The sequence below is a fragment of the Triticum aestivum genome, chromosome 2D (assembly GCF_018294505.1).
Source record: "Triticum aestivum cultivar Chinese Spring chromosome 2D, IWGSC CS RefSeq v2.1, whole genome shotgun sequence".
NCBI lineage: Eukaryota > Viridiplantae > Streptophyta > Magnoliopsida > Poales > Poaceae > Triticum > Triticum aestivum.
In genome coordinates, this window is record NC_057799.1 from 582,547,255 (window position 1) to 582,619,343 (window position 72,089).

Genomic DNA, 72,089 nt, shown 5'->3' on the forward strand with positions numbered 1-72,089 from the left:
GTTGTCAGTCGGCGTCCACTGTGGTCTATCCAAGGCCCGACATACGGTAGACCAAATCTCCCTCGCGAAGACGCAACCCAAAAGGAGGTGGTCAATGGTCGCCTCACGCTGCGCGTAGAAGGGGCATGTGACGCCTGGATAATTAAGCTACAGTAAATCTCTGCTAATGATGCCACGTCACCTCTGTTACTGTTGCTAACCCTCGTGTTAGATCAAAATGTTTCAAAATCAAATTCTAATTTTTGACAAACAATAGAAGTTTCTCAAATATCAAAACAAAAATGTTCGGAAGGTGACATAATTAAGTTTACTAATTTAGGTACAACTTTTGTATTTTTCCAAAACTAAAATATTTAGGAAATGAGAGAAAACAGTACAGGAAATATAAATAAAAAGAAAAAAGCAAAATTGTAAACAAAAATAATAATTAAAAAGGCCCCCCTCCACTGGGCCAAATGGCCCAACTGGCCGAAGCCGGCCTAGTCCCCCTGGCCTATATGGCCCTCCCCACCACGAAACCCTAATCCACCCACTACCCCCACTCCCTTCCCAACTCTCCCACGTCGTTCTTCGCCCCGCGCCGCTCGCCCGACCCTGTCGCCCCGACGCCCATCGCCCTTCACCGACGCCGCCCCGTCCTCACCTCCTCCCCGACCAGTCACCCAGCGCTCGACGCCCTCCTACCCCGTCGCTGCTCGGTGTCGCCGCCCGGAACGACACCGCCGCGGCCTGCCTCGTCGACGGCCACCTCGCCGGACTGCCTCCTCGACGCATCGTCCCCGTCTACCTCCCCACGCCCCACTGCCCGAACCCCTACGAACCCCTGTGAGCTCCATCGTACGTCCCCCCTTCTCCTCTGATCCGCATCGTCGTCGCCCGCCTGTGCCTCGGCGCTACCGAGCCCGGACCTGCTCCGGCCGAACCCGCCACCCCCTTCCTCATCGCGCCTTCGGCGCCGTTGGTCCGCTGCCCGCTGCTGCGCCCACGCCCAGCGCTGCTGTTGGTCGCGCCCTACGCCTGCGTCACTCCGGCTGCCGCGCCCACCACCTAGCGCCTGCTCCCAGCCTGGCCGCGCCCCTACGCCTCAGGCACACGCATGCGCGCGCCCAAGGTCGCGTCTCGCTCGCGTGCGCCCGCCCGTCGCCTCACCGCTGTTGCGCGATGCTGCTCTGCTGCAAGGCCTGGCCACCGGCGCCCCGCCGTGCCCGGCCACCGGCCGCTGCTCCCGGCGGCTCCGGCGAGCCCCCCCTCCCCCCCCCCCCCGCGCACCACCTCCTCTAACCGGGACTCCAGCGCCCGCGCGCACCGCCCTCCCCGTCGCCGCTGCTGTGGCTGGCCGCTGCGCTCGACGGCGCCCCACGCCGCGCGGCCTCGCTCGCTGCCTCCACCTGCCGCCCGCTGGTGGCGCCCCGCCGCGCCCTGGTGGCGTCGCCCCGTTCCCCCGGTCGGGCTCGGCGCCGCACGGGTTGCGCCCGCAACCGCGCCCGGTGACGCCCCCCACCCGCACCCGGCGCCCGTTAAGGCCTTCGGCCTATGACATATGGGGTCGCCCCCTGAGAATGTTAGAAAAAAGGGATTAAAAATAAATAATAAAAAAATATTTATTAATTAATTAACTTAATAAATTGTGTTTAATTAACCTAATTAACTATTGTTAATTAATTAAACAGAAATTAGATTAGTTAAATCCTAATTAGAATAAACAGAGTATGACATGCGGGACCCACACGTCAGTTTGACCCAGTCAACGTTCTGTTGACTGCTGACGTCATGATGACGTCAGCATACACTATTCTGGATAATGTTAGAATTAAATAGATAAATAAATTCAGAAAATGATTAAAACTTTAGAAAAACATAGAAAATAAATCGTACCTCAGATGAAAATGTTTTCTACATGAAAGTTGCTCAGAACGACGAGACGAATCCGGATACGCAGCCCGTTTGTCCGCCACACATCCCTAGCATAGCGAACATGCAACTTTCCCCCTCCGGTTCATCTGACTGAAAACGCGAAACACCTGGGATACTTTCCCGAATGTTTTCCCCCTTCGCCGGTATCACCTCCTACTGCGTTTGGGCAACCCTAGCAGTGCTCGTTGTCATGTCATGCATCATCATGCATATGTTTGCATTATATTTATTGTTTCTTCCCCCTCTTCTCTCGCTAGACTCTGAGACCAACGCCGCTGCTACCCAGATCGACTACTGTGTTGACGACCCCTCCTTCTTGCCAGAGTAACTAGGCAAGCCCCCCCTTGATCACCAGATATCGCCTATTCCTTCTCTGTACTGCTTGCATTAGAGTAGTGTAGCATGTTACTGCTTTCGGTTAATCCTATTCTGCTGCATAGCCTGTCATTGTTGATACAGTTGTTACCCTTACCTGCAATCCTAAATGCTTAGTATAGGATGCTAGTATCCATCAGTGGTCCTACATTCTTGTCCGTCTGCCATGCTATACTATCGGGCCGTGATCACTCGGGAGGTGATCACGGGTATATACATATATACATACATACTATACAGGTGGTGACTAAAGTCGGGTCGGCTCATTGAGTACCCGCATGTGATTCCGATGTGGGGGCTGAAAGGACAGGTGGCTCCATCCAGGTAGTGGTGGGCCTGAGTTCCCGACGGCCCCCGATTGTTACTTTGTGGCGGAGCGACAGGGCAGGTTGAGACCACCTAGGAGAGAGGTGGGCCTGGCCCTGGTCGGCGTCCGCGGTTACTTCATAATAACATGCTTAGCGAGATCTTGGTATTTGATCTGAGTTGGGTCATTGACCTTATACGCACTAACCGCCACGTGGGACAAGATATGGGCAACCGGCGTCGTGGTATCAGCCGAAGCTCTTTTTGACGTCAGCGACTGAGCGGCGCGCGCCGCATTGGACCGTAAGCCCGCGCTTGTATTAAGGGGGCTAGGTCTGCTTCAGCCGCATATGCAACGTGCAGGTGTGCAATGGGCGATGGGCCCAGACCCCTGCGCGCACAGGATTTAGACCGGCGTGCTGACCTCTCTGTTGTGCCTAGGTAGGGCTGCGACGTGTTGATCTCCCAGGCCGGACATGACCCAGGAAAGTGTGCCTGGCCAGAGGGATCGAGCGTGTCGGGTAATGTGGTGCACCCCTGCAGGGAAGTTGATCTATTCGAATAGCCGTGTCCACGGTAACAGGCGACCCGGAGTTGTACCTTGACCGTATGCCAACTAGAACCGGATACTTAATAAAACACACCCTTCCAAGTGCCAGATATAACCCGGTGATCGCTCTCACACAGGGCGACGAGGGAGGATCGCCGGGTAGGATTATGCTATGCGATGATACTTGGTGAACTTACCATCTACTCTCTTCTACATGCTGCAAGATGGAGGCTGCCAGAAGCGTAGTCTTCGACAGGACTAGCTATCCCCCTCTTATTCTGGCATTCTGCAGTTCAGTCCACCGATATTGCCCCTTTACACAGATACCCATGCATATGTAGTGTAGATCCTTGCTTGCGAGTACTTTGGATGAGTACTCACGGTTGCTTTTCTCCCTCTTTCCCCCTTTCCTTTCTACCTGGTTGTCGCAACCAGATGCTGGAGCCCAGGAGCCAGACGCCACCGTCGACGACGACTCCTACTACACCGGAGGTGCCTACTACTACGTGCAGGCCGCTGACGACGACCAGTAGTAGTTTAGGAGGATCCCAGGCAGGAGGCATGCGCCTCTTTCGATCTGCATCCCAGTTTGTGCTAGCCTTCTTAAGGCAAACTTGTTTAACTTATGTCTGTACTCAGATATTGTTGCTTCCGCTGACTCGTCTATGATCGAGCACTTGTATTCGAGCCCTCCCCTGGCTTGTATTATGATGCTTGTATGACTTATTTTATTTTTAGAGTTGTGTTCTGATATCTTCCCGTGAGTCCCTGATCTTGATTGTGCACGTTTGCGTGTATGATTAGTGCACGATTGAATTGGGGGCATCACAAGTTGGTATCAGAGCCGACTGCCTGTAGGAATCCCCCTTCCAACTCCTTGGCCGAAGTCGAGTCTAGTAATTGCAAAAACTTTTACTAACATGGCTGTGTGGCTTACGGCCCACGTCGCCATTGGGTGGTATTAGGATCTTTTATTCCTCGCCTATACTCCATGACTCTGATCTCTCTTCTATTCGGGAAAAAATGAATTTTGCTAACTCTAACATTAGGATCTCGTGATCACTTCCATCCGGAGAGCCCCTTATTACAGATGATCGCCTGCTGTGCCAGAAGATTCCGAAGATACTCTCTGATGTTTTCCCGAGACCCTTGTGTCCTTCGCCGTTGCAATCCCTACCACCGTAAATCGTTATGGATAACTACCTGCAATCGTTGTTCATACCTCCATCCCCAATTGATCTTGTTATTACAAGATTCCCTGAAACATTCCAATATCCCGAGAATCCATTATGCATGCTGCCTTGCAACTCCATTTCCGCTTTAATACATCTATGGATAATTCCTCACACTCATCGAGGATTTGTTCATTCCTAGTTGATCATGTGGTCCACAAGATACTTTGAAATACTATCCGGTCTTCCGATAATCTATTGCCAACTATTGTTCTGCAAATACTTGTCTGCTTGCATTATGGCTACTTTCCATATGTCTAGCAATATTCACGAGCATCCTTTGTCACCGTCATTTCGAGTCTTCGATCCAATATGTTTGCGAATGCTCGCAATCATCAATCCAACCCAGAATTCATCCTTCCGGCTCAGACGTCATTTTAAACATGAGCTGGATCTCGACCAACCAAATTATCATCGATTGTATCCCTAAGCCTACTCAACTTATCCACCCTTAATCAGATCGTTTGCTTCTGATACCTTGAGTTGGAAATCATAATTCTTTTGCATTTGAGCTTTGAATTAGTCAGTTGTTTCTATAGTCTGATCTCCTTGCATTATTTCTTCCTCTGGTTGAGTACCGATGCTCACATCAGATCCCTTGAGGACCACCGGATCCTTTGTTGGATTTTATCCGATAGCGTCCTTCATATTCAACCACTTTGGAAGTTCTTTCTCCATTGGTAAATCCTATCCTCCGATTGACCAACCATGCTCTGCTTTCGAGCTTGTGTTATTTACTCCTGAAGTTTGTGGTATATGTTCTAAGATGCCCTCATGGGTTGAACCTATACCTTCCTTAATCTGTGTGAACCCGAAAGTTTTTACGGCTCATACACCTCTAGTAATTCACCAGGTAGGTTTTTATTTAGAGCAGTGAATGAATGGTCATGCATTGGAGAAGTGGGAGTCGACCTTGAACTTGTGTTCATGCCCATGGAAGCGATGTGGATCTTTTCATTAATGCTTCTCTTAAATTAATTATTCTCTTGGTATAAGTTCATCTTATATCTGGAATTTGGCCTTTTGCAATCATGGTTCCGACCATATTCTCCTTTAAAAACCATCTCTTGTGCAAGTTTAAGCACTTGTCTAACGCAGAGCAATACCCCAGTCCAACCTCTACTTTGACCTGTCGTCGAGTATTACTCCCTAGTATCTCGAGATTATCACGGAACTGCATAACGTCGTATGAGTTCTTCATCAAGTACTACATTCTCACTGATTCCAATTTTTCACGAGCTTTGAGTTATTAAACACTCAAAGACATCGATAACTAAATCGAGTCCGCACCGCGATTAAACAACTCTTGGTAACCTTGATTACTTACGAGTTTGAACTCGATCACGTCATTTCCAGACTGCTCGGCTATATCATAATTGTGCTAAATTTTAACTGTGCTACCCGGTCCTTCTTCACGGAGCACAATTTTTGATGACGAGCTGACCCTACGTTGATCTTACTCGTCATATCATTTCACCTTGAACAACAAGCTTCATTTCGAGTATGTGTCCTATCCTTGGTTCCAATAACCTTTCGCTTCATCATTTCTTTGACTTGATGTCATCGCCGATCGATTACACCTGCATGAAATCTCTCGACAATTGTGTCGTGATCATCATCAGCATTCTGAGATCTTCTAGGATATCAATTGAATTTATGATGAGAAATACCATCCTTGCCCTCGATAGATTCTATTATCATCGACCACTTTATTGCCTTCCCACCAACACAAACTTGTTCATGTTTGGTGTTATACCTTGAGTTCCTTGCTATCCAACAATTGTTCTTTTTTACCTTGGAACATTACCATCTCTTATGTCATCAAGGTTGTGAGAATTTCACCACCTCTTAAGAATTCGTGATACGGTGATACTTCTCACCATCACCATTCTTTATTGGTCTCAATGTTGATTCTAACTGGAATACTAACAAGTGAACGATGCTGCTTGGATTGTGTACTCCTAGCAACCCTATTGCTTTGAAGTTAATGGCCGACAGTTCATCCTCAGACTATTGGTTATTGAATCACCATTCTCACATTGATCATGCTACCTAAGCCCTTATTTCGGGTGCACTTTTCAACCAATGTTTAATTGTGTATGTTTTCCTCGAGCATACCTCATTATATCTGTTGATCTGACAAGTGTTACCTCCTTGTTCACATAATTATGGAAATCCATCTTTGGTTAATCTCGATGAATTGTCGCTGACTCCATCAACCACATCCTCATTTTCTCCTTGGTTAATGATGAACTTTTGTTTTGGAACTTGCTTCTATAGTTCATTTCCTGAAAATCTTATAATGTCGTCTCGTCAATTTGTGTTGCACCTTTCCTTCTCAGGCATCCCGAGTCTGAGGTATCCTGACACTAATCGGATCTGAACCTCGGTCAGATATGATGGTTGGAACATATTTCCAAGAGTTATAACATTGGTCTTAGTATAACCCGGTAAAGTGATGTCATGCCTAGCACACCTGGCCGTAGGACCTATTGTTATAGTTTCCTTTTTAGCAAGCTTAGCGATTCTTCCATGAGGAAATCATAAATCTTAATTTATAAGTTGTTCCTGATGGATCCTTCATGTATCCAAAGTCCGACCTTTTCTTAAAGACCATGTCAATGCTATCTCGAAGCATGTCTATGGTATACCAATTTTCAACAAGAACATTTGAAGCCCAATGCTAAATGTTTCCTACTCAAATATCCAAACACCGTTGTATGGGTAATGTCATGAAATTTCTCTCCCCTACCTAAAGAGTTTTCTACCTTGTTTCCTGTCATGGATATCATGCTCTACTTGTCCTTGGGAAGGATATACCCTTGAAAAATGTGTTTAAACACATTTTCCTTTCCATTGTTCTGTTTAATCTGATAATCATATTATCCTTTCCATTGGTTGGTTTAACGTTGCTTGTGATCTATATGATCTAAGCAGTAATATTCTCCTGCTTATGTAAACATCTCGGTGTATAATTCTGTCAGCAAGACCCTGTTACTATTGTTGATGACATTCCGGTAACCACCGATGGACGATAACTTTGCCTATTGGTTTGCCTCGTTCAACGAGCAGGAAAATGGTTCTCTTCGTCCCTCGCCCTTGGTACCGACGTTGTTGCCGACATAACTTACAGGCTATCCTCTGACATTTCTTGCTTACATGATCGTGCAAGACGTCACCGCCCTTCCTACTTTTAACCCACATGGTGGGCCCATAACCCACAGTTCCACAGGATCAAAACCTGACTCTCCTGTACACTCCCTGTTTCCAAAGTTATTCCTCGCGCGTGGCCTCATATGTAATTCACGGGCCACCTTCCTAGTGATCTATTCTGGTAACAGACGCAGTACTCAATCTCGTTGCTCTGGACCCCTTTCGCACGTTGCTTCAGACATAGAACGATTGCCTATCCGTTTGGAACTTCTCATTGTACCTTCTAAATTTGCTCTCGATATCTTCTTAAGTTTCAATTCGAGAGATACTTATGCTTCTTCCCATGAGTTAACCGTCCGATGCTAAATCTTGTTAGAACCCATCCTTATAGAGTTTTCCCCCTCTTATCCTTTCGTAAGTTCGGTGAAGATCCTGAAGGAGGGAAGACAATTTCATCATGATGCATTGATGCATAGGAATGAAGATATCAATGCTATGGATCGACCTCTTCGAGAAGAGCAACCTAGGCCGAGAAGACTCGTTAGAATTTCGTAACCAAATCCTTTCCCCATTAGTCCCCCTCTTAAATCTCGGGACGAGATTTCTTGTAGTAGAGGAGAATTGTGATGCCCGGATAATTAAGCTACAGTAAATCTCTGCTAATGATGCCATGTCACCTCTGTTACTGTTGCTAACCCTTGTGTTAGATCAAAATCTTTCAAAATAAAATTCTAATTTTTGACAAACAATAAAAGTTTTTTTCAAATATCAAAACAAAATGTTCGAAATGTAACATAATTAAGTTTACTAATTTAGGTACAACTTTTGTATTTTTCCAAAACTAAAATATTTAGGAAATGAGAGAAAACAGTACAGGAAATATAAATAAAAAGAAAAAGGCAAAACTGTAAACAAAAATAATAATTAAAAGCCCCCCTCTACTGGGCCAAATGGCCCAGCTGGCCGAAGCCGGCCTAGTCCCCCTGGCCTATATGGCCCTCCCCACCACGAAACCCTAATCCACCCACTACCCCCACTCCCTCCCCCACTCTCGCACGTCGCTCTTCCCCCCTTCCCGATCCAATCTGTATCGGGGGAATCGTGCTCGGCGCCCCGCGCCGCTCGCCCGACCCTGTCGCCCCGACGCCCGTCGCCCTTCACCGACACCGCCCCGTCTTCACCTCCTCCCCGACCAGTTGCCCAGCGCTCGGTGCCCTCCCACCCCATTTCTGCTCGGTGCCGCCGCCCGGAACGACACCGCCGCGGCCTGCCTCGTCGACAACCACCTCGCCGGACTGCCTCCTCGACGCCGTCGTCCCTGTCTACCTCCCCACGCCACGCTGCCCGAACCCCTGTGAGCTCCACCGTACGTCCCCTCCCTTCTCCTCTGATCTGCATCGTCGTCGCCCGCCTGTGCCTCGGCGCTACCAAGCCCGGACCTGCTCCGGCCGAACCCGCCACCCCCTTCCTCATCGCGCCTTCGGAGCCGCTAGTCCGCTGCCCGCTGCTGCGCCCGCGCCCAGCGCTGCTGTTGGTCGCGCCATCCGCCCGCGTTGCTCCGGCTGCCGCGCTCACCACCTAGCGCTCGCTCCCAGCCTGGCCGCGCCCCTGCGCCTCAGGCACACGCATGCGCGCGCCCGGGGCCGCGTCTCGCTCGAGTGCGCCCGCCCGTCGCCTCACCGCTGCTGCGCGCTGCTGCTCTGCTGCAAGCCTTGGCCCCCGGCGCCCCACCATGCTCGGCCACCCGCCAATGCTCCCGGCAGCTCCGGCGAGCCCCCCCCCCCCGCACGCACCACCGCCTCTGACCGGGACTCCAGCGCCCCCACGCACCGCCCTCCTCGTCGCCGCTGCTACGGCTGGCTGCCGCGCTCGAAGACTCCCCACGCCGCGCGGCCCCACTCGCTGCCTCCAACTGTCGCCCGCTGGTGGCGCCGCGCCGCGCCCCGGTGGCGTCGCCTCGTGCCCCCCGGTCGGGCTCGGCGCCGCACGGGTTGCGCCCGCAACCGCGCCCGGTGACGCCCCGCACCCGCACCCGGCGCCCGTTAAGGCCTTCGGCCTATGACATATGGGGCCGCTCCCTGAGAATATTAGAAAAATGAAGGATTAAAAAAATATTAATTAATTAATTAACTTAATTAATTGTGTTTAATTAACCTAATTAACTATTGTTAATTAATGAAAAGTAATTAGAGTAGTTAAATCCTAATTAGAATAAACAGAGTATGACATGCGGGACCCACATGTCAGTTTGACCCAGTCAACGTTCTATTGACTGCTGACGTCATGATGACGTCAGCATACACTATTCTAGATAATGTTAGAATTAAATAGATAAATAAATTCAGAAAGTGATTAAAAATTTAGAAAAACAGAGAAAATAAATCGTAGCTCAGATGAAAATGTTTTCTACATGAAAATTGCTCAGAACGACGAAGACGAATCCGGATACGCAGCCCGTTTGTCTGCCACACATCCCTAGCATAGCGAACACGCAACTTTCCCCCTCTGGTTCATCTAACCGAAAACGCGAAACACCTGGGATACTTTCCCGAATGTTTTCCCCCTTCGCCGGTATCACCTCCTACTGCGTTTGGGCACCCCTAGCAATGCCCGTTGTCATGTCATGCATCGTCATGCATATGTTTGCATTATATTTATTGTTTCTTCCCCCTCTTCTCTCGCTAGACTCCGAGACCGACGCCGCTGCTACCCAGATCGACTATTGTGTTGACGACCTCTCCTTCTTGCCAGAGCAACCAGGCAAGCCCCCCCCCTTGATCACCAGATATCGCCTATTCCTTCTCTCTACTGCTTGCATTAGAGTAGTGTAGCATGTTACTGCTTTGGGTTAATCCTATTCTGCTGCATAGCCTGTCATTGTTGCTATAGTTGTTACCCTTACATGCAATCATAAATGCTTAGTATAGGATGCTAGTATCCATCAGTGGCCCTACATTCTTGTCCGTCTGCCATGCTATACTATCGGGCCGTGATCACTCGAGAGGTGATCACGGGTATATACATATATACATACATACTATACAGGTGGTGACTAAAGTCGGGTCGGCTCGTTGAGTACCCGCATGTGATTCCGATGTGGGGGCTGAAAGGACAGGTGGCTCCATCCAGGTAGTGGTGGGCCTAAGTTCCCGACGACCCCCGACTGTTACTTTGTGGCGGAGCGACAGGGTAGGTTGAGACAAGCTAGGAGAGAGGTGGGCCTGGCCCTGGTCGGCGTCTGCGGTTACTTCATAATAACACGCTTAGCGAGATCTTGGTATTTGATCTGAGTTCGGTCGTTGACCTTATACGCACTAACCGCCACGTGGGACAAGATATGGGCAACCGGCGTCGTGGTATCAGCCGAAGCTCTTTTTGACGTCAGCAACTGAGAGGCGCGCGCCGCATTGGACCGTAAGCCCGCGCTTGTATTAAGGGGGCTAGTCTGCTTCCGGCCGCGTACGCAACGTGCAGGTGTGCAATGGGCGATGGGCCCAGACCCCTGCGCGCATAGGATTTAGACCGGCGTGCTGACCTCTCTGTTGAGCCTAGGTAGGGCTGCGACGTGTTGATCTCCCGAGGCCGGACATGACCCAGGAAAGTGTGCCCGGCCAGAGGGATCGAGCGTGTCGGGTAATGTGGTGCACCCCTGCAGGGAAGTTGACCTATTCGAATAGCCGTGTCCATGGTAACAGGCGACTCGGAGTTGTACCTTGACCTTATGACAACTAGAACCGGATACTTAATAAAACACACCCTTCCAAGTGCCAGATATAACCCAGTGATCGCTCTCACACAGGGCGATGACAGGAGGATCGCCGGGTAGGATTATGCTATGCGATGATACTTGGTGAACTTACCATCTACTCTCTTCTACATGCTGCAAGATGGAGGCTGCCGGAAGCGTAGTCTTCGACAGGACTAGCTATCCCCCTCTTATTCTGGCATTCTGCAGTTCAGTCCACCGACATTGCCCCTTTACACAGATACCCCTGCATATGTAGTGTAGATCCTTGCTTGCGAGTACTTTGGATGAGTACTCACGGTTGCTTTTCTCCCTCTTTTCCCCCATTCCATTCTACCTGGTTGTCGCAACCAGATGTTGGAGCCCAGGAGCCAGACGCCACCGTCGACGACGACTCCTACTACACCGGAGGTGCCTACTACTACGTGGAGGCTACTGACGACGACCAGTAGTAGTTTAGGAGGATCCCAGGCAGGAGGCATGCGCCTCTTTCGATCTGCATCCCAGTTTGTGCTAGCCTTCTTAAGGCAAACTTGTTTAACTTATGTCTGTACTCAGATATTGTTGCTTCCGCTGACTCGTCTATGATCGAGCACTTGTATTCAAGTCCTCGAGGCCCCTGACTTGTATTATGATGCTTGTATGACTTATTTTATTTTTAGAGTTGTGTTCTGATATCTTCCCGTGAGACCTGATCTTGATCGTGCACGTTTGCGTGTATGATTAGTGTACGATTGAATCGGGGGCGTCACAGGGCACGTGTCGTGATGATCCAATCCACGTCTAGCGAGTTTGTCAGAAGTCCAACATCTATTGTGCATCGCGAGCCACGCAAGGAACCTGCATTGGAGTGGGGCCTTGGATTTCCATGTAAATTCCGCTGTGGGCTCCGCCTCTCGTCCCATGAACTTCGCCCCTTAGGCTAATCTCGTAGAGTAGTCCCTGTTGGCCTCCCAGGCCCAAGTAATAGAGTTCGCCACATCCGGTACCAGGGCAGTTCGGGTCACCGTCCAAGGCCCACAGGGTCATGTACTCATTCAGCTACTGAATCGTGAGATCCGGGCCAACGTCCAAGGCCCAGTCCCCCGTCGATAACGCCTGGAAGACCATCCGCGATGCCCGCACACGCGGCGCAACTAGGGCGTAAACTGACGGGGCCACGTCCTGAATCCTATATCCATCGAGCCACCGGTCTTCCCAAAAGTTGATGAGCATGCCATTACCGAGGTTTGATCGCGTCGCAGCCCTAAAGAGCTGCCTGGGTTCCTTTGGGACCTCAATCTCGAATTCTGACTATTACCGGGAGTGGTTTGTACGCTGCAGCCATGGCCATCGGGCTTGTACCACGACTTTCAACTATTTGAGGTTGGGTAGACCCAGGCCGCCCGTCCACTTGGGTGCGCACACGGCCTTCACCAAGCCACTCTGCACTATCCACTGTTGGCTCTGTCACTCACGCACCACAGGAACCCTCTACAAACTTTCGTCATTGCCGTGATTACCTTCTGTGGGATGTCAAGTGCCACCATGGCGTGGATCGGGATGGCACAAAGTACCGATTTGATCAGGAGTAGGCGGCCACTCTTGGGCATGGAGGAGGCTCTCCATGTTGGCAATTTTCGCACGAGGCTATCTACAAGTCCCATGAGTTGAGCTGAGGTTTGTCATCGTATCGTAAGTGGAAGGCCAAGATATTTGCACGGGTAAGAGCCCGCCGGGCATCCCAGTATTGCCTCCACACGCCCCATCGCCTCCACATTGCAGCGGATTGGCATTGCCGCACTCTTGGATAAATTGTTGGCTCGAATGTAATAGGATCAGCAAGAACGAGAGGGGAGATTTGGCTCGCGAGCTCATGTACACCCGCCATGAACAGTACAATCAAATAAATGTTTCAGTGCGTGAGGTCAAATTTGAGGTTTGTGAAATAGTGTTTATTATGTATTGTTCAGACCATTTTTTTGCTGATAGTTACTCAGATGTTTAAATGAACTGTAGTTTTATATCGGACCTCACGCACGGAACATCTTTCACTTAAAAATAAATAGATTTTCTTGAATTTGTCTAGTACTCCCTCCGTCTGAAAAAAATTGTCCCTTAAATGGATATATTTAGCATCAACTTAGTGCTAATACATCCATTTAAGAAATAAGTTTGAGACAAACTTTTTCGGACGGAGGGAATATTTCTTTTAGTGTTCATAGAGTGCAGATGAGTACGGGCTCAGAAATAGATATCGACAGCAAGAACAAGATGGAATCAGGGAAGAAGAGCAGGGTTGAGGTACGAGAAGCTAGGGGGAGAGATCACAGAATTCCCACTCATTCGATCACTTAGCCCAATACATCTGCAATCCAGGCCCACTCCTAACTACTCACGCACACGTCAGCCAGTAGAAACTCTGGTTGCTAGCTCCTTTGCTTCATGCCCAACAGTGTCGGTGTTCTATTCTTCAGCTTCATCAGTTATGGTTAGAAGGGCAACACTGACCCGCCCGCATCCATCCGTGGACCGGGAGGGATCAGTCCACGGGAGCTGGCCATCAAAACCTATCCGCATACAATTCAAACCATATTGCAACTGGTCAGACGAACTATAATCAAACTAGATGAAATTCATTTAGCTATGTCATAATTTACGTAAACGGCTGATATTTCGAACGTTTTATTGAAAACTAAAAATAAAATCATACACTTTGTACCGGATGACCACCTCGTATACGTGGCCGTCCTGCCTGGCCACGCTGTTGTAGCCGTCCGTGCTATCATTATCGTCGTCATCCCTCCAGCGGTGGTAGGGCACCGCCCCGCCACGGTGCTGCTTGCCGCTCGCAACCTAGATATGGTACTGCCTCCGTCCTGGTTTATTGGTCCCCTTGTAATTTGTATCAAATTTTGACTATAAATTTAACTAATAAAATGTTAATGCATGTCACAAAAAATTATGTCGTCATCACTCTAGCGGTGGTAGGGCGCCGACCCGCCACGGTACCCTAACATAAACTATATAACACAAAAATTATACCGTTTGAAAATAGAACATCTCAAGTTTATATTGGTATATTTTTTGTAATATATGACTTGTATTAAGTTGGTCAAATTGACGACCTAGAGATACGCGCACGCCCTATAAACAGAGAGAGAGGGAGTACATAGTTTTCAATGGTATAATTTTTGGTGACATGCATTGACATTTTGCTGTTAAATCTATGGTCGAAATTTGACATTAAATACGAAGGGGACCAATAAACCAGGACGGAGGTAGTACCAGAGAAACCAGATTTTGTGAAGGGCATAGGAATCAGGAGGAATGCTTCACTCTATTAAAAAAATGTTTCTCCTTTAATAGCGATAAGGCTAAGCCTGGTCTGAAAGAAACCATGCATTTGTTGTAAAGTTTATTTTATGTTGCCCTTGCACTTGCACATATCCACATGTGGTTATCCTTTTTCATAAAGGAAAAATGGCACAATTGGGCTCTCTCTACTACTTTTTCTCTCTCCCCAAAGACAGTGTAACTTAGAAAAAACAAATAATCAAGATAATAACAGTAAAGAATTAGTGCCAATGGTTCAACTTATACTCTAGAATTTTCTATAAATATGTCTTCCTAATCATATATTAGAAACCACTATTGAGATATTTGTGTGATCGTACTCTTTAGATATCGGCACCATAAGATTTCTTGAACATCACAATATATGAACATAAACACACAAATGATAAAGTTATGCAATTGTAAAAAATAATCCAAAGAGTGTTATTGCTACAAAATGCGTCATAAAGTGAACACAACACAAATGTATTTGGCAACGATATATATTACAACTGTATAACAAATATTTAATATATTATATTACGTACTTGTTAAGACTATACCATGATCAAAATAAGTTATAGATAAGTATAAAAGTTTAATATAAATTACATTTATTCCAATTAAACTCGGCTACGCGTTTCACTTGGACAAACCCTGGTACTAAGACCACACGTAGGCATGCCATGAAAACTAACACGGAAGACATGAAGATACATATGTGCTTGGGGGGATCCTTCTTATCCCCCTCATCCTCCTTAGGGGTGTCTACCATGTAGATGTTGTAAGTGGAGGTTGTGGCCTAGCTGCCGGTGTGGGATAAGGCCATGGGTGAAGCCGTGCCGGATGCACCATTGACATCTTCATCCATGTCCGCCGCCTCGTCAGAGGCATAGTTAAGTACGTCGGTTAAATTTTCGACCGTAGCGACTAGGTGGGTGGTGGGAGGGACATTAATTTCCCTATCATCAACTTTACATCCGATTTGGTCATAGACCGAGGACGAAATCGCAAGATTTTGGATCCGACCTGGCATCTCGTTTAAACGTGAGAGTTCTGCCGGGTCCATTGCTTGTCCGTAGGCCGGGTTGACTTTAAGTATGTTCAATGGGTCGCTAGACTCAACCTCAGAGCCTTGACTGGCGGGGGCTGACTCCTGGCTTTCCGGCAATGGGGTCGGATCCGAGCTCGAAGCTGGTTCCGAGGTAAATCTTGAGATGACATCCAGCTCTGATAAGGTCATGGTCAGATCCCCAGTTATAGTTTGATCCGACAAGGGATCTGCCTCTGATTCTAAATCAGAGATTCATTCCAGGGTAGGGACCACGGTATCCGAAGAGTTCTCGAGCCGATCTGGCCTCCAGCCAGAGAGGGCAAGGTGACCGCGAGAGTCTGCGGTCTATTCCAGGCTTCCGAACGTGACAACCTGGTTCGGGGCGAAACTTTCGACATGGTCAAGGTGACCGGTCATGTTGGCGTGAAGCACGATGCCGCCGAATGCGAAAAGCTGGATGGGTACAAAGATGTCGCCATAGCCAATGCTACTGTTGATCTGAAGAGGGGTTGTCGATCCCTTTTGACCATACAACGGGACCTGTATGGGCCACCAATGTCGATACTAAAACCGGCAGATCTTCAGTACGGCAGGGGCGGAGCCAGGATTTAGACTTGAGGGGGCAAAGAAAATATCTACAGTATACTAGGTCTCGGTATAGATAGCATATTGATAGCTAAGCATATCAATATATATGTGCTTTGACAACAAAAATACATTTATTTTAACTTAATCTCTATGATACAATGTCTCGCCGAACAGGCAAGTTGATCATCTCATCCGAGTTGACCTTTTTAGGTATTTCTTTCCAACACGAACAATCATGTGATGCATTATTTGTTAGAAAATGCTATGATTGTTCTTTCTTTAGTGGTGTCATATGAACATAGACTATATGACACATACTTGGGGCCTAAGAGAAGGCATTGGAGAGTAATAAGTAGATGATGGGTCGCGAGATTGACAGAAGTTTAAACCCTAATTTGTGCGTTATTTCGTAAGGGCTGATTTGGATCCATATGTTTCATGCTATGATTAGGTTTATCTTAATTCTTTTTTCGTAGTTGTGAATGCTTGCGAGAGGAGATAATCATAAAAAAGTTGCTTGTTCAAGTTAGAATAGCATCCAAGCACCGGTCCACCCACATATCAAATTATCAAAGTAGCGAACGCGAATCAACTAAACATGATGAAAGTGACTAGATGAGAATTCCGTGTGTCCTCGAGAATGCTTTGCTTATTATAAGAGAACGTATGCTTGTCCTTTGCTATAAAAAGGATTGGGCCACCTTGTGGAGTGACTGGCGGCGTTGCGTCGGTTGTAGCGTGCCTGCTGCCTCGCCGTCCGCTCCTCCTCGGACACAACGGCCCTCGAGCCCGAGGGACGGCCGCCACCGCCGTGAGGTAGTGGAGGATGCGGCCTCACGCCTTGGTGATCGGGGGCGGCAGCTCGTCCTTGACGAACTGACACGCAAAACTACATTTTTTGCTTGTGATGTTAGCTAGATAATATTGAGCAAATTTGGTTTTTAATGGAAGTATGGAACACGTATTTGGCCCTGATTGAAATGTTGATTGATGCTAAGCACAGACATGCAATACCATGCTTTATAGAAGCACTCATTTCAGGACATTGAAGCTTATATGGTACCGCCCCATATTTGGGATGCTGGAAAACCTAAATGTTTGAGACCGGTTTGAGGCGTATATCTGGGTCAATTTTTCGTGACCGGTTAGTAACCGGACTGGCCGCACGGATGTTTGAGACCGGTTTGAGGCGCCGGGCCGTAGATACCCTTACACCCGCATATTAGCAACAAAAAGAGTCTCATGACCACGAGCTACTCCTTTGGAGTACACGACAGAGCAAGTGAGCAACCGCGCGCGTCTCCTTTTTCTCAACGCAAGAAAATGTGTGACCTTTTCTTGTGGCTGCATGGCTAAATTGAAGCTTGACAGCCTCCGTCCATGAACCAACGCCAACGGAACGGACTGAAAAAGCCCTAGTCTTGTGACGTGTTCTAGCTCCCGTTTTCTTTTCCGCTTCTCTTCAATTTCAAGCTTATCTTCCACAGAACACGTCCCAATGCATGGGAGGAAAGTGCGGAAAGGATGTGACCGGTCGCGTCATATGGATAGCAAAGCCAATCTCGTCGATCCCTGGCCTGGCCGGCCGCCAGGAGGAGTCCGTCGACGCGTGCTTGAAAGCTTTCCCTAACTGCAATGCAAGGCGACATCGATAGTTGACATGGGTTCCCTTGTTTCCCGGTCCAACTACCACTGCGTCCATGTCCCTTGTTTCTCGCTCTGTTCCAAAGTGGGCGGCGGAACGCGACGTCACTCGGGCGCGGCTTGCTTGCAGACAATGGAGACCAGACCACCGAATTCCGAATCTCCCACTCCTCATCTTCTCCGCTCGACCCCTATAAATTTCCTTCCCAAATCATCCCCGTTCTCTCCATGCCAATCTCACCGACACTCGCCTCGCACCGGTTCAGTGGCCGTGCGTCCCCTCTACCCGCCGGATCTAGCAGCCGGCCGGGTGGGGCATCCACGTCGTGCAGGAGATCCAGCTGCTCGCGCCCATCGCCACACCCCCTTTCCTGGTGAAAAAACGATTTGGGTCTTCTGCTCATGTTTTCTTGGTTACCGTAGGAAGTAATTTGAGTTTAAGACTGGAGTTACGGAAAGGTGTAGTAGCACCCGGGGCTCCCGGCACCCCCTTATCTGGCCGTCCAGTGCTGCTGAGATTCGTGTTGGGCCTGAATGGAACCAGACCATTTGCAGCTTTATCAGTCTACTTAATTCTTCTAAGAGATAGCACTAGGCACCTATTTCCACAGTGCTTCCCGATGCAGCCTCTGCTAGATGTACTAGAACAGCCGCACAGTTAACTACAGAATATACAATACCTTTTTCTCTCTCATAACTCTCTCCTCCACTCTCACGACCTCTCTCTCACACGTGAAAGAGACTCGAATCCTGGAAAAAGAAATTTGCATGCTCACACTGCCCCATTTGTTCTCTCTCCCAAGAAAACAATTATTTTATCTCTCTTTTCTCTCACACGGTCTCTCTCCTGATATTTCTTTCAGTCCCTTGAAAGCCCATCTCTCTCCTCCCCGACAGCCTATCTCATCTCAACCAACGAAAAGTGACAAGTGCATGTAGAATGCCTGTAGCCAACAGTTCTCTAGTTGGTAATGTTGTATTGTCAGTTTGTCACATCAGCCGGGTGCCGGGGCACCCGGGTACTAAAAATCCACTCTCCTGGAGTTAACAACAACTTTAGTTAAGAACAAGTGCGCCCATGTAATTTGCAGTAGGCTGCAGAGAGAGCGACATATACAGTTAGCTGTTTCAGATTTAAGCTACATATGAAGGTAGCATCTGTTCCGCAGTCCAATAATGTGATAGGATGGAGTTCTTGATCCAGCAAGCCCACACAAGAACAATATATTTCGGTTTCAGGCTTTCAGCATGAATACAGAGTACCAGAGTTTGTGTTTATATGGCTAATTGTGCGGCACATAGTAACACGGTCACTCGGTCAGGTTAATAGCGCCATAGCACATAGTAAGAGGGTCACTAGCTGTTACTAACATATGTATGTGTGCGTGTGTGCGTGTGATTGCCAACTGAACAAATACATCGAACATATGTGATCGCTTTGTGTTTGACTGCCATACTTACCTAGTGCCATTTTCTGCTGCTGCAAAGCTATCTTAACCAGTGAAGACTGCTGTCAACCATCACATCTCCAGTAGTACAAATGATGTTGGATAAGTCAAATGAGTGTTCTGCTTGAAAAAAAACAACAGTGTTCTGATGCTTTCGTTTGTTGTCTGAATGTATATAGGCCAATGCCGCACCTTCCAATTGTAATAAAGATTTTTAAATTGAGAAGAATCTTGCCATGTTTTTAAAATCTAGTCCAACTGACATCGAAAATACTCTGTTTCAGTATCCGTGCAAACCGAACAAGGCAGAGAGAGCAAGCGCCCGCACCAGACCGACGACATGTGGCGGGGGTCGCTGCTGCTGCTGCTGCTGCTGCTCGCAGCGGCCGCGGCCGCTGAACCGGCGTCCACGCTCATGGGCGCGTCGCATGAAGACAGGGGCCACGCGATGGTCCTGCCGGAGACAGGGCCCCCGGTGCAGCGGTGGGCAACGGGTGTTAGTTTTAATCCTTACTATTTATGCATCTGCATATGTATTTTGGCTTTGCACCTAGGTTAGATGGTGATTGAGTAGTTTGCCTTGTGGATGTACCCGAGTAGGAGTTCTGTTTCACCAGAGGTGCAAAGCGTGAGTGACATCAATCAGGAAGGTTGGCCTGTGTCTGTGTGGTACTTCCAAAGTTGTAAGCATATTTGTTTTAACAAGAGGAAAACGTCGTGTGTGCATGGCAAACACATGTGTCCCCCTGTTCTTGAGAGAGCTGTACACACGACAGACACCTTTTTTTTTCTCTGTTCTTTGAGAGAGTTGCGTAAAGTAGAGAGCTACCTGAGAGATTTGGCTTCAACATCTGGTACCAAAGCAAGGGATTGAAGAAGATGAGGCCACATAACGCCCATGTGATTGGAGCCATGGTGACCAGTGATTCAACAGTGATTTCGGTGGCCGCAACAACGACCACGATAGCAGCAACGCCAGGCAAACTCCCATCGCCGATGTTGACAAAGACGAACTACTCGGCATGGGCGATGAGGACCAAGTGCCTCCTACAAGTCAACGATGCATGGGTGTCGTTGACAATGGCAACTCATCCAAAGAGGTAACAATCATCTCCCAGTTGATTGACGACACGACGTTGTTGTGAGTTGCAGAGAAGGAAACCACATCTAGTAAGTGATTAGCGCTATACGAGGCGGTCAAGGGAGGCGACGAGGGTTCCTTTGCACGCCGCCGGTTCCCTCTCTCTCCGTCGGCCGCTCCGGCGGCGGGAGGGAGGGGGAACCTCGGGTCTGTTCGCTAGGTGGGTGTGTGGTAGGGTTAGGGTTGAGGGACACGCTGCCGAGGTCGTTGCGGTGGTGTCGCATCGGAATAACTTTCTCCGGGCTCCGTTCGCGGTCAGGCGAGGCTTTTGCCTTCGTCTAGGAGCCAGCGGGGTGGGGGATCCCCGGATCTCATCGAGGTCGCGGGCTATGGTGGCTGGAGGTCCATCGGCACTGGCCGTTTGGGTCCTCAGATGGGCGATGGATGCAGGGAGACGAAGACCCTTCTTCTTCCTTGCCGGTATGATTTGCTGCTGTTGTTTTTCTCCTTCCTCTGCGCTGATGCTGGTGGAAGATCCTGCTTTGTCCGGGCGGAAGACTCGAGTTCTCTTCCTTCCGGAAGGGACACTTTTCGCGGTACTCAAAGCCAAATATGGCGACGGCTGTTGCAAATGTGTTGGATTGATGTCCATGCCCTCTCAGCGTTGGTGTCAAGAAAGAAGGAAGCAGCGTGGCGGCAATTGTACCGTGGTCGAAGATGATGACCTGCTTGCGACTCGTTGCAGATCCTTCTGCTGCAGGGGTCTTCTCTCAAGCTTCAGGGATGATGACACAGGGCTCCGGAGATCTTCTTATGTTATGGTTGTCTTAGGGTACTCTAGGCGTTCATGGTCCTTTATGTTTGCATTTCAGTGTGCTTGTAAGGGTCAACTACTTTGTATTGATTCGTGATATGAATGGAAAATTCTCAAAAAAAAGTGATCAGCGCTATGCTCCAGCGTGTGGACACGGGGGAGCCATGTCGGACTTCAGTGAAGCGCCGCCACGTGCCGCGTGATGGGCACCCGAGGGAGCACATTTTTTTATATGTTGTGTGCGTTTTTTCCAGGTTTTTGAACTTTGCATTGTATTTCATAGGTTTTTTTGAAAAAAATATGGTTGTTTCTCTTTCGTGAAGCACACCATGTGAAAAAACACAATTGTGTTTGTGAAGCACAACTGTGCTTCTCGAAAAGTGAAGGTGGAGCACAGTTGTGGTTTTTCGTGAAGCACATCCATGCTTCCTGAAGAGTAAGAAAAGCATATTTGTGCTTCACACCGACGTACAATTGTGCTTCCATGTGAGCACAACTGTACTTCTGAGAAAGTGAAAGCGCACAAAATGTGCTTCCAATTTTTTTCGGTTTTCGCTATTTTGTTTTTTTCAGCTTTTGGTTTTATTTTTTATGTTGGTTTGTTTCTTTTCGATTTTTGATATTTTTGGTGTCCTATTTTTTTTGAGAAAAAAAAGTTCATCCAAAGAAAATAGGATGAGGTCTTGTTTTGAAGATCTCGACGTGTGAAAAGTAATGTTGTAATGCATTTCGTGATTAGTGTCGCACTTGTCACCACGAAAAAACGATGCGAGTAACCTTTGTAAATGATACCTAGTGATTTCAGGTAATTGGTCTGTCCTTTTTCATTCTTTAATGACCACAACCAATCAATTTAGTACCTCGTAAATTAAATTAGTTGAGATTGCCTGGAAAAAGTTTATTCATAGCACTGGTGCCTGAGAGTCGTAGTGTGTTGACATCAAATTTTGGCACGGTACAAAACATAATTAAGATGTCCCTAAATGAAAAGGTTTTCAACATAAGAAAGTTTCGCATCGCCGAGTGGAACAACTTTGATGTTTAGGTCATCACCATCCAACCTCATCTTAAGGGCCGAAGCGATGCTCGTAGTATCAAGGTTTTGTATTCCAAGTGCTGTTTGGCCCAATACGCCTCCAAAACTACCTCAGATGAAGGAGTGTTCTACATGAATTGTCTACGTCTCTCTGAGCTAATTGATTTTGATATATAAATATTCTCAATATAAGGTCATATGCAAAAGTTGAAGCCAATACACTGCGGACCGACCCTGGGTGAAAAAATGGCGTGAGATACCAGACACCTACCTAGGTGATGTCTGATGGGTTGCGCGACCTATTTGGCACTCAAGACGGCCATGAATCAAAAAGCTTCAACACAAAAAAGTTTCGTCTCGTCGAGCTGATTTTGATACATAAATCTTCTCGATCTGAGGTCGTATGCAACCCGGGGAGGCAAAACAAGATCAGACTGAGTTTTCAGTCGGGAAATCCGAGTGAAAAGATGGCGGACGATTGAATGGTTCTCCGCCGAGTGAAAAGTTTGTCATTCAAGTGAAAGGTTGCCGTCCAAATGAAGAAATCTAGTCGTGCAACCCGAGTGTAAGAACCTAATATCTGACTGGAGAAATTCAAATCCGAGTGTTATGGGCCAATCCGGCGGAAGTTGAAGATGGGCCCAAAAGGTTATCTAGATGGTCTCAAATGGAAAAGTGTTCAACATGGAAGTTGTGCGTATCATCGAAAAGGTCAATTTTGTTTTTGGAGTCATCATCATCTGAGATGGGATACAACCTACAAAGTCGCTATAAGACTCGGACAGTTCAGTCAGCTGCATGACCGAGTTCGACTAGATGACCTCGTAGATTATATAAGATGACCTTATTTGGAGAAGTGCTCAACATACCGATTGTTGGCCTCGTTGAGGCGCACAAAATTGATGGTTGGACTGTCTCAACCGAAGGAGAATTCTACGGCCCGCGCAAGATGGAAATCTGGGCCAGATTCGGACGAAATCCGAGTTGAGCTAGAACTAGGACTCTAGGTCGTGAATTGATGTAATTTTTCTTGTAAGAGGAGCCTAGATGAATCCTTTACTTGTACGGGAAGTCCAGCCATCTTTTATATATGTTGAGGGTGACGGCTGATTAAACAAGAACACAATCGAACAAATCAATCTACTATATTTTTTTCATTTACGTTTTATCTCTACCTCATTTTTCTCTCTCGTTCTTCGTTGTTCCTCAAGTTTGAGAGCTGTGAATCCTGAAGCTTTAGGGGCGAGCGAATCGACCTATGGTAGCTCATACACTAGTAGAAAAAGGGCCATTTGTCCCGGTTCATAAGGCCCATCTGTCCCGGTTGGGGAACCGGGACTAAAGGGTCGTTACTAATGCCTAGGCCTTTAGTCCCGGTTCTTATACTAACCGGGATAGATGGGCCTCCACGTGGCCGGTGCTGCGAGCCCAGGCAGGAGGCCCTTTAGTCCCGGTTGGTGGCACCAACCGGGACCAATAGGCATCCACGCGTCAGCTGTTCAGGGGCTAGGGTTTTTGTTTTTTTTCTGAAAGGGGGGTGGATTTGGGGGTTTTGTATGGTTAATTAAGGTGTTTCATATATTGTGTTAGGTAGCTAATTAATTAATAGAGAGAAGTGTCCTCTCTTATCTCCGTGCTTGGTCAACGCTACGTACTATACGTATAGAGAGACCCTCGACACGCTAGCTAGTAAGAAAATGAAGGAAACCATTAAGTACAGAAGTTCGTCATGCATACCGAGAGAAGTGATCGACCTCTCCTTCTCCGAGAGATTGGTCGAACAACAAGTTTTCGTATTATCTATCCGACGCTACTGGCTACATACATATACAATATGTAAGATCTCTTACAATCCCCTAGCATTTGAACTCAACTTCCACATGGTATTCTCCGGCTTTATTGATGACGTGGTCAAGAAAGAATCCCGCCAATTCCTCTTGAATTGCTTTCATGCGATCTTGTGGTAGGAGTTCATTCCGCATCTGCCACGTCTAATTTGAAGAAGGGGGTTAATACATATATATGAATGAAACTCAACAGAAATGATGGTGTAATAAAATGAAATTGTGAATATTATTGCTTACGCACTTCATATTGTCTTTTAGAGTAGCCCCGCTTATCTTTGCAAGTCGCGTTGTAGATGAACTCGCACACGTAGTATCCACAGTAATCATTCCCTTGTTCCTGCCACAAGCACTTTACGAGAAATAGAGGTCAATCAAACTGATAATGAAGCATTATAAATGGCATTGATGAAAGTAGCTAGAATCAACGGGAGATGCGCGCAACTAGCTAGCTAGTAGTACTTACTTTCGGGTATGTATATCGCAGCTCCTTCGGCAGTCCCGGAGCTTCTGCGGTGAACTGTTTTCCAAACCCTGCAAGACAAAGAAAATAATTATTACTTGAGATATCAGGAAATGAACAAAAAGTTGCCGATATGGTGCGATAATGATCGATTGAACTTACTTGTTGAGAATTTTAGTCATGTCCGCATAGGTCCCGGGATCTTTTCGTCTCGAGTCTAAGACGGTTACTAGTCCCCGCTCAAGCTTAATCTCCAGGAGAATATAGTGGAAGCTGCGCACGCATGCATAACTCATCAATTACATTACTATAACCTCGCTCGAGTAATAAGGGAAACCGAATATGCACACGACAGTAACACTCACTTGAAGTTGTAAGGAAAGAGTATTAAATCTTTGTTTTGATTTATTAGCAATGATTTGAGCAAGTTGGCCTCGGCATCTTTGGCGCTCTTTTTAACCTGAAATTCATCTATGAGATTTGTGTTAATGAACCCAATATCATACATTTCTGCTTTTCTGCACTCGACGATCTTCAATCTGCATAATATAGTGAGGATAATTATAAATACATGCAATGAAAGAGCTGAGCTATATATAGAGACTTAATGACAGAAGTAGTACTTACAGACAGTAGCAAGTGACCGTTAATTTATCGAGGGCCTTTTGATTGAAGAACTGGAAGAACTCCTCAAATGGAACATGCAACAGATCAATTCCAACGAGGTCGTGCTCCTCTTTAACTCTCAGATACAAAGTATTCGTCCCCCAGACTCTCTGCAGATTTTCATGTACCAATCATGGAATCTTCGCATCATCGTTGTTAGAGATTTTTCATCTTTGACGAGAGGCTTCCCGTACTCGTATCTGTGTTCGTCCACCTCCAAGAAATCATAATGTACATCGTCGGGCAGGTAATCTCCAAGATTGCTATAACCGGGCACCATCCCCGGAGCATTAGCAACGATGTCGCTAGACACATTGAGCGGGGGGCACAATTGGTTCGCTTGTTCGCCGAGCTGGGCAATTTTTTTCCCAGCTGCTCGTCGTTCTTTTAACCTTTGATCACTGAAAGTACTTCCCGACCGCTCCACTTCGAGATATGCCTTTTCAGTAACGCGCTCATAGTTGGTTTTCGGCGGAGACTTTGGTGGTTTCCTCAGGGCATCGATAGTGCGCTTTGCTTTCACCGGATCTACCTTCTCCTCCGGAGGTGGATGTCTCTCTGCTTTCGCCCCTTCAAAGAAGTCCTTCACTTCTTTTTGCACGATCTTCTTGTTTTCTTCCACGGTCATATCGTACGGTAACTTCTCTAGAGGCTTGAGAGGTGGACCGTATCTGTATTGCCTCCCGCCTCTGGCTGTACTGCTAGACGCCGGAGCAGACGGAGCGGCTGCGGCTGTCTTCTTTCGTGCTTGCTTACGAGGCGGAGGAGAAGGACTACGACGCGCCGGAGCAGCCGGGCGGCGGCGGGTCTCTTCCGCCCTTGCTGGCGAGGCGGAGAAGGAGGAGGCTGGTGGCTGCTCGGGCGCGCCGGCGCAGGCGGAGAAGGAGGCGGAGTGCCGCCACGCGCCGGAGAAGGAGGCTGAGTGCCCTGATCGTCACTCGCCGGAGGAGGAGCGGTGGAGGAGGCGGAGTGCCCTGACTCGCCGGAGGAGGAGGAGGAGGCGGAGGCGTCCAGTTCGGAAGGTTGATGAGCTCCTTCCGCCATAGGCATGGAGTCTTCAGACAAGAACCCAGCCGAGTCTCCCCGTCACCCGTAGGGTGGTCAAGCTGGAGGTCCTCAAATCCTTCTGTGATTTCATCCACCATCACCCTAGCATATCCTTCTGGAATCGGCCGGCAGTGAAAAGTTGCGCCAGGTTCAGGAGGTGCAACAGAGCCAACAGCCGCCTTGACTTTCAATTCCATCCACTGCGTCATAAGGTGGCAATGCTGAGACTCCGTGATAGCATCTACGGGGTAGCTAGCAGGAGCCGTGAAGACAGGCTCCTGAAGCAGCTCCGTGGAAGCCACGCTGCTTCTCCGCTGAGATGGCGGGGTAGCTTCGGGTGTAGCTTCGGCAGGTCGCGTGCTGCGAACTGCGTCTCGTTCCTCTAGCGCTTGTACCCTTGCGTGCAGCGCCTGTAGTTGGGTCAACTCCTTTTTCTTCTTCCTCTCCCGGCGTTTGTAACCGCCTGCGTCGGGAAATCCAGCCTTCCACGAAAGGGAGCCTGGCGTGCCTCGTGTCCGTCCGGGGTGCTCAGGATTCCCGAGGGCCTCTGTGAGCTCGTCGTTCTCTCTATCCGGAACGAAGGTCCCTTGCTGCGCTTTTTCGATATACTCCTGAAGCTTCTCGATGGGTGTGTTCAGCTGCTCATTGGTCCAAACGCACTTCCCTGTTACAGGGTCCAATTTTCCCCCAACCCCGAAGAACCAAGTCCTGCAACGGTCTGGCCAGCGTCGCGTCTCTGGTTCGATCCCTTTATCAATGAGGTCATTCTCAGCCTTGTCCCACAACGGCCGGGCTTTCAGGTAGCCACCTGACCCCGTGTGATGGTGATGCTTCTTCTTTGCAGCATTCTTCTTGTTTGTTGCTGACATCTTTGCTGCTCTCTCAGATTTCTTTTTGGTGACAATGCGGGCCACTGATCTTTGATCTTCTCAAATCGGCCGATGAATTCTGGAGTCTTGTCTTGGTCGACAAACGATGATTTCAGCTCATTCTTCCACCTCCTGAATAGCTCAACCATCTTCCTAAGAGCATAAGCCTTGATCATTGGCTTTTTAACTGGATTCTCCGGATCTTCCTCTGGCGGGAAGGTGAAATTTTCCTGCAACGCGGTCCAAAGATCAGCTTTCTGCCTATCGCTGACATAAGACACCTGAGAGTCTATGTCCTTAGGCTTCAACCATTGCTCGATGTTGATCGGGATCATGTCCCTAACTAGAACCCCGCACTGAGCATTAAATCTTTGCTTGGTCCGGAGGGGTTCAATCGGTTGGCCAGCGCGATCAATTTCGATGATCGTGTACCTTTCATCCGTGCGCAACTTTCTCTTCGGGCCTTGTCTCGTTACCGAAGTGTTGCTCGATCCGGAGGGCTAGAAAAGAAGAAAAAGAAGAGAGTTAATATGTGTACATACCAAAAACAATTAATGCATCAATTATCTATATAGTCAGCACATGCTTAATTAATTAATATATATACCTGGTCGGACTCCGTTCGGTCACCGGAGCCGTCATCATGGTGTCCTTCCCCCTCCATTCGGTCACCGGAGCCGTCATCACGGTGTCCTTCCCCCTCCATTCGGTCACCGGAGCCGTCATCACGGTGTCCTTCCTCCTCCATTGTTTGATCATCGTCGTAGCCTGCTTCTTCATCCTGTCTTTCCAGACCATCGGTGCATGTGTCGTTGAGAAACGACAAGACGGCATCACTTCCGTGTGCGATTATCTCCCCCAACACCGCTTCTTTTGCTTCGTCTCGGGGGTGCGGATCCATAGTTTCTGCAAATATTTACAACATGGCAATTATTATTCAAATATTTACAACACGGCAACGCTTCAAGGGTTTGGGGTGGCCTCAACAACGCTTCAAGGGGTTCGGGGTGGCCTCGACGACAACGCTCTTTTAACTTGGTAAATTTGGGTGGCCTCAAGAGAGTTTGTCGATCGGGTAGGGGCGCGGCGGGAGGGGGTAGGAGACCGACATCGTTTTTTTCTAGGGTTTGGGTGTCCTCGAGAGTTTTGGTCGAGCGAGAGGGCCCGGGGGGGGGGGTGCTCCCGTGGTATAAGTTATCACGGTCGAGAGGGGGTATATATATCGACCGCCCCTCATGTCGAAGTTATCCGGGAGGGGGTTATATCGACAACGACGACATACATACATGGGAAAATAATGTTATCGGGGAGGGGGTATATCGACCCCCCCTCGTGTTGAAGTTATCGGGAGGGGGTATATCGACAACGACATACCCGATAAAAAATAAGAAGACGAAGAAGAAATAAAAAAAGGAGAAGAAGAAAGGAATAGAGGAGAAGATCGAAGAAAAAAGAGAAGAAAAAAAAGAGGAGAAGAAGAAAAAATAGACTATTTTTTCTTCTTCTCCTCTTCTTTTTCTTCTTTTTTCCTCTTCTTATTTATTTCTCCTCTTCTTCTCCTTTCTTCCTCTTCTTATTTTCCCTTTTCCTCTCATTCTTCTTCTTCTTCTTCCTTTCCTAGATAGATATATAAAACTTTTCTAAAAATGTAACTTTTGCATATATAAAACTTTTTCTTCTTCTTCCTTCTTCCTAAATATATAAAACTTTTCTAAAAATGAAACTAACCTAAAATGTACTAAATCAGAGAACATATATAGATAAACTTTTCTAAAAATCTAACTTTTGCATATATGAACATATATACACAGAGAACATACATACATATATACATTTTTATAAAAATGCAAAAAACAAATCATCATATATATATGAACAAAAAATCTGAAAAAAACAGGACATATAATCATATATACACACATACATATAATCACACATATGCACATAATCTGAACAAAATATCATATATATGAAAAAAACAGAGAGGAAGGCCGGCGGCCGGACCGAACGTGGCGGCGGCGTGTGGTCGGGGCAGGCCGGGGGCGTGGGGCGGCGTCGGGGCAGGGGCTCGGGCCGGGGCGGCGCGTCGGGGCAGGGGCGCGCGGGCCGGGGCGGCGCGTCGGGGCAGGGGCGCGCGGGCCGGGGCGGCGCATCGGGGAAGGGACACGGGCCGTGGCGGCGCGTCCGTGCCGGGCAACGGCGCGGGGCGACGACGACGAGGAGTGGGGCGGCGACGAGGAGCGGGCGGCGGGGCGGCGACGGCGAGCACGGGCAGCCTGGCGGCGTCGGCGAGCACGGGCAGCAAGGGCGCGGGGCGACGACGGCGAGCACGGGCAGCCTGGCGGCGTCGATGAGTTCGGCGTCGTCTGGGGGCAAATGGTCGATGAAACTGAAAAATTTACAAGTCCTGCTTATATACGGAGAGCATTGGTACCGGTTCATGGCAGCAACCGGGACCAATGCCCCTCTTTAGTCCCGGTTGGTGCCACCAACCGAGACCAAAGGTCTCTTTTCAGTAGCCCAAAGGGCGGGAAGCGGCGGCCTTTGGTCCCGGTTGGTGGCACCAACCGGTACTAAAGGGGGGGGGGGGAATTGGTTCCGGTTGGTGGCACGAACCGGTACCAATGCCCACCTTTAGTCCCGGTTGGTGCCACCAACCGGGTCCAAAGGCCGCGCACAGCGGCGTGGTGGTGGGAGTTTAGTCCCACCTTGCTAGTTGAGAGGAGCGTGCAGTGGTTTATAAGCCCCACTGCCGCACCCCTCTCGAGCTCCTCTCTATTGCAGGCTTACGGGCCTAATTGTCACTGCTATGCCAGATGGGCCTACTGGGCCTTCTGCGGGCCTGAATCCTGGCCCATTGATGGGTTTCTAGTCGTATTCAGGCCGTGGTGGCCCAGTAGGTGGCAATTTTTTTATTTTTTCCCAGTTTTTTTGTTTTCTTTTTTGCTTTTTTGTTTTGTTTCTACTTACAACAAAATACTTATTTATTTTATTTTATTTTATTTTGTTTCTAATTACTTATTTATTTTATTTTATGATAATTCTTTTTGCTATTAAAGTTTCTAACAAAAAAAGTTCTTTATGAAAATTCTATTTGCTTTTAATGATTTTGAACAGAAAATACTTTGATAATTTTAGTTGCATGAATTTTATATAATTTTAGTAGAGGTTGCTTATAATGTTTTGAACAGAAAATACTTTGATAATTTTAGTTTCATAAATTTCATTTATGTTATTAAAGTTTATTTTATTTTATTTTATTTTGTTTCTACTTATATATTTTATTATAGTTTATATTATTTTGTTTCTAATTACTTATTTATTTTATTTTATGATAATTATTTTGCTATTAAAGTTTGTAACAAAAAAGTTGTTTATGATTTTCAACCCTTTCTGACTTCATTTGATATTTTTCGTGCATTTACTGATTTTTTTCAGCTATAAGACCCTGAAATTGAAAAGCACTACAAATGAACTCTGAAAAGGTTGAAAGTTGGCATGGTATCATCATTTCACCCACATAGCATGTGCAAGAAAGTAGAGAGGCTTACGGCAAAAACTGGATGCACTTCGTGTACAAAACGGACAATCTCTTTCGAAGTATCAGGGTTTCATACGGAAACTCGTCTGTTACAAAGGGATTTCATTTTTTTGAACTTATTTGAACTCCATAGTTTTTCTGTGTTCAAAATGCACCATTCAAAGCCACATCATCAATTTTCAACCCTTTCTGACTTCATTTGATATTTTTCGTGCATTTACTGATTTTTTTCAGCTATAAGACCCTGAAATTGAAAAGCACTACAAATGAACATGGATAGATAAGTGACCAAATTAATAGTAGTTCATCATCACATTAAAACCAAAGTACATACATAGTTCAAATTGAACAACATATAGCTCTCCAGAGCATCTAGTTAAACCATACATTGAAACTATGTAAACCCTTTCAATGCAACAACAAATGCGATCATAATCACAACTAAGGTAACAATTGATCCAACGGCATAATGATACCAAGCCTCGGTATGAATGGCATATTTTCTAATCTTTCTAATCTTCAACCGCATTGCATCCATCTTGATCTTGTGATCATCGACGACATCCGCAACATGCAACTCCAATATCATCTTCTCCTCCTCAATTTTTTTAATTTTTTCCTTCAAGTAATTGTTTTCTTCTTCAACTAAATTTAACCTCTCGACAATAGGGTCGGTTGGAATTTCAGGTTCAACCACCTCCTACATAAATAAAATCTATGTCACGTTGGTCGGCATAATTGTCATAAACAATAAATGAACCAAATAGTTATAAAAAGATAATATATACCACATCCGAATCATAGACAGGACGAGGGCCGACGGGGGCGGATACCAGAACCATCGCACTATATAATAACAAGGAATAATAAAAGTAAGAAAATTAGACAAGTATCTATCTGAAGTAAGAATTTTTTTTCTTTCAGAAAGAAGATAAGAACAAGAGGCTCACCACGGTGGTGTCGGCGACAAGATCGGCGCGGGCGATCGACGGCGGTGAAGACGGGGACGGGACGTGACGGACCGCTAAACCTAGAAAAATCTCGGGGAAAATGGAGCTCGGAGGTCGAGTTTCGAGAGAAGAAATATTAACTAGTGTGGCTCGGACATTTCATCGAACACCTCATGTGCATAGGAGGTGAGCTAGAGCACCCAAATGCCCTCCCCTCGCCGGTCAGCAAAAAACAGAGCAGTGTGGAGTGCTCTGCTCGCCGACGATGGGCTATATATATAGGCAACTCATTTGTCCCGGTTCGTGGCTGGAATCGGGACCAATGGTTGTGGGCCAAGAGCGAGACCCATTGGTCCCGGTTCGTGCCTAGAACCGGGACAAAAGGTTCCAGACGAATCGAGACCAAAGCCCACGAGGCCCCGGCCGGCCACCTGGGCTCACGAACCGGGACGAATGCACCCATTGGTCCCAGTTCATATAAGAACCGGGACTAATGGGCTGGCCAGGCCTGAACGAAAGCCCCTTTTTCTACTAGTGATAGCTGACGCACTCCCTGACGGGGTCCTTCCTGGGCAGCCCATAGCCGAATGTTCCATGTATCGCGTTGTCGGTCGGGTCTCCTTCAACGTGAGCTGTGGTGCATCATCCCAGCGTCGAGGGTACACGTGACGTGTTCGTGTGTCAATATAGTGGACAGTACTTGTCGTAGCGGCGAGGCGTCTAACTTAATTTTCTAGCAGAAATTAATGATTCAGTACAATAAACCTATTCATGAGTAATGGCATTGTCTGCAGCGTACTATCATATCATTGAGTTTTAGGTACCGCTAACATACGACCTTGTGTGCAACCGCGCTGAATTCCCTGGTGCAGCCGTGCATGCGTGCAGTGTGGTCGGAAGAATCGAGCCGATCAATGGAGTCGTTGGCCAACGCAGGAGCAGCATCCACCGAGCGCCTGCCACCGCACGTCGTGCTGCTCGCCAGCCCGGGAGCCGGCCACCTCATCCCGCTGGCGGAGCTGGCGCGGCGGCTCGTCGACCACCAGGGCTTCGCGGCCACGCTCGTCACCTTCACCGACCTGTCCTCCCCGGAGGCCCTCTCCGGCGTCCCCGCCTGCGTCGCCACAGCCGCGCTCCCGCCCGTCCCGCTCGACGACCTCCCCGCGGGCACTAGTATGAGTACCGTGCTTCTCGAGCTCATCCGTCGCTCCCTACCGAGCCTCCGCGCCCTCCTCCGCTCCGTCGGTGCGCCCCTCGCCGCGCTGGTGCCGGACTTCTTCTGCTCCGCGGCTCTGCCGCTCGCCGCCGAGCTCGGCGTCCCGGGCTACGTCTTCATGCCCAGCAACCTCACCGCCCTCGTCGTCATGCGCGCCGCGGTGGAGCTCCACGACGGCGTTCCACCCGGCGAGTACCGCGACCTCCCCGACCCTCTGGAGCTCCCCGGGGGCGTGTCCCTGTGCCACGCCGACCTGCCTCCCTCGTTCCAGAGCAGCGGCGAGCCGGTCTACGCGCACCTACTGGAGGAGGGCCGGCGCTACCGCCGCGCTGACGGCTTCCTGGTGAACACCTTCTACGAGGTGGAGCCCGCCACCGTGGAAGAGTTCAAGCTGGCGGCGAAGCGAGGCGCGTTCCCGCCCGTGTTCCCAGTTGGGCCGTTCGTCCGGCCGGGCACAAGCTCCGACGAAGCCGCCGGCGCGTCCGCGTGCCTAGACTGGCTCGATCTCCAGCCGACCGGATCCGTAGTGTACGTCTCCTTCGGGAGCGGCGGGTCGCTGACCGTGGAGCAGACGGCCGAGCTCGCCGCTGGGCTGGAAGCGAGCGGCCACCGGTTCCTCTGGGTCGTGAGGATGCCAAATCTGGACGGTGGCAACGACGGCCGTGACCGTGACGACGACAACCCAAACCCGTTGGCCTGGCTTCCGGATGGCTTCCTGGAGAGGACGGCGGACAAGGGGCTGGCCGTGGCGGCGTGGGCGCCTCAGGTGCGCGTACTGTCCCACCCGGCGACGGCGGTATTCGTGTCGCACTGCGGCTGGAACTCCACGCTGGAGAGCGTGTCGGCAGGCGTGCCGATGGTGGCGTGGCCGCTGTACGCGGAGCAGCGGATGAACGCCGTGGCCCTGGTAGGGAGCGTCGGGGTGGCGCTGCCGCTGCGTCCGCGGGAGGCCGACGGCGTGGTGGCGCGCGACGAGATCGCGGGCGCGGTGAAGGAGCTGATGGAGAGCGCGGAGAAGGGGCGCGCCGTACGGCGGCAGGCCGGGGACCTGCAGCAGGCGGCGGCGCGCGCGTGGTCGCCGGAAGGGTCGTCCCGCCGGGCGCTGGAGGAAGTCGCCGCCACGTGGAAGAAGGCGACGCTCGGCAAGGTGAAGTAACGGACGGACTCTGTACCGGCGGCAAAGCGGCGATGGCGTTGGCGTGTTGTGTACTGCTTCTGTACCGGCGGTGTATGTTTTTATTTTTCTTTTCTTTTCTGTGAACGCGTGTAGTACGTTTTAACGAGAAGACTCTTTCGCGACCGCGCGATCCACTTCGTGCCAGCTTGTCTGACCGACCGACGACACCGACCGGTAACGCGATCACCGTTCGTCCCTTGCACTGCAATGGGATCATGGAGGGACGCTACAGTTTAGGAGAGATTGAGTTTTTTTTAAGGGAAAGCCTCGAGTGATTTTATTGCGAAATTATCAGAGTTACATCCTTCAAGACATGTGGAAGAAGAAAATTAGGTGGTTCATTGTCCCACCAATACATCAACTGAATATCGTAAGCATGCCTAGCTAAATAGTGTGCTAAATTATTGGCTTCCCTCGAACAATGCTGAAAACGAATCGAAGATACACCATGTGAGAGAGATTGAGTTAATCTAAACAGGACTCCAATAACCCCTAACAACCTAACCGTTTCCGCCAGTAAGACTTTTTTTGACGCAACACTATTGTTAAAAAGCATCTTACATTATATTATAGGATGGAAGGAGTAGTATTTATTAATGGTCCTTTAAACTCAACTTGATTATGCTTGGATTTTTTAAGTTTCTTGTGGGCAATGCTTTTGTAAAGTTATCTGCAACTTGATTCTTTAAATGCCATGATTATGCTTGGTTGTTTACCATGTTGTTTGCTTCTTTCCGATGTTGCTTCTTCTTGATAGTTCCGGTTACGTTGCGATTGTGAGGATCCGTTCGACTACGTTGGTTCGTCTACTTCATGGATCCGTTCTTCTTCCTTGCGGGATCTCAGGCAAGATGATCATACCCTCGAAATCACTTCTATCTTTGCTTGCTAGTTGTTAGCTCTATTGCTATGCCGCGCTACCTACCACTTGCTATATCATGCCTCCCATATTGCCATGTCAATCCTCTAACCATCCTTTCCTAGCAAACCGTTGTTTGGCTAAGTTACCGTTTTTGCTCAGCCCTTCTTATAGCGTTGCTAGTTGCAGGTGAAGTGGAAGTTGGTTCCATGTTGGAACATGGATATTTTGGCATATCACAATATCTCTTATTTAATTAATGCATATATATACTTGGTAAAGGGTGGAAGGCTCGGCCTTATGCCTGGTGTTTTGTTCCACTCTTGCCGCCCTAATTTCCGTCATACCGGTGTTATGTTCCTTGATTTTTGCGTTCCTTACGCGGTTGAGGATTTATGGGACCCCCTTGATAGTTCGCTTTGAATAAAACTCCTCCAGCAAGGCCCAACCTTGGTTTTACATTTGCCTACCTAAGCCTTTCCCTTGGGTTTTCGCGAGCCCGAGGGTCATCTTATTTTACCCCCCCCCCCCCCCCCCGTCGGGCCAACGGTCGTCGTGAGTGTTGGTCCAACCTGTCAACCGCCGGTGGCCACCAGGGGCAACTCTGGGCTCGCCTACCGGAAGTTTGGACAATCCGGTGTGCCCTGAGAACGAGATATGTGCAGCTCCTATCGGGATTTGTCGGCACAGTCGGTCGGCTTTGCTGGTCTTGTTTTACCATTGTAAATGTCTTGTAACCGGGATTCCGAGACTGATTGGGTCTTCCCGGGAGAAGGAATATCCTTCATTGACCGTGAGAGCTTGTGATGGGCTAAGTTGGGACACCCCTGCAGGGTATAAACTTTCGAGAGCCGTGCCCGCGGTTATGTGGCAGATGTGAACTTGTTAATGTCCGGTTGTAGAGTACTTGACACTTAACTTATTTGAAATGCATCAACCGCGTGTGTAGCCGTGATGGTCTCTTCGGCGGAGTTCGGGAAGTGAACACGGTCTTGAGTTATGCTTGAACGGAAGTAGCTTCAGGATCACTTCTTGATCACTTCTAGCTTCTCGACCGTTGTGTTGCTTCTCTTCTCGCTCTTATTTGCGTATGTTAGCCACCATATTTGCTTAGTGCTTGCTGCAACTCCACCTCATTACCCCTTTCCTACCCATAAGCTATGTGGGAGCCAATATGAGCATCCAGGTTCCGCTATTGGTTATTGACCGGAGAAGTGTCTCGGTCATGTCTACGTAGTTCTCGAACCCGTAGGGTCCGCACGCTTAACGTTTCGATGACAGTTATATTATGAGTTTATATGTTTTGATGTACCGAAGGTTGTTCGGAGTCCCGGATGTGATCACGGACATGACGAGGAGTCTCGAAATGGTCGAGACATGAAGATTGATATATTGGAAGCCTATATTTGGATATCGGAAGTGTTCCGGGTGAAATCGGGATTTTACCGGAGTACCGGAGGGGTTATCGGAACCCCCCGGGGGTTAATGGGCCATAGTGGGCCTTAGTGGAGATGAGGAGAGGCGGCCAGGGCAAGGGCCGCGCGCCCCTCCCCCCTAGTCCGAATAGGACAAGGAGAGGGGGGCGCCCCCCCCCTTTCCTTCCTCTCCTCCACCTCTTTTCCCCTTCTCCTATTCCAACAAGGAAGGGAGGGAGTCCTACTCCTCCTGGCGCGTCTCCTCCCTGGCCGGCCACACCTCCCCCCTTGCTCCTTTATATACGGGGGCAGGGGGCACCCCAAGGATACAACAATTGATCATTTGATCTTTTAGCCGTGTGCGGTGCCCCCCTCCACCATAGTCCACCTCGGTAATACTGTAGCGGTGCTTAGGCAAAGCCATGCGTCCGTAGAACATCATCATCGTCACCACACCGTCGTGCTGACAAAACTCTCCCTCAACACTCGGCTGGATCGGAGTTCGAGGGACGTCATCGGGCTGAACGTGTGCTGAACTCGGAGGTGACGTGCGTTCGGTACTTGATCGGTCGGATCGTGAAGACGTACGACTACATCAACCGCCTTGTGCTAACGCTTCCGCTTTCGGTCTACGAGGGTACGTGGACAACACTCTCCCCTCTCGTTGATATGCATCTTGTGTGTGCGTAGGAATTTTTTTGAAATTACTACGTTCCCCAACAGTGATATCAGAGCCTGGTTGTATGCGTTGATGTTATATGCACGAGTAGAACACAAGTGAGTTGTGGGCGATATAAGTCATACTGCTTACCAGCATGTCATACTTTGGTTCGGCGGTATTGTTGGATGAAGCGGCCCGGACCGACATTACGTGTACGCTTACGCGAGACTGGTTCTACCGACGTGCTTTGCACACAGGTGGCTGGCGGGTGTCAGTTTCTCCAACTTTAGTTGAACCGAGTGTGGCTACGTCCGGTCCTTGCGAAGGTTAAAACAGCACTAACTTGACAAACTATCGTTGTGGTTTTGATGTGTAGGTAAGAACGGTTCTTGCTAAGCCCGTAGCAGCCACGTAAAATTTGCAACAACAAATTAGAGGACGTCTAACTTGTTTTTGCAGGGCATGTTATGATGTGATATGGTCAAGACATGATGCTAAATTTTATTGTATGAGATGATCATGTTTTGTAACCGAGTTATCGGCAACTGGCAGGAGCCATATGGTTGTCGCTTTATTGTATGCAATGCAATCGCCCTGTAATGCTGTACTTTATCACTAAGCGGTAGCGATAGTCGTAGAAGCATAAGATTGGCGAGACGACAACGATGCTACGATGAAGATCAAGGTGTCGTGCCGGTGACGATGGTGATCATGACGGTGCTTCGGAGATGGAGATCACAAGCACAAGATGATGATGGCCATATCATATCACTTATATTGATTGCATGTGATGTTTATCTTTTATGCATCTTATCTTGCTTTGATTGAAGGTAGCATTATAAGATGATCCCTCACTAAATTATCAAAGTATAAGTGTTCTCCCTGAGTATGCACCGTTGCGAAAGTTCTTCGTGCTGAGACACCACGTGATGATCGGGTGTGATAGGCTCTACGTTCAAATACAACGGGTGCAAAACAGTTGCACACGCGGAATACTCAGGTTAAACTTGACGAGCCTAGCATATAACAGATATGGCCTCGGAACACTGAGACCGAAAGGTCGAGCGTGAATCATATAGTAGATATGATCAACATAGTGATGTTCACCATTGAAACTACTCCATCTCGCGTGATGATCGGACATGGTTTAGTTGATATGGATCACGTGATCACTTAGAAGATTAAAGGGATGTCTATCTAAGTGGGAGTTCTTAAGTAATATGATTAATTGAACTTTAATTTATCATGAACTTAGTCCTGGTAGTATTAGCATATCTATGTTGTAGATCAATAGCTCGCATTGTTGCTTCCCTATGTTTTATATACGTTCCTAGAGAAAACTAAGTTGAAAGATGATAGTAGCAATGATGCGGACTGGGTCCGTGATCTGAGGTTTATCCTCATTGCTGCACAGAAGAATTATGTCCTTGATGCACCGCTAGGTGACAGACCTATTGCAGGAGCAGATGCAGGCGTTATGAACGTTTGGCTAGCTCAATATGATGACTACTTGATAGTTTAGTGCACCATGCTTAACGGCTTAGAATCGGGACTTCAAAGACGTTTTGAACGTCATGGACCATATGAGATGTTCCAGGAGTTGAAGTTAATATTTCAAGCAAATACCCGAGTTAAGAGATATGAAGTCTCCAACAGGTTCTACAGCTAAAAGATGGAGGAGAATAGCTCAAGCAGTGAGCATGTGCTCAGATTGTCCGGGTACTACAATCGCTTGAATAAAGTGGGAGTTAATCTTCCAGATAAGATAGTGATTGACAGAATTCTCTAGTCACCATCACCAAGTTAGTAGAACTTCATGATGAACTATAATATGCAAGGGATAACAGAAACAATTCCCAAGCTCTTCGTGATGCTGAAATCGACGAAGGTAGAAATCAAGAAAAACATCAAGCGTTGATGGTTGACGAGACCACTAGTTTCAAGAAAAGGGCAAAGGGAAAAATGGGAACTTTAAGAAGAACGACAAGCAAGTTGCTACTCAAGTGAAGAAGCCCAAGTCTGGTCCTAAGCCTGAGACTAAGTGCTTCTACTACAAAGGGACTGGTCACTGGAAGCGGAACTACCCCAAGTATTTGGTGGATAAGAAGGATGGCAAAGTGAACAAAGGTATATTGGATATACATGTTACTGATGTGTACTTTACTAGTGTTTATAGCAACCCCTCGGCATTTGATACTGGTTCAGTTGCTAAGAGTAGTAACTCGAAACGGGAGTTGCAAAATAAACAGAAACTAGTAAAAGGCGAGGTGACGATGTGTGTTGGAAGTAGTTCCAAGATTGATATGATCATCATCGCACACTCCCTATACTTTCAGGATTAGTGTTGAAACTTAATAAGGGTTATTTGGTGTTTGCGTTGAGCATGAATATGATTTGATCATGTTTATTGCAATACGGTTATTCATTTAAATTAGAGAATAATTGTTGTTCTGTTTACATGAATAAAACCTTCTATGGTCATACACCCAATAAAATGGTTTGTTGGATCTCGATCGTAGTGATACACATATTCATAATAATGAAGCCAAAAGATGCAAAGTTAATAATGATAGTGCAACTTATTTGTGGCACTGCCGTTTAGATCATATTGGTGTAAAGCGCATGAAGAAACTCCATGCTGATGGGATTTTGGAATCACTTGATGCTTGCGAACCATGCCTCTTGGGCAAGATGACTAAAACGCCGTTCTCCGGAACAATGGAGCAAGCAACAGATTTGTTGGAAATCATACATACTGATGTATGTGGTCCGATGAATATTAAGGCTTGCGGCGAGTATCGTTATTTTCTGACCTTCATAGATGATTTGAGCAGATATGGGTATATCTACTTGATGAAACATAAGTCTGAAACATTTGAAAAAGTTCAAAGAATTTCAGTGTGAAGTGGAAAATCATCGTAACAAGAAAAATAAAGTTTCCATGATCTGATCGCGAAGACGAATATTTGAGTTACGAGTTTGATCTTCAATTAAAACAATGTGGAATAGTTTCACAAACTCATGCCACCTGGAACACCACAGCGTAATGGTGTGTCCGAACATCGTAACCGTACTTTATTTGATATGGTGCGATCTATGATGTCTCTTACCGATTTAACACTACCATTTTGGGGTTATGCATTAGAGACAGTTGCATTCACGTTAAATTGGGCACCATCTAAATCCGTTGAGATGACACCGGATGAACTGTGGTTTAGCAAGAAACCAAGGTCGTCGTTTCTTAAAGTTTGGGGTTGTGATGCTTATATGAAAAAGTTTCATCCTGATAAGCTCAAACCCAAATCGAAGAATTGTGTCTTCATAGGATACCCAGAGGAGACTGTTGGGTACACCTTCTATCACAGATCCGAAGGCAAGACTTTTGTTGCTAAATTTGGATCCTTTTTAGAGAAGGAGTTTCTCTCGAAAGAAGTGAGTGGGAGGAAAGTAGAACTTGATGAGGTAACTGTACCTGCTCCCTTATTGGAAAGTAGTTCATCACAGAAATCTGTTCCTGTGACTACTACACCAATTAGTGAGGAAGCTAATGATGATGATCATGTAACTTTAGATCAAGTTACTACCGAACCTCGTAGGTAAACCAGAGTGAGATCCGCACCAGAGTGGTACGGTAATCCTGTTCTGGAGGTCATGTTTCTTGACCATGACGAACCTACGAACTATGAGGAAGCGATGATGAGCCCAGATTCCGCGAAATGGCTTGAGGCCATGAAATCTGAGATGAGATCCATGTATGAGAACAAAGTATGGACTTTGATTGACTTGCCCAATGATCGCCGAGCCATTGAGATTATATGGATCTTCAAGAAGAAGACGGACGCTGATAGTAGTGTTACTATCTACAAAGCTAGAATTGTCGCAAAAGGTTTTCGACAAGTTCAAGCTGTTGACTACGATGAAAGTTTCTCACTCGTATCTATGATTAAGTCTGTCCGAATCATGTTAGCAATTGCCGCATTTTATAAAATCTGGCAAATGGATAAACAAAACTGCATTCCTTAATGGATTTATTAAATAAGAGTTGTATATGATGCAACCAGAAGGTTTTGTCAATCCTAAAGGTGCTAACAAAATATGCAAGCTCCATCGATCCATCTATGGACTGGTGCAAGCATCTCGGAGTTGGAATATACACTTTGATGAGTTGATCAAAGCATATAATTTTATACAGACTTGTGATGAAGCCTGTATTTACAAGAAAGTGAGTGGGAGCACTACATCATTTCTGATAAGTATACGTGAATGACATATTGTTGATCGGAAATAATGTAGAATTATTCTGCAAAGCATAAAGGAGTGTTTGAAAGGAGTTTTTCAAAGAAAGACCTCGGTGCAGCTGCTTACATATTGAGCATCAAGATCTATAGAGATAGATCAAGACGCTTGATAAGTTTTTCAATGAGTACATACCTTGACAAGATTTTGAAGTAGTTGAAAATGGAACAGTCAAAGAAAGAGTTCTTGCCTGTGTTACAAGGTGTGAAATTGAGTAAGACTCAAAGCCCGACCACGGCAGAAGATAGAAAGAGAATGAAAGCCATTCCCTATGCCTTGGCCATAGATTCTATAAAGTATGCCATGTTGTGTACAAGATCTATTGTATACCTACACTGATTTTGGCAAGGGAGTACAATAGTGATCTAGAAGTAGATCACTGGACAACGCTCAAAATTATCCTTAGTGGAATAAGGATATGTTTCTCGATTATGGAGGTGACAAAAAAGGGTTCGTCATAAAGGGTTACGTCGATGCAAATTTTGACACTAATCCAGATGACTCTAAGTCTCAATCTGGATACATATTGAAAGTGGGAGCAATTAGCTAGAGTAGCTCCGTGCAGAGCATTGTAGACATAGAAATTTGCAAAATACTTACGGATCTGAATGTGACAGACCCGTTGACTAAAATTATCTCACAAGCAAAACATGAGCACACCTTAGTACTCTTTGGGTGTTAATCACATAGCGATGTGAACTAGATTATTGACTCTAGTAAACCCTTTAGGTGTTGGTCACATGACGATGTGAACTATGGGTGTTAATCACATGGTGATGTGAACTATTGATGTTAAATCACATGGCGATGTGATCTAGATTATTGACTCTAGTGCAAGTGAGAGACTGAAGGAAATATGCCCTAGAGGCAATAATAAAGTTATTATTTATTTCCTTATATCATGATAAATGTTTATTATTCATGCTAGAATTGTATTAACCGGAAACATAATACATGTGTCAATACATAGACAAACATAATGTCACTAGTATGCCTCTACTTGACTAGCTCGTTGATCAAAGATGGTTATGTTTCCTAGCCATAGACATGAGTTGTCATTTGATTAACGGGATCACATCATTAGAAGAATGATGTGATTGACTTGACCCATTCCGTTAGCTTAGCACACGATCGTTTAGTATGTTGCTATTGCTTTCTTCATGACTTATACATGTTTCTATGACTATGAGATTATGCAACTCCCGTTTACCGAAGGAACACTTTGTGTGCTACCAAACGTCACAACGTAACTGGGTGATTATAAAGGTGCTCTACAGGTGTCTCCGAAGGTACTTGTTGGGTTGGCGTATTTCGAGATTAGGATTTGTCACTCCGATTGTCGGAGAGGTATCTCTGGGCCCACTCGGTAATGCACATCACTTAAGCCTTGCAAGCATTGCAACTAATGAATTAGTTGTGGGATGATGTATTACGGAACGAGTAAAGAGACTTGCCGGTAACGAGATTGAACCAGGTATTGAGATACCGACGATCAAATCTCGGACAAATAACATACCGATGAAAAAGGGAACAACGTATGTTTTTATGCGGTCTGACCGATAAAGATCTTCGTAGAATATGTGGGAGCCAATATGAGCATCCAGGTTCCGCTATTGGTTATTGACCGAAGACGTGTCTCGGTCATGTCTACGTAGTTCTCGAACCCGTAGGGTCCACACGCTTAACGTTTCGATGACAGTTATATTATGAGTTTATATGTTTTGATGTACCGAAGGTTATTCGGAGTCCCGGATGTGATCACGGACATGACGAGGAGTCTCGAAATGGTCGAGACATGAAGATTGATATATTGGAAGCCTATATTTGGATATCGGAAGTGTTCCGGGTGAAATCGGGATTTTACCGGAGTACCGGAGGGGTTACCGGAACCCCCCCGGGGGTTAATGGGCCATAGTGGGCCTTAGTGGAGATGAGGAGAGGCGGCCAGGGCAAGGGCCGCGCGCCCCTCCCCCCTAGTCCGAATAGGACAAGGAGAGGGGGGCGGCGCCCCCCCCCCCTTTCCTTCCTCTCCTCCACCTCTTTCCCCTTCTCCTATTCCAACAAGGAAGGGAGGGAGTCCTACTCCCGGCTCCTCCTGGCGCGTCTCCTCACTGGCCGGCCGCACCTCCCCCTTGCTCCTTTATATACGGGGGCAGGGGGCACCCCAAGTATACAACAATTGATCATTTGATCTTTTAGCCGTGTGCGGTGCCCCCTCCACCATAGTCCACCTCGGTAATACTGCAGCGATGCTTAGGCGAAGCCCTGCATCGGTAGAACATCATCATCGTCACCACACCGTCGTGCTGACGAAACTCTCCCTCAACACTCGGCTGGATCGGAGTTCGAGGGACGTCATCGGGCTGAACGTGTGCTGAACTCGGAGGTGCCGTTCGGTACTTGATCGGTCGGATCGTGAAGACGTACGACTACATCAACCGCGTTGTGCTAACGCTTCCGCTTTCGGTCTACGAGGGTACGTGGACAACACTCTCCCCTCTCGTTGCTATGCATCACCATGATCTTGCGTGTGCGTAGGAATTTTTTTGAAATTACTACGTTCCCCAACAACTATCTATGGCAAAGGTATGCCTACGGCATAGTCGTCGGCATAGGCCCCTCTGCCACGTCATCGATCCGTATGCCATGCCACGTCATCGATCCGTGGGACTGCACCTCCGTGTGTGCACAGATATGCCGAGCCGTCGGCATACATTTATTTTACTTTATTTTGTTATTTTACTTTATTTTAGTTTTTGTTTTTGCATAAGATAATTATGCCTTATCTAAAAAAATACCCCGATGGTATATCGATTGCCCCCCGTTACGAACGTCGCTATCGTCGTGTCACGGAGGGGGGAAACGGTCGACACGGAGGGAATTCTGGTTGGTGGGGGGATTCGGGGTGTAGCTATGTCAACCTACGACGGCCACCCGGGCTACGCCGACGGATATGTTGCCGACGGCCCTATGCCAACGGGAGCTGTCGGCATAGGCCTGTCCCGACGGCCAGTCAGGGCTATGCCGACGGCCCTGGCCATCGGCATAGGGTGCGATTCCGGTAGTGGTAGGTGACAAAGCATGAAGGCAACATTGCAGATGATATGTTATCTCGAATCTCCTTGGTGGCTTTATCTCCTGACCAGTACTCATAGTTACACCAGGACTCTGGATTTAGATCCCTCCCCAACATTTGTTGTCAGCTGATGTAACTTCAATGGTAAATCGCGCCACTTGCAATATCAGATGAAAAAACTATTTTGGTGAAACATTCAATTTTCTTTACCAGATGAAAAATTTCAGTTGCTTTACCAGATGGAATTCTTCATTCGCCAAGTTTAGAAGTTTCTGGATATTACTTTAAAAATATGTTGGGGAGGGTAAATTTATATATGTTTGAAGATCAAATTCAATCACCTCTATGTCTATCTACTGAATTTTTCATGATGATTTGGTTGCTTTAAATTGGTAGAGCCATAATAGAGACATCATATGGGCATAGCCAATGTATTTTTTTCACCAAGAATGTTCAAGGCCAAGGAACTGTCGTTATATTGAGGGGTATATAAATGAGCAGAGGGCATATGCTAGTTGTGCTAAAGTTGATTACACATATACCCTCTGTATATCCGCATATCTATCATTAGCCACCATGTGCATTTGACAAAAAAAAAACTAAATCAGAAAAAAAATAACAAGATATAACCATAGATACACAATTACGAGACATGCCACTCAAGCATCATTAAACCACACAGCATCTACCAAAGCAATAGAGTAGGCCAATAAGGGTAGGGAAACACTACACACTTGATTCCCTCAATGGAAATTTATTTAAAATCTGAGACTCCAAGACTGTTATAACAAAATGGAGGAAGTAGTAGAGAATATTGAGAAATCAGCATCTGTAACTATTAATTGCACCATAGAAAAAGAGGTTGAGGCACCTACTTCAGATGTTCCTTTTGTCCTGGCAAAACTCACTTCCACAACAACATTTAAATGCCTCGACAGGGTGGTTGACATCATCAAAGTCAAGTCCATAGTCCTGTGGTCAATGTGTGCACAAAAGAAGATTATGCATTTTGACGTATAACTTAGAAGTAGGCAATAATCTAAGCAAGAAGATTTCACTAAACAAACAAGGAACGGTAGGTTGACACAACTACGGATGGATTTGCGGAGACACAGTTCAACATAAGGTCTAGAAGTCTAAAACATGAGATTGAACAGAATTCTGTCAGGATATTAGAAACAGTTTGGCCCATATCTTAGTCCTTAGATTCACTAGTGTACGACTGATGCGGCACAATGGAGCTTAAATTAATGTAAATTGGCTAACTGCATGAAGTATACCACCTACCCATATAAGTTCTTCAAATGGCTTTATTTGCCTTGTGGTGAAAAACGCCGGCTGAACAAAACAAAAGAATAAACAAACAATCTTCATATGTTTCAAACTTGATTAACATAAACGCCAGTAAATAGCTGGAGTTGCATACATACATGGTAGTAGTGGTGGTCGGGTGTCTCAATCTCAACAGGTATAACAATAAGATTGGCATCAGAACACCTGCACCATACCATGACGTACCAAGTCGAAAAATTCTCAAGAATAAAACATTCCAAGTCAATCAGTTAAAATTCAAATTATTGGTTCACCATACTATGGAAGCACCTTCTTTTTTTTTTGGTTTCTCTCTACCTCTGTGTTCAAATCTTGTGTTATGAAGTGCTATTAGATAGCTTCAAACTAGAGTAGCATCACTTGCACAATGCACATCGTAATCAAAGTATTCAGATAAGGAATAATACAAAGCATATTCACTACTAAATTACACACATGCACAAATAAAGATAGTGTTAACTTGTAAAAGTACATAGAACCAAGGTTGAACTTCCAGCTCAAATGTAGCCATTCATCAGTTACATTTTAGTCAAATTTGTTTGCGATTTTTATGACTCTTTTTTGTGACGGTGCTGTTGGTGGTGGTAGTCATAAAGGAAATTACTTACCTATGGTTTATGAACCTTGCCACGTTCCCATAAAAGGTGCCATCCAGACAGAGAGCATGGTCGTCCTCCAGAACATCTTCAGTGACCCAGTCAGCATCAAGCAACGTAGGGTAGGTATGCTTACCGTTCGACACCATTTGATTGTTTCGCTCATACAGCTCATTGTTCGTCAATATTTCACCAACATACTCACAAATAAATGCGCCCCAAGGAAGTTCCTCAGCAGCCCGCAGTCCCCATCCTTTTTCTCCAGGGGTTAAGAAAACCTGAAACGACACGCATTACAATGAATATAAGAAAACATGCATGATGTGCAGTTTGATGTGATGAGGACATGAGTATACACAGAATGCTCAACATTTCCACATTAATCTAAGGCAAAATTGGATCCTACATTCAGTCATCATTGCCGTATTAATTGAACTTGAAATAGAAAGAAACAGGTTCAACATTGCCACATTAATCAAAGGAAAGATAGAAGGATCTGTACAGCTTGCCTGGAAGGTGCTGACTAATCATGCATACTTTAAACCGCTTTAATTATATGCATTAGATCGCTATAATAAACAGAATTCTACTTTTTATGTATGGATATGGAGCTGCCAATTACCTATGGAATTCAGTTAGTTCAGTAATACTCCCTCCTTGCCAAATTATAAAGCATATAAGTTTGTCCTAAGTCAAACTTTGTAAACTTTGACCAACTGCATAGAAAAAATTATCAACCTCTACAATACAAAATCAATGCCATTAGATTCATCATGAAATATATTTTTATATGGTATACATTTTCTATTGTAGGTGCTCATATATTTTTTCTATAAACTTGGTCGAAATCTACAAAGTTTGACTTCACACAAAACTTATGTGCACTTTAATTTGGCAAGGAGGGAACATTTGCCAACTGACACTGATTAATAAAAGCTTTATCTTTGGTGCAAGAGGGCCATACCAAGAGCTTAAATGGGTACAAACGACTTACTTGTAGGTGCCGACTAATACCCCGCTGCACCACACGATTTCCACAATTTCTGGCGCATCCACATTTACTCCAGCATTCCTTGATAAATTTCCTTATAGGGTGCCCTTTACAAGGATTCACCTTGGCGTTTGGTGACTCAGAATTTACGATCTTCACTCGTTCCCTTGAACAAATTTTGCAGTAGAATTTTGGAAGCACGGAGAGACAAGAATTGAGAAATTCTTCCTTAAGCAGGCCATCTCTTGTATAAGCAAAGTCGCCTCCAGTTTCTGCTGCGCATGCACAAGGAATCGGTTCTGCTAGGCAATCTCCAAAGCAGTCTGAGCAGCAATTGTCATCTCCTATTCTAGCAAGGGAAAGACTGACATATGCATTCTGGAATGTGATATTGCGTGGTATATAGTGAAAGGGAGGAGGAAGAATCCCATTGCCACCTTCATTGATTATGGGAATTCTCACATGTTCTTCACCTTTTGTTATGTCATTGACATCATGAGCTGGTCCCTTGGGCTTGGCAATAACCAGCATATTACTGGAACTGCTCTGTTCTCCAGCAGTAGCACTAGAGGGGCAAATACCACCATGGATCATGCTATTATTAGGTGGCATACACGAGGAACCAGCTTGATTTGGCACTGAAGGCTTAGGTAAAAAGTCCATGGCAGGAACTATTTGTAGCATTCCACTTTCTCTTGGTTCACTATATGTATAGTCCAATTCAATGATAGACTTGTTGTGTGCGTCATTGTATGCTGGAGGATTTTGAAAGAAAAATACAGAAATTCTAAGTAGTTAGGAGTTATTAGAGATTAAGATCCTAGGTTAACAAGGCAACTGAAAACAATATTAACAGGGCAACCACAACAAGATGATGCAATCTTTTTCTCCCCCCAAAAGAAAGAAAGATGATGCAATCTTTGAAGGAAAAACCGGACACCTCAGGAGCAATTGCAGTAAACATATCGGTATCACTAAAGAGTTATTACATTGTTTTTATAAATTCGAAATTCACAACAGTACAGCTCCTGTGTCAGTATGCCAAAGGTAGGCTTATAGGCTTGCACACAAGCCAAAGGTAGTAGACAAATTGGTAAACAGTGCACACCAAGACCAGTGATGCATTGAGAAAATAGCACTGAAATTAACAAGAGTTTCTACAATTCAATGGTAGTCGTTTTAGTTTTTTTTTCTTAACACAACAGGATGTGTGTCATATTTGGATGTTAAGAGGTGCACCGAAATGGTGCAAGTAAAAACAGAGCCCAAAAACAAAGAACAGAGAACGGTAAAATAAGATGTTTATTATGAAACTAACCCTGCAAAAAGACAAAAAACAAAGAGCAAACTAAAAAGCAATAAAACCAAGGCAAGATCTAAGCTAAAAACGGCCAGGAGGCCTGGAGTGCACTGTCAAAGTGCCTCGGCTCCAGCAACTACCTGCCACAGCTCTGCTTCATCAAAGGTGGACTTGATCGACTCCTGGAACCTCAGAATCACAACATCAAACACAGGCATTGGGTAGCCACCAAATTTCCCACAACGTTATCAAGATGAGAGTGCGCCACTTTTAAGTCTGAGTTATAAATTTTATGACCGCTAATTTCTATCACACTACAAACTATATTATGAAATAAATTGATGGCGCATTTACTAATCTTTTTTAGGATGAAAAATTGGGAACCATGACCATTACTAATAGTGAAAGTTTTGCATTCCGCAAACAGCCTATATTTGGAAAGCATAAGAAGACTATCAAACTCAGGGCATCGAGATAACAATATTTATTTTGTATATGTATAACAGAAATGCAAATAAAATGTTTTTTTCTCAGCAAATAAATCAATACAAAGTGTGAGACATACTTGCTAAAACAGAAATTACCTCTCTGATGGCTGGAATCTTGAACTGGTGGGCACATAACTGCCAGCGGGGTCTCGAAAGTAGGAAGCTCTTGACCTTGGAGTGATAAAGCTGAACTATCTTCATCTGTCAATGTATCCTTGAGAACATTGATTTCCATGCCTGTTTCTTCAATCGGCAGTCGTGAAGAAGACAACTGCAATGTGTTCCCAGTGGCACAAACAGTTTGAGGGCCTGCTTCTTGCTGCAGTGGAGCTTCAGCCAACTCTCTCTTCTCATTGACACGCACCTTGGATGTAGGTTTTCGAGAATGATGTTTTATCTTTAGCTTCTTTTTACAGTGATCCGAATCAAGATTCTTCCTCTTGTTAGCTTGCCTTTGCTGTTCTTCCTGTACCAAAAGTGGCAGAGTAAGGAGTTATAAGAGAAATGTTGCCCCTCAATACATTATATTCTGGCTAAATGGTCAGAACAAAGTAGACTGTACTTTGCGATCTGGCTCGTCGAATATGGCATCGGTTAGAACCCGAAAGTCATCAGCTTCTATAAACTCCCAGTTGTGATCATACAACTCTAATAGATTCGTCAACACTGGTGAAACAGTTTCTCTCTGAATTCCAATAGCACCCAGATATGTGACAGCAGCATCAAATCTTTCCTTGCAAACCTTTGAAGATGCCATCCTGCATATAATGGAAGAAATCAATATAGCACATCGTACAGATAGTGGCACCTCCAAGAACCAACTGATAAAAAGCATAAATACACAGATAAAAAGTTAAGCTAGCAGCCTAGCACCACAAACACATTACGAAGACATGCCAGCAGATAACGATATTATTGATACATTATGGAAAGCTGTGTAACTGCTAAGTGAATGAAATTTTGGCTGCAAGGGCCAGCAACGAGATTAGTATATTGCTTCTCAGAGCAGGATACTTGTCTCTGAAAATGTTGAATGGAACCGCTCTTTTTTCCGTTTAGAATTGAAATTTTGTGATATGACAGATCTAGTATACCAACTGGAACTTCTCTGAAAATTTACAGGCCATCTGCACAGTTTCCTCAATGAGATGCAGCGCATCAAAAGCTGGGACTGCAACGAATATTTACTGACTTGTTAACACCCAATGCAGCATGCACGCAAATCCAGTTCATCGTTAGAGATCTAGTATACACCGAATGTGTGTACTAGTGTATCCGTTTACTGAATCTCTTATCACCGTTAGAGATGCTAATCGTGCACTAAAAATATCATCCAGAAATTGCGACATTTCGCGTATAATCAAAAGCAGAGCGTCCAGACTCCAGTCGTATTATCATCACCACAAAACGGCGAACCACATAACCAAGGAACGGAGAAAAAATCGTCAAGAAAACCCCCGCATTCCGCATCGCCAGAGAGACAGCACACGCAAACCTCTTCAGTCTTCAGTACAAAAATTAACCAGCGCGAGGGATTCGAAGCGGGGATTGCGATCTGGACAGCCAGGCCTCGTCTCGAGGTTACCCAGCGGCGGAGCGCCGACAAACTATGAACTAAGAGAGGGCGTCAGAATCCGCAGAAAAGTAAAACAAGGCAAAAACCCCATTCTGCAAAACAAGCGCGCACGCACCTCCTACGCCAACCGCGGCCCAAGGAGACGAAGCCGATGCACGGGGAAGCGACCGAGGCCTCCGCGGAAGACGGGGGCGCGGTCGCCGCCGGCCGAGAGATTGGGGTTTTGGAGCGGCGTTGCCGGCGTTGGGGTTTTTGAGACGGAAGAAGAGGCTGGTTGGTGGGAGCAGCGAAACAGAGCGTGGAAGTCCAGGCGACGAGAATAGGGGAAGAGGGGAAGAGGCGAGCCGTCTGCGGACGCCAAGGTACTGCTTGCGGGCACATTCGCATCCGGAACACCAAAAAACATTGAAAACAAGTTCAAAAAATCCTGAATATTTTTTGTGGTAAATTTTGACAAATGCTCTAAGTGCTTACAAAGTTTCAACGCGGAATCACATTCGTGGAAGCCGTGCCAAAAAGAACAAGATCGATGCTGATTTTGTCTCTCTTTTTTGCCGCGACTTTCACGGATGTGATTTCATCATGAAACTTTGCAAGCACATAGAACATTTGTCAAAGTTTGTCACAAAAAAGGCTCAGGGTGTTTTGAACATTATTTCAATATTTTGCAGTGTTACTGTTTACCGTGACCTCATTTGAGCTCGCGAGTAGAAGGAGACTTCCGGCAGTCTGCCCCTCCATAGGGATTTTTTTTCTTTTACTAGAGCAATGCCCTTTATTGCAACGGGATATAAATATTGTAATATGTCGGTTTGTGATTTACCTGTCTATAATAATACGATTGTGTAAATAAATAATCATTAAATTATGTCCATGAATTACCATATATTTTGATCCGAAGTTTGGTAAGTAAATTAAAGCGGAACTGGTTCCGTCGTGGTTTTGTCACGGCAGATGTCCTAGTGTGAGGACTTGTCGTGAGGCCAACGCAACTAGGTAGTAGCTTGAACGGGGTTGATCGGAATCGAGAGACGCAAGGTTTTACCTGGGTTCGGCACCTCACGGTGGAGGTAAAAGCCTACATCCTACTTCATTGATATTGATCATGGTGATGCTCACAATTACAAGGGTGCTCTTTCGCTACCTCTCCCTGGAGAGCTATTGACTTGTCTGTCTTAACTTATGAAACTTGTCCCTCTTGGGGTGCCCTGCCCCTCCTTATATAAGTTGGAGGGGCGGGTTACATGTAGAGTCCTAGTAGGATTAGGACTATTCTAGTACAAGTGGAATCCTAGTCTTCTTCCTTTGTAAGGGAATATTCCTTACGCCTTTCCTGTTAAGCCGGGCTACCATAACATGAGCCGGCCTACTGGGCCTTGGGCCTTGTCCTCCATCTGACCCGCCGTTGGGGTCATTAGTGAGTCGCCAGACCAGTGAGTCGCCAGTCTTCGGGCGGGTTAATGAAACGCCAAGTCCCAGCCGGGTCATATATCCGGCCGGGTCATACCGCGGGGTATATCCCCGATATTAGCCCCAGTTTAATTTGGATTTATCCATATTAAACTGATCCTGCAAAATAAACACAAGAACAAATTTGACAGGCTGCGCTCTGGGTTAAAAGTTTTTCTGAACCGGCACCTGATCATCCTTAAGTCCTTGTAATTTCCTTCTTGATAAGTGCCCATGATCTCATAGCAAATCTCCTTTAGCAGATATGTTCAAACTTTGCCAATGCAAAAAATGCAGGTACTTCTTCTGAAAAGTCCGGGTCAATAGGCCAGCTAAAAAATCAATTTGCTGACATTGGTTTCTTGCAGAAAAAATATTATAAAGAATAATTCATTTGATTCGGCTTCCAATTCTCTAGTTTGACAAAAATACTGGTCTTGAAATACTCATCTGATTTCCAGCCGGCTTGAAGATGTAGATCTTGCCGATTTATGATTGCCAAAAATGCCGGGTTATAAAACAGATGATGCCGGGTCATGATTGTTGTTGATGCCGGGTCATGATTGTTGCTGATGCCGGGTCAATCTTATGGCGACTTGGTGCTTACTTTTGTAAATGTAGCTTTGCAATTATTGAGTCAGCTCTCTAAACCTTTCTATGAATAGCTTAGAGGAAATAAACTTTGCAAATTTCTCCAATAATAATAATATAATACCTGGTTTGCCCAAAACTGAGAATTTGAAGACATTCCTCTCTTATATGCATATCACCTATAGCCTCCAAGTCTTAAGAGAAGAACGTAGTGATAGCTTAAGACTTGCTTTAATATAAATGCTGCAACTTTTGAGAAATCCGGGTTGTTCATGTAAATCTCCAATCATAAACTGAACACTTTGTACTTCCCATGTGCAGCCCCCAAGTGCCGGGTCATTATGCAACAATGAGCAGGGACTTTGTAGATTTGATTATGTAGACTTAAGCAGCAATGTGTAGCTACTGAGCTGGGACTTTACATGTACTTCATTAAAAATAACATCATATGATATAGCCCTCGAGCTTCGGGTTACCTTTGATATAATGGATTTTGAATTTTTGACAAGAGCAATTAGTAGCCCCAAGGGCCGGCTCATCAGTATGTAATGGGTCGGGTCTTCAATGAAGCGAGATAAAAAATGACCTTGCATTAGCCCCCAAGTGCCATGCTGCATGCTTGCAGTGACATGGGACTTGCATACTTGATATAATCTTGATTTGAATAATGTAGCCCCCAAGTGTCGGGTCGTATGTCTGCAGCGACTTGGGACTATTCCTTCCATTATAGATATCCACTGCCCGGATGATGTTGCTGAAAGCCTTACACATAAATATTGAACCACGCTCTCTGCCGTGAGCTGGTATTTTGAGATGAAGAAATAATAGTCATTACTCTGAAGCAGCTTTGAAAACCTCAATCATCCAATATTGGCTATGATAACCATAATGAAATTCCAGCCATATTTTGCTATTAAATATTTGAATAATATAATCCGGTATGAAAACCTCAATCATTGAATACTGGTTATGACAACCATAATGAAAAATCTAGCCATCTTTGGCTATTAAAGATTGGAATAATATAATCTGGTATAAAAACAACCACAAGATCTTATCTGTTGACAAGAAAATCCAGAGTTAAGTACTCAGTGGCTCTTGGATGATGGTGACTTAATGCGCATTCATTGTAATCCGGTATTTTTGCAACCCGACGGCTTATAGCCTTTGTAAAAATCAAGAACTGATAACCCTTTTGAAACACCAATTTTAATCTTTGGTGATGGGTTTGAACTTAATCATTTATGTAAAACATAGCTCTGCATGTCCTGCACAAAGTTTAAACAACATATGCCCTGGCGACTTAATGTCAAAAGCCAGGGCGGGTAACAACCCAAACATAATATAGTCTTATGCAATTGTGGAAAAGACTAGAATTAAAGGCCATTGAAGCCAAAATATACCGGCGACTTAAAGTCAAAAGCCAGGGCGGGTTATCAAACCTCGCATATTTGTATAACAATTAAAAACGTAATTGTAAAATTGGTTTATACTGCCGGCTTACATCGCCATATCCAGTGAGGGTGACAATCCAAAGATTTGCAAGCACCTGACTCCAATAAAGCCTGTTGGCGACTTAAAGTCCGCTATCAGGGCAGGTTACCAAACACAATATGCTCAATTATGAGTCATATAATCAAGGCAGCATGGCCTGAATTGTACCAAACGTACTTGAGTAGAAAAATTCTGCAAGGTACACAAATCCAAAATATTCAGAAAAAATAAATTCACAAAAATCCAAGTGCTTTCATAGGCCGCACAACCTTAAAATTCAAGTGCTTTCATGGGCCGCACAGCCACAAAAATCCAAGTGCTTTCATAGGCCGCACAGCCTTAGAGTTATCCTCGCTCACTGTAAGCCGGCCCTCACATGACAAACCGTCATTTTAACCTTAACGAGTTCAGGGTCTTGAAAAAGATTGACTGTTAAGAGTACGACGATTCATTCAGGATTACCTGGCGGAGTAGCATCATGCAAACATGCAGGACAAACTCGGGATTCGGCGTCCACGCCTGGTCAATAGGGTAAGAAAGCTAAACCCGATGGGTTGGAAGCTCCCAAGTGACCTTATGGACAAATAATAAAGACTCAGATGCTTAGAAATGAAACGACAGAGGCCCTGAATTATCAGGGATGCCGGCTTTATTATAGTGATCATAATATGATAAGCCCATAAGGCAGGATACCCATATTTGAACCGCGCATCATGGCAGCAAGTTCTCTTTGGTAACCTTTATTTTTTTCTGAAACCTCAAACTTGCGAGAGATGCATTCTTCTTGAACCGGACGTTGGACCGGATTCTGAGCCGGAATTTCTTTTGATAACCCAGAACTCTTCCATTGAGCCGGAGATTTTTTATTGCCAGGCCCTTTTTAAGCCGAATGTTTTTTCTGACGGCCTTTAAATTTCACCAATGTGGCAGTAACTCCCGAGACCGGGTTATTTTCCCTCCAATGACCCGGGGTTCTTGAATCTGCTGAAACTGGCAACATTTGCTGAGTCATGTCCATGTAGCCCCTGAGTCTTAAGACGACTCGAGGAGTTGGCTTAAGATTCTTCACACTTTGACCGTGATATAACCAGGCATATAATTGAACAGCGAAACACTGGAATATGTTGAAGCTGGAGGCGAGTTGATGATCTTCGCAACACTCATTGTATACTCCTGGTATGAGTCATTCAATAAACTCCGTGACATGACAGTCACCTTTGTAGTAGACAATTTGTCCCGCGTTAAAGAATTTGCAATCTAGAGTAATTGCTCTTGGAGGAATTATTATACACATGGATAATAAAATACATAAGAAGGATATCACCTGATTTTTTGCCGGGTAGTTGGATGGCTGACACGACTTATGCGATGTGATGTCAAAACCCAACGGCGTCAGCAGATCGCCTCTGAGCTTAAAGCGGTATCTCCAACTTGGTGGATTGAATGGAATGACCGTAGTAGGTATTGTCGACCCCTCTCGGTGCGGACAGGCGAGTCAATGGCAGGCGCGGTAAACCGCGCGGACGGGCGAGTCAGTCACGTCGTGTTGATGTAAATTGGGCCGGAGAGGGGGCGGTTTGCACATATATTCATCGAGCATCATGGCACAGTCAGATGCTAGCGCATGATAATAGTGGCGCGAGCTATATATCCATGACACGACCATCGCTCTTGTAGTGAACAATTGCCCTGCATCAACAATATCGCAAGCCAGCATAATTGTTCTTTAAAGAATAAAAAATGTATCAATAAAAATTGACTGGACAAAATTCACCTGATTTGCCCGGACGATAGATGATCTGTTTGCCACATCCGTAGACCACCTTTCAGTAATTTCAACAGTTATTGAGCCACTTGTTCAACAGAGTGGATCTTCTCACGATTAGGCTGGCCTCACAGATAAAGCCCACTTCACGACGGTTTCTTCATTCAATGGAAACTGTACCCCAATCTCCTTCATTTTTTTTACTTTTCTTCAGCCCCGTTGGCCAGTCAACGCACTCGCGGGACGCATCCAAAAATAACCAGGCGCGGCGAGCCAGCAGCCAGGCACGGCAAGCCATCAGAGGCCAGCGCAGTAAGGGTAGCGGGTCGACACTGCAGCAGCTCAGTGCGCGACAGTGAGGGCGTCTTAAAACGAACCACGCTGAAACGGTGATGGAGGCAGGCGGGTCAAGCGGAGGCCTCGGCAGCGAAGGAAAACACCGGTGAGAGGTCGCCGCGACGGCTTAGCACGGCCGAGGCGATTTAAAACAGTGGGGGTGACTTAGCACTGCCGATGTCGCGACTGGGCAGCGGGTCAGGTCTGCACAGCAGCTCGGTAACTTGGCCCGAGGGTGAAGCAGGCCCGGCGAACACGCGGTGCTGCTGATGAGAGGCATGGCAGTTTGACCCAAGATTTTCACCAGGCGGCTTAACACAAAGCACAACAGCGGCCCTTGGACCGCGGTGGTTGACGAGACCGACTTGGTGACGACGAGTTAAAGTGCCAAGGTGAAGCAGGGGCGGGTCGAACAACTAGCGGCTTGGAGACGGGACCACGCCGTCGGAGGTGGGTCGCGAGGGGCAAAGCCACCGGTGACTCGGTGCGGAACGGGGACGGAGGAGCAAGGCCGCAGGGCGACGTGCGGAGGCTGGTGAGGCAGCCGAGCCTGCGGTCAAAGTGTCTTGGCAATGGAATTGCATCGCAGGAGGCCGGGCGTGATGCGGAGCCGGCAGGGAGGCGGCCAGGGGGAGGCCGTAGCGGCTCGGCGGAATCAGCCGATTTGGAGGCGACACCATACACAGGTGAATCGCAGTGACGGCAGCTGCTACCTCTTGAGCACTGCGTTGGTTTTCCCTTGAAGAGAAAAGGGTGATGCAGCAAAGTAGCGTAAGTATTTCCCTCAGTTTTTTAGAACCAAGGTATCAATCCAGTAGGAGGCTACGCGCGAGCCCCTCCCACCTACACAAAACAAATAAATCCTCGCAACCAACGCGATAAGGGGTTGTCAATCCCTTCACGGTCACTTACGAGAGTGAGATCTGATAGATATGATAGGATAATATTTTTGGTATTTTTGTGATAAAGATGAAAGTAAAATAAAAGCAAAGTAAAAGCAAGGAAATAAATAAGTATTGGAAAATTAATATGATGAAGATAGACCCGGGGGCCATAGGTTTCACTAGTGGCTTCTCTCAAGAGCATAAGTATTTTACGGTGGGTGAACGAATTACTGTTGAGCAATTGACAGAACTGAGCATAGTTATGAGAATATCTAGGTATGATCATGTATATAGGCATCACGTCCGAGACAAGTAGACCGACTCCTGCCTGCATCTACTACTATTACTCCACTCATCGACCGCTATCCAGCATGCATCTAGAGTATTAAGTTCATGAAAACAGAGTAACGCCTTAAGCAAGATGACATGATGTAGAGGGATAAATTCATGCAATATGATAAAAAAAACCATCTTGTTATCCTCGATGGCGACAATACAATACGTGCCTTGCTGCCCCTACTGTCACTGGGAAAGGACACCGCAAGATTGAACCCAAAGCTAAGCACTTCTCCCATTGCAAGAAAGATCAATCTAGTAGGCCAAACCAAACTGATAAATCGAAGAGACTTGCAAAGATAACCAATCATAGATAAAAGAATTCAGAGAAGATTCAAATATTGTTCATAGATAATCTTGATCATAAACCCACAATTCATCGGTCTCAACAAACACACCGCAAAAAGAAGATTACATCGAATAGATCTCCACGAGAGAGGGGGAGAACATTGTATTGAGATCCAAAAAGAGAGAAGAAGCCATCTAGCTAATAACTATGGACCCGAAGGTCTGAGGTAAACTGCTCACACTTCATCGGAGAGGCTATGGTGTTGATGTAGAAGCCCTCCGTGATGGATGCCCCCTCCGGCGGAGCTCCGGAACAGGCCCCAAGATGGGATCTCGTGGGTACAGAAGGTTGCAGCGGTGGAATTAGGTTTTTGGCTCCTTATCTGATCGTTTGGGGGTACGTGGTATATATAGGAGGAAGGAGTACGTCTGTGGAGCAACAGGGGGCCCACGAGGGTGGAGGGCGCGCCCTGGGGGGTAGGCGCGCCCCCCTACCTCGTGGCCTCCTCTTTTGTTTCTTGACGTAGGGTCCAAGTCTCCTGGATCATATTCTTCCTAAAAATCACGTTCCCGAAGGTTTCATTCCGTTTGGACTCCGTTTGATAGTCCTTTTCTGCGAAACTCTGAAATAGGCAAAAACAGCAATTCTGGGCTGGGCCTCCGGTTAATAGGTTAGTCCCAAAAATAATATAAAAGTGAATAATAAAGCCCATTAATGTCCAAAACAGTAGACAATATAGCATGGAGCAATAAAAAATTATAGATACGTTGGAGACGTATCAAGCATCCCCAAGCTTAATTCCTGCTCGTCCTCGAGTAGGTAAATGATAAAAACAGAATTTTTGATGCGGAGTGCTACTTGGCATAATTTCAATGTAGTTCTTCTTTGTGGTATGAATATTCAGATCCGAAAGATTCAAGACAAAAGTTTAATATTGACATAAAAAATAATAATACTTCAAGCATACTAACAAAGCAATCATGTCTTCTCAAAATAACATGGCCAAAGAAAGTTATCCCTACAAAATCATAGTCTGGCTATGCTCTATATTCACCACACAAAGTATTTAAATAATGCACAACCCCGATGACAAGCCAAGCAATTGTTTCATACTTTTGACATTCTCAAACTTTTTCAATCTTCACGCAAGACATGAGCGTGAGCCATGTACATAGCACTATATGTGGAATAGAATGGTGGTTGTGGAGAAGACAAAAAGGGAGAAGATAGCCTCACATCAACTAGGCGTATCAACGGGCTATGGAGATGCCCATCAATAGATATCAATGTGAATGAGTAGAGATTGCCATGCAACGGATGCACTAGAGCTATAAGTATATGAAAGCTCAACAAAGGAAACTAAGTGGGTGTGCATCCAACTCGCTTGCTCACGAAGACCTAGGGCATTTTGAGGAAGCCCATAATTGGAATATACAAGCCAAGTTCTATAATGAAAATTTCCCACTAGTATATGAAAGTGACAAAATGAGAGATTCTCTATCATGAAGATCATGGTGCTACTTTGAAGCACAAGTGTGGTAAAAGGATAGTAACATTGTCCCTTCTCTTTTTTTTTCTCTTTTTTTAATTTTTTAATTTGGGCCTTTTCTCTTTTTTTATGGCCTCTTTTCTTTCTCTTTTTTTTCGTCCGGAGTCTCATCCCGACTTGTGGGGGAATCATAGTCTCCATCATCCTTTCCTCACTTGGGACAATGCTCTAAAAATGAAGATCATCACACTTTTATTTTCTTACAACTCAACAATTACAACTCGATACTTAGAACAAAATATGACTCTATACGAATGCCTCCGGCGGTGTACCGGGATATGCAATGAATCAAGAGTGACATGTATGAAAGAATTATGAACGGTGGCTTTGCCACAAATACGATGTCAACTACATGATCATGCAAAGCAATATGACAATGATGGAGCATGTCATAATAAACGGAACGGTGGAAAGTTGCATGGCAATATATCTCGGAATGGCTATGGAAATGCCATGATAGGTAGGTATGGTGGCTGTTTTGAGGAAGGTTTATGGTGGGTGTATGATACCGGCGAAAAGTGCGCGGTATTAGAGAGGCTAGCAATGGTGGAAGGAAGAAGGGTGCGTATAATCCATGGACTCAACATTAGTCATAAAGAACTCATATACTTATTGCAAAAATCTACAAGTTATCAAAGCAAAGTATTACGCGCATGCTCCTAGGGGGATTGATTGGTAGGAAAAGACCATCGCTCGTCCCCGACCGCCACTCATAAGGAAGACAATCAATAAATAAATCATGCTCCGACTTCATCACATAACGGTTCACCATACGTGCATGCTACGGGAATCACAAACTTTAACACAAGTATTTCTCAAATTCACAACTACTCAACTAGCATGACTCTAATATCACCATCTTCATATCTCAAAACAATTATCAAGCATCAAACTTCTCATAGTATTCAACACACTCATAAGAATTTTTACTATTCTTGAATACCGAGCATATTAGGATTATTTAAGCAAATTACCATGCTATTTAAGACTCTCAAAATAATCTAAGTGAAGCATGAGAGATCAATAGTTTCCATAAAACAAATCCACCACCGTGCTCTAAAAGATATAAGTGAAGCACTAGAGCAAAACTATATAACTCAAAAGATATAAGCGAAGCACATAGAGTATTCTAACAAATTCCAAATCATGTATGGCTCTCTCAAAAGATGTGTACAGCAAGGATGATTGTGGTAAACTAAAAATCAAAGACTCAAATCATAAAAGACGCTCCAAGCAAAAGACATATCATGTGGTGAATAAAAATATAGCTCCAAGTAAAGTTACCGATGGAAGTAGACGAAAGATGGGATGCCTTCCGGGGCATCCCCAAGCTTTGGCTTTATGGTGTCCTTAGATTATCTTGGGGGTGCCATGGGCATCCCCAAGCTTAGGTTCTTGCCACTCCTTGTTCCATAATCCATCAAAATCTTTCACCCAAAACTTGAAAACTTCACAACACAAAACTTAACAGAAAATCTCGTGAGCTCCGTTAGCGAAAGAAAACAAAAGACCACTTCAAGGTACTGTAATGAACTCATTCTTTATTTATATTGGTGTTAAACCTACTGTATTCCAACTTCTATATGGTTTATAAACTATTTTACTAGCCATAGATTCATCAAAATAAGCAAACAACACATGAAAAACAGAATCTGTCAAGAACAGAACAGTCTGTAGTAATCTGTAACTAACGCAAACTTCTGGAACTCCAAAATATCAGCCAAAAAGGACGACCTAGACAATTTGTTTATTTATCAGCAGCAATTGGAATCCGTATTTTATCACGTTCTGGTGATTTTTAACAATTGTTTTCATGAACAGAAAGTTTCTGGAAATTTCTGCAAGATCAAATAACTATCATCCAAGAAGATCCTATAGGTTTAACTTGGCACAAACACTAATTAAAACATAAAAACACATCTAACCAGGGGCTAGATCAAATATTTATTCCTAAACAGAAGCAAAAAGCAAAAAACTAAAAATAAAATTGGGTTGCCTCCCAACAAGCGCTATCGTTTAACGCCCCTAGCTAGGCATAAAAGCAAGGATAGATCTAGGTATTGCCATCTTTGGTAGGCAATCCATAAGTGGCTCTCATGATAGATTCATATGGTAATTTTATTTTCTTCCTAGGGAAGTGTTCCATGCCTTTCTTTATAAGATTGCATCAAGGCATCAACGATATGTTTGGTAAAAGCTTTATTTTGACTATAAGCATGAGGAGAATTTAGCACGGATTGCAACAAGGAAATACAATCTATCAAAGAGCAATTTTCATAATTAAATTCCTTGAAATCCAAAATAGTGGGTTTAACATCTAGGGTTTTGATTTCTTCAATCCCACTTTTATCAATTTTAGCATCAAGATCTAAAAACTCTGAATTTTTGGAATGCCTTCTAGGTAAAGGTGGATCATATTCAGTCTCATCATTATCAAGATTCATATTGCAAAACAAAGATTTAATAGGAGACACATCAATAACTTTTAAATCTTCATCTTTATTTTCATAGAAATTTGAAGAACACGCTTTCATAAAGCAATCTTTTTTAGCACGCATTCTAGCGGTTCTTTCTTTGCACTCATCAATGGAAATTCTCATGGCTTTGAGAGACTCATTGATATCATGCTTAGGAGGAATAGATAGAAGTTTTAAAGAATCAACATCAAGAGAAATTCTATCAACGTTCCTAGCCAATGCATCAACTTTAAGCAATTTCTCTTCAAGCAAAGCATTGAAATTCTTTTGTGAATTCATAAACTCTTTAACACTAGTCTCAAATTCAGAGGGCATCTTATTAAAATTTCCATAAGAGTTGCTGTAGGAATTACCATAATTATTAGAGGAATTGCTAGGATAAGGCCTAGGATTAAAGTTTCCTCTATACGCGTTGTTACCAAAATTATTCCTACCAACAAAATTCACATCCATAGATCCATTATTATTCTCAATCAAAGTAGACAAAGGCATATCATTGGGATCGGAAGAAACACTCTTAGTAGCAAATAATTTCATAAGTTCATCCATCTTTCCACTCAAAACATTAATTTCTTCTATCGCATGCACTTTTTTATTAGTAGATCTTTTAGTGTGCCATTGAGAATAATTAACCATAATATTATCTAGGAGTTTAGTAGCTTCTCCTAAAGTGATTTCCATAAAAGTGCCTCCCGCGGCCGAATCTAAAAGATTTCTAGAAGCAAAATTCAATCCGGCATAATTTTTTTGTATAATCATCCACAAATTCAAACCATGAGTAGGGCAATTACGTATCATTAATTTCATCCTCTCCCAAGCTTGTGCAACATGTTCATGATCAAGTTGCTTAAAATTCATAATATCGTTTCTAAGAGAGATGATCTTAGCGGGAGGAAAATACTTAGAGATAAAAGCATCTTTGCACTTGTTCCAAAAATCAATACTATTTTTAGGCAAAGACGAAAACCAAGCTTTAGCACGATCTCTAAGCGAAAAGGAAATAGCTTCAATTTAACAATATCATTGTCCACATCTTTCTTCTTTTGTGTATCACACAAATCAACGAAGCTATTTAGATGAGTAGCGGCATCTTCACTAGGAAGGCCGGCGAATTGATCTTTCATGACAAGAGTCAACAAAGCAGCATTGATTTCACAAGATTCAGTATCGGTAAGAGGAGCAATCGGAGTGCTAAGGAAATCATTATTGTTGGTATTGGTAAAGTCACATAATTTGGTATTATCTTGAGCCATCGTGACAAACAAGCAATCCAACACACGAGCAAACAAAAAGCAAGCGAAAAAGAGGCGAACGGAAAAGAGAGGGCGAATAAAACGACAAGGGTGAAGTGGGGGAGAGGAAAACGAGAGGCAAATGGCAAATAATGTAATGCGGGAGATAAGGGTTTGTGATGGGTACTTGGTATGTTTACTTTTGCGTAGACCTCCCCGGCAACGGCGCCAGAAATCCTTCTTGCTACCTCTTGAGCACTGCGTTGGTTTTCCCTTGAAGAGGAAAGGGTGATGCAGCAAAGTAGCATAAGTATTTCCCTTAGTTTTTGAGAACCAAGGTATCAATCCAGTAGGAGGCTACGCGCGAGTCCCTCGCACCTACACAAAACAAATAAATCCTCGCAACCAACACGATAAGGGGTTGTCAATCCCTTCACGGTCACTTACGAGAGTGAGATCTGATAGATATGATAGGATAATATTTTTGGTATTTTTGTGATAAAGATGCAAAGTAAAATAAAAGCAAAGTAAAAGCAAGGAAATAAATAAGTATTGGAAGATTAATATGATGAAGATAGACCCGGGGGCGATAGGTTTCACTAGTGGCTTCTCTCAAGAGCATAAGTATTTTACGGTGGGTGAACGAATTACTGTTGAGCAATTGACAGAATTGAGCATAGTTATGAGAATATCTAGGTATGATTATGTATATAGGCATCACGTCCGAGACAAGTAGACCGACTCCTGCTTGCATCTACTACTATTACTCCACTCATCGACCGCTATCCAGCATGCATCTAGAGTATTAAGTTCATGAAAACAGAGTAACGCCTTAAGCAAGATGACATGATGTAGAGGGATAAATTCATGCAATATGATAAAAACCCCATCTTGTTATCCTCGATGGCAACAATACAATACGTGCCTTGCTGCCCCTACTGTCACTGGGAAAGGACACCGCAAGATTGAACCCAAAGCTAAGCACTTCTCCCATTGCAAGAAAGATCAATCTAGTAGGCCAAACCAAACTGATAATTCGAAGAGACTTGCAAAGATAACCAATTATACATAAAAGAATTCAGAGAAGATTCAAATATTGTTCATAGATAATCTTGATCATAAACCCACAATTCATCGGTCTCAACAAACACACCGCAAAAAGAAGACTACATCGAATAGATCTCCACGAGAGAGGGGGAGAACATTGTATTGAGATCCAAAAAGAGAGAAGAAGCCATCTAGCTAATAACTATGGACCCGAAGGTCTGAGGTAAACTACTCACACTTCATCGGAGAGGCTATGGTGTTGGTGTAGAAGCCCTCCGTGATGGATGCCCCCTCCGGCGGAGTTCCGGAACAGGCCCCAAGATGGGATCTCGTGGGTACAGAAGGTTGTGGCGGTGCAATTAGGTTTTTGGCTCCTTATCTGATCGTTTGGGGGTACGTAGGTATATATAGGAGGAATTAGTACGTCGGTGGAGCAACAGGGGGCCCACGAGGGTGGAGGGCGCGCCCCCCTACCTCGTGGCCTCCTCTTTTGTTTCTTGACGTAGGGTCCAAGTCTCCTGGATCATATTCTTCCTAAAAATCACGTTCCCGAAGGTTTCATTCTGTTTGGACTCCGTTTGATATTCCTTTTCTGCGAAACTCTGAAATAGGCAAAAAACAGCAATTCTGGGCTGGGCCTCCGGTTAATAGGTTAGTCCCAAAAATAATATAAAAGTGAATAATAAAGCCCATTAATGTCCAAAACAGTAGATAATATAGCATGGAGCAATCAAAAATTATAGATACGCTGGAGACGTATCAGCAGCGGGTTAATAGCAGAGGCTCGTAGGCCGGCAGCTTCACAGCGGCAGAGGCGGAAACGCAGTGGCGGCTCGGCCACGGTCGAGGTGGAGCGTGGCCGGCGGCTCGAGTTCGTCGCAACAGCTGTTTCGAGAGGCTCCATCCGCGGCTACAACGGCGGGTCATGGCATGGTGACAGAAATTGCAGCAAGGAGGCAGCTTAGCACAAGGCCAGGCGGCCTGACCCGGAGTCAACGGCGAGGGGGCGGCTTAGCGCGAGTCAGCGGCCTGACCGCATGGCGACTTTGAGTTGACGCCTCAGTAGATGAGCGGCGAAGCAATGGACGCGGAGCCAGCCGGCCGCGGGAGAGTCCCGCGAGATGCAAGAGTGACACGGCCCTGCCAAGGAGCGTGGTGACATTGATGAGCGGTGGGCCGTCGGGGGTGGCTCAAAACGAGGCCGCGGAGGCGAGCGGCCACGACGGCGACTCCGTGGAAGTGAAGCGAGGCCGTGGTGGCGCTTTGGAGACGGAAGGCAGTCAGGCAAGGCCGGCGTGGCGGCTCACCGTGGAAGTGAAGCGGCTTGATGGCCTCGAGTCATGGTGGTCCATAGATCGATGGCCGTGGCGGCTTCATGAATTTGCAACCGGGTATTCATGTGTATTCATTTTGCCAAAATCATTGTTATTTTTTGAAAATTGTCACTATTTACCAAAATCAACACTGTTTTGCAAAAATAATAGGTATTCACATGAAGGCCTAAAAATACCCCTAGCGCCACGATGGGGTGGTTCAGACGGCGGAGCGGAGCGAGTACAGCCAGCGCGAGGTGGAAAACGGCTTGGAGACGTCGTGCGCTCAGGACCAAATGCTCCTCCGAGTCGTCGATGGTTTGACTTTTTCTCTCGTGCTGATGGATCATCGTTTTAGTACTATCTCCTCATCCTGATGGATCAATGGATGGATCACCTTTTGCCTTCACATCTGGAACCAGTAGTACTAGTTGGTTGGTGGCCTTCACGCGCGAAGGAACTACCGCCAGGGTATGAGTTGATGCTATCTGGACTCAAAATAACATAACAGTGCACGGGTAGCAAAATTTTGACTGTCTCGGCGTCTTGGCAATTACGTGGCTTGGATTGATGATTCAGTCACCAAGATCGCGGCAGTGGTAGTCGCACTGAATGTTGTAACACTAGTCCCCTCGAATTCTTCTTCATCTGATCAGTCGCGAGCTTCTCGATCCCAGAGAGAGATCCCTTCAAGAACAAAAACCACCGTGCGAAGGCCCCATGGTCGGCGCCAACTGTCGTGGTTTTGTCACGGCAGATGTCCTAGTGTGAGGACTTAATCGTGAGACCAACGCAACTAGGTAGTATCTTGAACATGGTTGATTGGAATCGAGAGATGCGAGGTTTTACCCAGGTTTGGCCCCTCATGGTGGAGGTAAAAGCCTACATCCTGCTTCATTGATATTGATCATGGTGATGCTCACAATTACAAGGGTGCTCTTTCGCTACCTCTCCCTCAAGAGCTATTGACTTGTCTGTCTTAACTTATGAAACTTGTCCCTCTTGGGGTGCCCTGCCCCTCCTTATATAAGTTGAAGGGGCGGGTTACATGTAGAGTCCTAGTAGAATTAGGACTATTCCAGTACAAGTGGAATCCTAGTCTTCTTCCTTTGTAAGAGAATATTCCTTACGCCTTTCCTGTTAAGCCGGGCTACCATAATATGAGCCGGCCTACTGGGCCTTGGGCCTTGTCATCCATCTGACCCGTCGTCGGGGTCATTAGTGAATCGCCAGACTAGTGAGTCGCCAGTCTTCAAGCGGGTTACCGATGAAACGCGAAGTCCCAGCCGGGTCATATATCCGGCCGGGTCATACCGCGGGGTATATCCCCGACAGGTTCAGAAGGTAAGTAAATTAAGTTGATTTATTATCTTATAAGGAAGGTTGGACGAAGGGGTGGTGGGAAGAAAGGTGAAATGGGAACCTTACATTCTTTTTAAGTAGTAGAGGTGGAGATTATTATTAGGGGTGCACGGATTGGTATGGCATGGATTATGCATCTCTATCAAAATGGCTTAACTTCTCAAAACGTTAACTGAGCCAAACTTTCAAAAGCATTAGGTGCTAAAATATTTTAGGAGGCGTGTTGGCCGCCTCTCAATTTTGAGAGGTCGAGCCAACTACTCTGCAAAAAATTCCCTTCTCCTGCTCAGCCGCCACCACATCGGTGCCTCCCTCCTTGCCTCTGCCGCCACAACGCACGACGTCGGCACGCCGTAGCCCCCTTCCTCTCCCCACTTCTATTCGATCGCTTCCCACCGCCATTGCCTGAATCAATATGCATCTAGTTGTCGCCGTGGGGTGGACACGATCGAGCGACCATGAGCGGGGCACGTGGGCACCAAGACGCACAACCGGCGCCTAAAGCGCCGTATAGGAGCTCCCACTTGTTACTCGGGTGGTTGAAAGAATTGAAACCGCTTTTGTGTATTGATGGATCTGGCTCAAAAATCAGAACTGTTTTTGCTAACTATAGTACGGAGATGATTTTGTGGTTAGAACCGCTTCAGGTCCAAACCCAACTCCCACACGTCGCCATGGCCCAACTCCCAACAATCGCTCTTTATTTATTCACCCCCGATCATCCTTCTCTCTCCACGTGAAAATAAAAGATTCTCCTCTCTTCCTAATCCCAATCCATTCGAGATCTAGCTACTGACGGCCCTTCTCTCCCCAACCCGATCCCAATTCCCTACTCCACTTCACTCCATCTCTTCAGCATCTGCCAATTGAGCTCGACGAACTTTGGCAGCCTACGGAGCCCGCAATATTGGTACAAATTGTTTTTTCTTGCTCTGGAGCCACTAGGGGGTTGACTCTTTGAGGGGTATCAGCCTTCAACTAGCCATAGTTGGGAGTAACATATACTAGTAACATGCATATGTATGTTACTACCTATATATGGGGAGTAATTAACATATGTGTGGTGTCATGCAATATTTCATTTATTAATTTGTAAACTCATCTTGTCTTGATATGTGTGATGTTACCCATAGTATGAGTAAGCTATGTTACTCAAACCATCTCTCTCCTCATTAAATCATTGCCACATAAGCAAATTTGCTGAGTTGGACCTTATGTTACTACCGAAGTTACTCCCACTATAGGCAGTCTTCCTGGTGATTCACAACCAAAGGCGGAGTAGCTGACAGCTATGCTAGGAATAAGCTAGTTAGTTGTAGCCCCTCTCATATATGGTACTCTCTCCATTCCCTTTTGTAGTGCGTATTAGTTTGTTTGACAAAATCCCTCAATGTAGTGCATGCATGCAGCCTAAGCCTCGCCTGGACGAATTCACCTTTGACAGAAATCACACGAAGCGCAGCAGCGGGCGCATATGGGGTGGTACAAACCATATCTCCAGCGCATGCATTGGTCTAAGAGCCTTTTTTTAGAACGAAGATGCCAGCAGCGTCCGGCTTTAAATTAATAAAGCCCACAACAAGCAGCGTACACAGAAACATAGTCTTACACGGATGCATCACCCTCAAAAGATAGAACGTCAGGAGGGAAGTCATGGATTACACGCCTCAAAAGGCCAAGCCTGAGCGCGCTGGCCCTCGAAATTAAAACCAAAAGGTGCCTCCACTCCCTAGGGGGTCAGTGCAGGAGCTCTTGCCAAAGCGTAGACTTGTCGGAGTCGGGCGAGAGCAAGCTGCAGTAGATTGATACGTCTCCATCGTATCTATAATTTTTTATTGCTTCATGCCAATATTATACAACTTTTACATACTTTTGGTAATATTTTACATGATTTATTGGACTAACATATTGATCCAGTGCCTAATGCTAGTTTCTGTTTGTTGCATTTTTTGTTTCGCAGAATACCCATATCAAACGAAGTACAAACGCGATAAAAATTTACGGAGATTTATTTTGGAATATATGTGATTTTTTGGAGTTGGAATCAATGCAAAGGAAGCCCACAACCCCCACAAGACACCAGGGCGCGCCTTGCCCCCCCCGGCGCTTGGTGGTGGGTTGTGATCATCTCGTACTTCAGTTGGAGCTCTACTTCGGGTGCAAGGAAGCTTATATCTGGAAAAAATCGTGTTAAAATCTCAGCGCAATCGGAGTTACGGATCTCTGGGAATATAAGAAACGGTGAAGTGCCAGAAAACAGGAACGCGAAACAGAAGAGAACAGAGAGGGAGATCCAATCTCGAAGGGGCTCCCGCCCCTCCGCCGCCATGGAGATCATGGACCAGAGGGGGAACTCTCCTCCCATCTAGGGGGAGGCCAAGGAAGAATAAGAAGGAGGGGGGCTCTCTCCCCCTCTCTCCCGGTGGCGCCGGAGTGCCTCCGGGGCAAGGATCGTGACGGCGATCTACATCAACAATCTTGCTACCGTCAACGCCAACTTTCTCCCCCTCTATGCAGCGGTGTAACACCTCTTCTCCCAGCTGTAATCTAGCTCTACTTAAACATGGTGTTCAACGCTATATATTATTTCCCAATGATCTATGGCTATCTTATGATGTTTGAGTAGATCCGTTTGGTCGGTTTTTGACCAAGAAGAACTAGATCATTGACTGTCCAGACGCCGAAGCCATAGCCACCTTTAGGCATAGCATTCAAGATGAATGGCTAGCACGTCAGCTCGGCCAGGACAAGCCAAAAACAGTTGGCTGCTCGTAGAATAACCAACCGAGAAGCCCCCGGCACCTCGGAAGTCTGGGACGGGAATGGGAAGCCTCGATGGAACAAGAACAAACGTCGCCACAACGACGGCGAAACTGACAAGACGAAAGTGAATGCTGGATTCCGTAATCCAAAGCCCGGATCATGGAAAAAGCCTTCTAAAGGCAACCAGGATGGCCCAACCAAGCTGGATGCAATCCTGGACAGGCCTTGCCAGAACTATGGCACCCCTGAGAAACCAGCGAACCACACCAACCATAACTGTTGGGTTATAAAACAGGTCGGCAAGCTCACAGCCGAAGACTGTGGCAAAAGCCTCCGAAGCGAGGACGATGAGGAGCCCCGCAGGCCGAGCATTGGAGGCCAAAAACCCTTCCCTTCTGAGGTCAAGACGGTAAACATGATATACGCCACCCATATACCAAGGAAGGAGAGGAAGCGCACGCTATAGGATGTGTACGCCATCGAGCCTGTAGCTTCGAAGTTTAACCCGTGGTCGGCTTGCCCGATCACCTTCGACCGCAGGGACCATCAGACCAGTATCCGTCATGGAGGACCGGCAGCCCTAGTACTTGACCCCATTGTCGATGGGTACCACCTCACGAGAGTCCTAGTGGACGGAAGCAGTAGCCTCAATCTGATTTATGCAGACATAGTGAGGAAAATGGGGATTGATCCATCAAGGATTAAACCCAGCAACACCACCTTCAAGGGGGTTATTCCGGGTGTAGAGGCCCACTACTCAGGCACGGTGGCCCTGGAAGTGGTATTCGGCTCGCCGGACAACTTCCGAAGCGAAGACTTGATCTTCAATATCGCCCCATTCCACAGCGGCTACCATGCCCTCCTCGGCCGAACGACATTCATCAAATTCAACACCGTCCTGCATTACGCATACCTCAAGCTGAAGATGCTCAACGGCAACACGGAACACTCACTCCGGACTGAGGAACACACTGTGGCCCTGGCAGCCGAAGGCCAAGCAGTCGCCAACGGGCCGATGTATCAGCCCGCCGTAAAGGCCAGAGATACAACCAAATGGGCTCGAGCCTGATCCCCGTCATGGGAGCCTGCCTGCATACGCCGCAAATAGGAATACGCTCCCCACGAGACGCCCGCCATCATTGCGTTCTACGTGCCTCGTCAACACAACTTCGTGCTCAAGATACCATGGGCAGCCGTGGGGGCTTATATTAAACACATAACACCATGTGTTCGGCTCAACAGAAGTATGGCATCACCATGTCCTCAGACGACAATGGGTATGACTCCAGACTCACTTAGCGTCAAACTGTGACGGCAAGGCTACCTCTCAAGGTCCCTATTGAAGGTCCCCTCGCCAGCATGTGGTGTTCTATACGGACGTCCAATTCATCCCCCTTCACTTCACAGAAGTAAAGGCGCAGACGTGCAGCCGGGCACAGTTGAGGATTTGACCCATGCATCAAGGCCCTGTGTAAACCTTTCCTCTGTAAATTTTTGTTTTCTCACTTATAATAAATGCCTCGGCAGTTCGAATTGTGCAGATAGACGTCCCGAGCTTATGGAAAATATAACACCTTTTATGGTGCCCGGGCATCTGTATTGTCTAGCCTTTTTCCTTTCCCCTTTTTCCGCTCTTCGAATAGCTGGGCATGCACACATCGTGTAGCAAATACAAATCGGTTAATTGGCCAAAGACTTGATCTTCCCATCAGCTCTACGTCCTAAGTCCGGCACCACTTTCCGTTGTGTGTTCGGCATCTCAGATGTTGCATTATATGCACTAGTTCCGAACTATGTCTTGGGTCAATAGTTGGGTTGCCCGGCTCTTGTGCTTGCCTTCTTATGTTCCGCATGTTCGGCTAAGAAGGTAAAGGGAGAACCCCTGCAATTGTACTTCTGGCTAGTCCAGCTAAGCACCTCAGGGGACAAAGCCGAAAACTGACCGCATAGTAAGCGAGAACTGGTCAGCGATCCGATGACAAGTGTTCACTACTGCAGGATGGTTCAAACGCGACAGTCGAATCAGAGACCGTCAAAAATTGTGTGCGGTGCATCAATCACAAATGATGATGTAATAAAACCGTCAAAAAAGATGCAAAACGTTTGCGATGGCGGTGACATCAAACACGGTTCATATTGGAGTTGTGTGTGCGATGAGTGGCAAATGGTTAATACAGAAGAACTGTTTGCGATGATGCAGAACAACAGAAACGGGCAGCCAGATGAGGGTGTGTGCAATATACGGCATACAGTTCACTAGGATGAACTGTGTGTGATTAGGCAACACAATAGAAACGGTTCAACTGAACAAGATGTGTGTGATACGCGGCAAACATGTCCGTAATCAGAAATGTGTGCGAAGACCAATAATAACACAGACGATTGCTGCTAATAAGCCGTGTGATTTGCTCTGTCTACAGAAGAATAACTGAAATAAACATCCAATTACATACTGACTATACAGATCATTCGCACACACCTCAATAAACAATTGTATGCATTCTACACTAGTAGAAACGATCGTCTAGTCATCTACTTCTTGTGACGCTCCCGCCACTGCTCTGTGGCTCGATCCCTCGTTTGG

The 72,089-nt window shown here is 46.0% G+C and overlaps 3 protein-coding genes across 3 annotated transcripts; 2 read left to right on the forward strand and 1 right to left on the reverse strand.

Moving 5' to 3' along the window:
* Positions 1 to 17,994: 17,994 nt before the first annotated feature.
* LOC123050154 (uncharacterized) lies at positions 17,995 to 20,057 on the forward strand. Its single transcript, XM_044472988.1, has 2 exons — positions 17,995 to 18,250; positions 19,609 to 20,057. Exons 1-2 carry the CDS (start codon positions 18,010 to 18,012, stop codon positions 19,881 to 19,883), a joined length of 516 nt encoding a protein of 171 aa, XP_044328923.1. The 5' UTR covers positions 17,995 to 18,009; the 3' UTR covers positions 19,884 to 20,057.
* A 12,272-nt stretch (positions 20,058 to 32,329) lies between these two features.
* On the forward strand, positions 32,330 to 34,165 carry LOC123054692 (hydroquinone glucosyltransferase). The gene has a single exon (XM_044478519.1). It carries the CDS (start codon positions 32,514 to 32,516, stop codon positions 34,005 to 34,007), a length of 1,494 nt encoding a protein of 497 aa, XP_044334454.1. The 5' UTR covers positions 32,330 to 32,513; the 3' UTR covers positions 34,008 to 34,165.
* Positions 34,166 to 45,048: 10,883 nt separating this feature from the next.
* On the reverse strand, positions 45,049 to 49,799 carry LOC123055976 (histone-lysine N-methyltransferase SUVR4-like). Its single transcript, XM_044479765.1, has 7 exons — positions 49,605 to 49,799; positions 49,139 to 49,508; positions 47,258 to 48,009; positions 46,276 to 46,541; positions 45,766 to 45,832; positions 45,623 to 45,673; positions 45,049 to 45,307 (listed from the first exon to the last, which is right to left on the reverse strand). The coding sequence occupies exons 1-7, from the start codon at positions 49,797 to 49,799 to the stop codon at positions 45,212 to 45,214; spliced, it is 1,797 nt and encodes a 598-aa protein (XP_044335700.1). The 3' UTR covers positions 45,049 to 45,211.
* Between the last annotated feature and the right edge of the window lie 22,290 nt (positions 49,800 to 72,089).

Excerpts from the sequence above, each read along its gene's own strand:
- LOC123050154 (XM_044472988.1), top strand. The coding sequence starts at position 18,010 with ATGGAGACCAGACCACCGAATTCCGAATCTCCCACTCCTCATCTTCTC. Across the intron at positions 18,251-19,608 it reads TCGCCACACCCCCTTTCCTG|TATCCGTGCAAACCGAACAA; the intron begins GTGAAAAAACGA and ends ACTCTGTTTCAG.
- LOC123054692 (XM_044478519.1), top strand. The coding sequence starts at position 32,514 with ATGCGTGCAGTGTGGTCGGAAGAATCGAGCCGATCAATGGAGTCGTTG.
- LOC123055976 (XM_044479765.1), bottom strand. The coding sequence starts at position 49,799 with ATGGCATCTTCAAAGGTTTGCAAGGAAAGATTTGATGCTGCTGTCACA. Across the intron at positions 45,674-45,765 it reads CCGACCACCACTACTACCAT|CCGGCGTTTTTCACCACAAG; the intron begins GTATGTATGCAA and ends TGTTTTGTTCAG. Across the intron at positions 45,308-45,622 it reads CATTTGAAGAACTTATATGG|GACTATGGACTTGACTTTGA; the intron begins GTAGGTGGTATA and ends CATTGACCACAG.